Source organism: Perognathus longimembris, unplaced genomic scaffold (assembly GCF_023159225.1).
Source record: "Perognathus longimembris pacificus isolate PPM17 unplaced genomic scaffold, ASM2315922v1 HiC_scaffold_4976, whole genome shotgun sequence".
NCBI lineage: Eukaryota > Metazoa > Chordata > Mammalia > Rodentia > Heteromyidae > Perognathus > Perognathus longimembris.
Genome location: NW_025960352.1, coordinates 1 through 53,621, shown reverse-complemented (window position 1 = coordinate 53,621; position 53,621 = coordinate 1). Strand labels below are relative to the sequence as shown.

Below are 53,621 nucleotides of genomic sequence, written 5' to 3'. Positions count from 1 at the left end.
GGAGGCCTCAAAGTGGAACTTTGAAGGGGAACAGCAATAGCTGTGAGCGATAAAGACTTAAGGGACAGCACCCAGGCTCTGTGATAATAAACCAGCATTAACACAAATAACAAGAACAAATAAAGATGCACATTGTGCATATGCACATGCCTGCAAACACAGCACTTGGGAAGCTGAGGAATAAAGGTTATCGGTGTGAGACGAACCACAGCTAAATACTGAGACACCAAATGAAAACGGAAGAAAAGAATCAAGCAGAAAGAAGCACAACAGGATGATAATCTAACAAAATCAAAACCAACAGAGAAAAAAAATTCGTCATGAAATGACAGTCTTTGTAAGTCATTCAATATTCCCATGTTTTTTTTTTATCATTGTCAATATGGATCTAAATTAAATCAGTTATATAAGCATTTCCTAATGGTGCTCTCATGAGAAAAAAATCTTCAGGTTGCTAGTGGATTGGCTTAAGTGGTCAAGAGCTGGCGCACTGAATGATTAATGTATGTGTGTGTATAATTGTGTGTGTACATGTATATGTGTTTATATATATGTATATATATGCCCACATATTGGGACTTGATAATTTATATAAGACTACAGACACTCACACAGTGAGGCCAAAAGAGCATAGCCTAGGAGCGTTTGGCCAAGGCTCAATAATATTCCATGAAATAAACTCCAAGAAAAGGAAACAGGAGACATCTTTAGCTGCCATTGTTGCTGTGTTTGTTTCCTTTTCCTGTAATCTCGTTTGTTAGTTTCTATTTGGAGGGTAATGGAGAGCACAGAAAAGGGGGGACAAGGTTGAACAAATACAACAGAGACACTCACTAGACACTGTGTGGTGGGAATGGGAGGGAAAAACCCGAAGAAATTGAGGGAAGGGGAGACCTGGTTCCAAAAGAGTTACATTCCTTGTTCATTTCCTTCATGTAACTGTAGCCCACTGTGTGTCAATTCTACAACCAAAATAAAAAGAGAAACACAAACCCCTGACTTGAAATCCTAAGATCATCCAAAATATTGAAACTAATATGTTCTTGAGTTTATAGATAATATCTATTATAGTACTGTTAAAATGTTATATGCTTTGTATTCTATGTAGCTTTAATATCTGTTAAGTCTTGCTTCTGATCCCATCAGTGATTTTTGTCCTTTACGTGAAAAAAGTAACATTATTATAATTTCTATTTAAATTCCTCTAGAGGAAAGTTATAAGAAATGTATGGGGGTGAATTTTCTCTTTTCTAGGATCATACAGAAAAGATTTGCAAATCAGATGACACTTAAAGAAGCATAGGTCTGCAAAGCAGCCTGAGCACAAATATCATTTATTTCACAGCACTCCAGAAGGTTTCTACAGGGGTATTAGCAAGTAGAAGTAAGCTGGACCATCAAGATAGAGCATCTTTCTTACCATGGGATTAAAAAAAAAACAGCTGTGATCTTAGGAGTTGCAGTTCATTAGACACAGTGAAGAGGTGTTCTGAAAGAAGTCAAGGAATTGCAGTTTTTATTTAACTCAAATTTCCATTATATATATATATATATATATATATATATATATATATATATATATACATTTTTTTGCAGTCATGGGATGGGAATCTGGCCTTTACATGCTCGTTTGGTTTTCTCTTACTTCAGGCATTCACTGCTTTTTTGTTTGCATTATTTGTAAGTAGAACTCTGACGTTTTTCTGAGAGCTGTCCTTACAATGTGAATCTCTTTCTTACACTGGCGTGGGGAGGCATGTGTTTGTATTACAGTGATATCAAGCTTGTTGATTGAGATAGTGTTTCACTAAATTTCCTTCTCTGGGTTTGAGTCAAGAACCTTTCCATTTCTGGCTTCTGAGTAGAAAGGAATTCTGGAAATTGCTGCCACAAACAACACTTCAAGCATTTTTGAAGCTTTAATGTTGTGCGTTCCTTAATATTATAGAGGGGTGATTTATAGAGGAATGATCGAATTTTGAAAAAAGAACATGGCGTTTCTCAGAATAACTATAGGTTTGGATTTCAAAATCAATGATCATTTTTGAGCATTTGAAATGTCAGCCACGGACAGAGCAGAAACTCTCCATATCAATCCACTATGCAGCATCAATACATTGGATATTAGTGCCCAGTGGCTCTGTGATTTCTGTCAAAAATTCATAATAGTTATAATTATTTCTAAACCCTAATAAAAATTCTAGCTATTTGCTATCACAGTGAAAATAGATAAGTTGTTTCTGCATAGTTGAAACACAACTTCCTAGTAATTATGTATCAACTGATTGGCCATTCACAACTCTTGAATGTGCTTTTCTACATGACAGCCAGGAACTACCCATGTTAACTAACTTTTAATCTTCTGTGAAATATAAAAGTAGATTCTCAATCACTATGTGTGGATCATAGGTCCTATTTTGAAGCACACAACATCCTTCTTAGCACAGAACATTCTACTGGAGAGGGATGTAAAGAACAAATATTTCATAATTTCTCTGAAAGAGTATTGCTGCCATAAAGAACATTTGAGTATAGCCAATGTGGATCAAGTCTGTTAGCTATTTGTATATGATCTTTGTTGTAAGGTGAATTCTTTATATTTTCATCAATAATAAGATCATGCTTCACAACTTCTGCTTGTGTATGAGGGCCAAAGAGCTGTTACATAAATGAACAAGAATTTTACTTAGTAGACAAAATTCAGAAGCACGAGTTGACAAATGCATTAACGTATTTATTAAAATAAGTATTTTCAAGGCAAGATCTCCGGGCATGGGGGGTGTCCCTGAGTTACTTTGCACAAGGCTGGTGCTGTACCACTTAAGCTGGAGTTCACCCTCCATTTTTGGTGGTTACTTGGGCATACGAATCCCATGAACTTTTCCCTGCCCCAGCTGGCCCTGAACCACAACTCTCCGCTCTCAGCCTTCTCAGTAGGTAGCTACATTGACAGATGTTAGTCCCCAGAGCTTGGCCATAGCAAAGTTTTAACTGAGATATGAAGAACGCCTACTGAATCCCCACGTCAAGTGGAAGTTCATGTATAGGTGACATTGTGATGTCTACAAAAAGAAGAGAGAAGCTGAGTTGGAGCCACTGTTCACAACCCACACAGGAACCACCGACACTAGCTCAGGGATTCTTCAGTTTCAAAGAACAATCAGACAACAAAGAACTGTTTCATTTATTACCAGTTTTTTCAGTACTGAGGTTTGGATTTAAGTCTCTGCTTCACTAGGCAAGCACTCTATCAGTTGGGTCATGTCCCTCTCCTTCCTCCCTTCTTCCTTTATTATTATTACTTTTTTTTCTTTTTTAAAATTTTATTTATTAATTAAATTTTGTCATGCAAAAGGGGAACAGTTACATAATAGTGCAGTTTGCACATTTCTTTTTTTATTAATTAAAAAAGTTTTTGACACGGTGTTGTGCCAAAGGGGTACAGTAGTTTACATAATATGGCAGTATGTACATTTCTTGTGATATGCCATACCCTGTTTTTCTTTCCCTTCCCTAGATCAGGTAGGCATATATACAGTACCCAGGGTACCAGAAACATAAACAGTAGCCACGTGGCCTCCGCCAAAGGAAATTCCCCTAGAACTTTAAATGTAACTTCAACAACAGAGTTTGCTTATCCTTGTCTTATAGGAACATACATGCCGGCTAGCTCTATACCTCCTTCCGTGTGGGTCCGGGGTCTATTTGCCCCTGGTGTGGTCCCCTTTCCCTCTCATGCATGTCCTCTGGCCAGTAGGGGACTGGACTCAGGGCCTGAGCACTGTCCCTGGCTTCTTCTTGCTCAAGGCTAGCACTCTGCCACTTGAGCCACAGTGCCCCTTCTGGCCATTTTCTGTATATGTGGTGCTGGGGATTCAAACCCAGGGCCTCATGTATATGAGGCAGGCACTCTTGCCACTAGGCCATATCCTCAGCCTCGAATTCTTAATATTTTTAACGAAGCATTACTTAGTGGGATCATGAAGGAGTGTCCTATTTAGACAGATACAGAACTCATGATGTAATAAGTAAATAGTGTTATCTTATCACCGTTTGCTTAGCTTCAAATGACCCATCTAAGCAGGCTCTGATAGCTCCTGCCTGCAGTCCTGTCACTAGGGAGTCTGACACTGAGATCCTGTTTCAAAGCCTGAGTCGGGGTAAAGTTGGCTTGGAATTCATTCTCAACTAAGAGCCGTGGTGTGTGCTCCTCCTTCCAGCTGATTCTGTCTGTAGCTGAGGAGAGTGTGTTTCCAGTGCAGCCCAGGAAACAGAACGTCCATCAGAGTCTCTATCACTGATATGGGACAGGCTATGGTGACCCAACCCATGCAGAGAGGAAGGCGCCTCCCTCCCCCTCCCCTCTGCTGGGGCTGGGCCCTCTCCTCTCTGTCTCTGGGGTGTGCGGTTCTCCTGGGTTTCCACTCACCCCCCCCCCCCCACCAAAGACACGTGAGTGCCAGGGCAGTTGACAAGTGTCATCCTCCCCACCCACCCCGCTGCTTGCTCATGCCTGGGTGCACCATTGCTGGGGAAACCCTCCTGTGGCCCTGAGTTCAAGGCTCATGACTGGCAACGCAAAGGAACCCATTCTGAGCTGGGTTTTGTAGAGAACCCACAGTAGTAGTCCAAGTCACAGCTTGATATCTATTGGTTTTGTTTGCTATTAAACATTGTGAATCACTATGAAAATGAAGTGTGTCAAATTAATGGATTGTACTTTTCTTCTCTGATCACGTCATCATAAGTTGGGTGGAGAGCGATGGCTCACACCTGTCAGCACTTGGCACATGTCCCTGGGGACCCTTCAAGTTCCAAGGCAGTCCACGCCGTGCAACAGCTTCCGGGCCAGCCTGGTAGACAGGAGTCCTTGGCTCAAAGCTCAATTTATCTCATTCATATTCATGATAAGTGGATTTAATTTGGCAAGTGTGTACAGTATATATTTTTTTATGTCACTAATGTAAACTTGGTGTCCTTGAAACAAGATAAAACGTTTGGTCATAGGGATCATCTATTTTCTTGCCTAAGTATATAATTCAAATTATATTTTTCTACATGTTTTCAATGCTGTATTGATGAAATTAAACCAACAATGTTACTTTGATTTTAATTTGTATCACTTTTGGAGTGATCATGTATACAGCTCTCCCTCTCTCTCTCTCTCTTTCTCTCTCTCTCTTTCTCTCTCCCTCCCTCCCTCCCTCCCTCCTTTCCTCTCCTGGGTCAGGGCTTACATTCCAGGCCTGGAAGCTGTCCTTGAGCTCTTTTGCCAGGGCTCTAGCACCTTGACCCATGGCGCCACTTCTAGTTTTCTGGTAGTTAATTGGAGACTTTCCTTCCTGGACCAACTTTGAACTGTGATCCTCCAGGATCAAGCAACCCAAGCAGCCCAAAAAATTTTAGAAGAAAAAATTTAAACAACCAGAATTACAACCAGAATTAAAATTTTTATTGCTATCAAAAAATTACAGCATGCATTTTCATGTTGTATTTTAAATATTGCCATCACTCTAACCAAAGTATAAGTGTATCTTGTTAAGGAAATAGATCACAAACTTTATGCAAAAAAAAAAACCCAACTATAGAATTATTTTTCATCTCATAAACAAATGCCTTCAATCTGGTCTTTGAAGTATTTTTGGGTGGAAATCAAAGGTTGCTTACTCTAATTCCAGGTTTATAAAATATGAATGTGTTACAAAATTTGTAGACAGGAATTTGATAACTCAATAGAGCATATTTTGGGGAAGGATGGTCTGGATTTTACAGTATTTTAAACTGACTTTATTCCATATAATTTTCTAATAACGTAAGCTTTCCTGTTCACTGAGGAAGAAATTCTGGTAGCTCCATAGGCGTCTGAGATCTGCCTGATTAAAGTTGATGCCAACCCAGGCGGACACAGCAGACTCCTTATCACCCACCGTCTGGGCTGCTCCAGTGGTTCATCATCCTCACAGTGGGCGTGAATTCGGGAGGACCGCGGTTCCAGGCCAGCCTGAGCTGAAAAGTTCCTGAGACTCTGTGAGCAGCAGAAGCTCGATGTGGCCAGGCTGGGCTTCACCAGAGCAACCGAGTCGGAGTTAGGAAGGAAGGTACACAGTGAAGGAGGAGGCTGAGCAAACACGGTTGGCTGTGTATCTAGTGATGAAGTAGAAAAAAGTGAAGTTAATAAAAGTAAGGAAAATGAGAAAATAAAAGTAATGAAACAAGCAGACATTAAAAACCTATCATTAGAAAAGAGACTCTTTCCATTGATTTGGGAGAGCTTGGACAGGTTCCCCTGTGTGCACTAAGCAGCCTCTTGCTGGAGCCTGTAGGGCTGTCTTGGGGTGTCAGCCTTCCTGTGGCCTAGTGGAGCTGGGATGTGGGGTGTGTGTGGAGGGCAGGGGGGCTGAGGCCTGTCTGGAACCAGTAGCTTCTGCAGAGGGGCAGGGCTGCTTCTATCTGCCCTTACCTCAGGAAGGGAGAACTCCTGCATTGGGGGAGCCCATCCTGCCCTGGGGGAGCCCATCCTGCTCTGGGGGAGCCCATCCTGCCCTGGGGGAGACCCTCCTGCCCTGGGGGAGCACTCCTGCCCTGGGGGAGCCCGTCCTGTCCTGGGGGAGGCCATCCTGCCCTGGTGGAGCCCGTACTGACCTGGGGGAGTTCATCCTGCCCAGGGGGAGCCCATCCTGCCCAGGGGGAGCCCATCCTGCCCTGGGGGAGCCCATCCTGCCTTGGGCACAGCTTTTCCTCCTCAGATTTCTTTACTGGGTTGAAAATGGGCGCTGCTGACTCAGCCTCAGGTTTCCTGCTGGCTGCTCTGGCAGGGTTGGTGGGCGCCATCTCCATCTCCAGAGGTGGGGAAGGGCTGCCTTCCAAAGGCTGCTCTGGGAGGGAGACTGAGGGGGTCTAACCCAGTGAACTCACGATTTCCCTTGGGTTTTTGGTCCATCTGCGACTTGTGTCTGTCTGTTTGCTTGCAGCCAGGTTTCCACATGCACTGGAGGTGAATGGAAAGTGAGTACTCTCTCCCCTCTCTCCTTCCCTCCCTCCCTCCCTCTCCCCTTCCCTCCATCCCTCTCTCCCATTGCTCATATCTTGGTTTTGCCTCCTGCTCTGGCTGCATTACTGCTGTCACCGCCTCTGGAGCGCCCTGGGCTCAAATCCGTCTTCTTAAGCAGGCTTCCTCTCTGCCCTGCATCTCTGCACTGGTTTGGCTCCCTGGATGTGGTTCTCTAGTTGTGGACTTTTGCTTGGAGAGAGCTCAGTTAGTGCCTGGCTGTCCCTCTGCCCTCTTCCTCCATCCCCTAAAATTCCCCTGCACAGAAAAGGAGGCCGCTAGTAACCTCATGAGACAGCCTACAGAATGGACAACATTTGCCAGGTCAATGCTGGACAATGGCTTAATATCCAGAATAATACAGAGAACTCAAGAAACAAAACCTTGTCAGAATCAATACTCAATGAATACATGGGCCTATGAGGTAAAGAGACATCTCAAAGGAAGAAATAAAAATGGCCAATCGACACATGAAGAAATGCCCAATATCCCTGGCCATAAAAGAATCCAAATTCAACCAACATTGAGAATCCATCTCATTCCAGTTAGAGTGGCCATCACCGAAGATATTACCAACATGTCCTGGCACAGGTGTGAGAGATAACTAACCATAACCTACTGCTGGTATATACACTTGTTCAACTATTGTGGAACATTTGGAGATTCCTCAAAAACCTAAACATAGGATGTCTCCATGATCCAGGAATACTACCCCAAAGACTACAAATCAGGATACAGCAAGGCTACTTACACAACCATGTTCACTGATGCACTATTCAACAGAAATAAGCTATGGAAATAAACCCAGATGTGCTTCATGGATGAATGGATCAACAAAATGTCACATACACACACACACACACACACACACACACACACACACACATTTTACTCATCTGTCAGGCAGAATGATATTTGTAGAGAAAGGGATGTACTTAAAAAATATATTGTATGTTGAATCTTACTAAAGTCTTCACAAGAATGAGATTCCATGGTCTAATCCTTTTGAATAATTACCAGTTAGGCAACATGAGTATCAATACCTGAAACATGTTTTGACAGGAAGGGTGCAAGAGTTGGAAGCTAAAATGAGGACTGACCCAAAAAAGTGAAAAGAAATAATGAGCAAATACATTCATATTCAATGTATACACATGAAAGTGGAACACAGAAATCTTATTAGACAGTTCCTCCTGGGTAAGTGGGGACAGAATTTTGAAGAGGTGATTCAACTTAACATGTCTTCTATGATGATCAAGATAGTATCTGCATCTCCTAAACTTGAAGATAATTTTTAAAACCCCCAAATATTAGTTCAAAACTTGAAGTTTAGCCTGGTGTTGTAGTTCACACCTTGAATCCCTGCTACTCAGCAGACTGAAGCAGGAAAATGCACAGAGCAGAGTGCCATCCTAGCTCTAAGTAGATGAATTCTTCACTAAGTGAATACATAACTAATTTTTAATATATATCAAATGAAACAAAAAGGAAAATACATCTTTGTTATCACAGAATTGATATTTAATTCCACTAAAGCATTAATGTCAACTTTGTGGTTCAGGTTCGACTTAAACAATGGGCATTTTGACAGAACAAGTAATCATTTTTGCATAGAACATCTACCTGAAGATTTGTTTTGAAGCAGTTCAAAATAGTATAAAACTTTTCATTGCAACATATTATTAGAAATATTATTTTTACAACATTTTATATCTTTCATCTACTAAGAATAATTCCAATAACATTCAGAAATAACATTATCTTTTAAGATTTCTGTTATAAGATAAATTTTCTTTTATGAACCTAATTTATACATTCTCCTTAAAAATGCCATGTAATCATCAGTTGCCACATGTGAATCTCGACTTCAATAGTACATCATAGAGCAGAAGTTCTAGCAGACCCAGACTCAAATCTATATTAGGTGAACACAAAACAAAACATGAAAGCATTATAGTCTTTATCTCAAAGACTTTTAGTTAAGTAAGCATGTGTTAGTAAACTTATGGAGGATTATATAAATGTTAATAAGAATACAATTATGGGCATTGGGTATGGTCAGTTATGTGTATGGCAGAAGGAGAGAGAGAACTACAATACAAAATGATATTCAAATGTAATTAAACCATATTGGTGACTAATTATTATGTGGCTAACTGTGAAGTTTCTATATATTTGGATTTATTCATTAACTCAGCAACTATTTATTCAACCACTTACACAAGCACTGAAATTCAAGATCACGATATACTCCATTCTTCATCAATCTCTTCCTTGCTTCTGGAAAATGAGATCAATGGGTGATTTCCAGGCAGAACTATACTTACCATAACAAGTATAAAGGTACTTGAGCACAAGGATGGGATGTATTTCTCAGTTTTGTGTCAATGTGAATGCATTTTGTTGTAGTTATTACATTAATAACTGAACTTTGATAAGGAGGGATGTAATCCATACAAATTGCTAGACATTGTAAGTAGTTCACACTGACTAGAGTTACAGCAATGAAGGGTAAGTAGAAAGCACCAAGGCTGAATAAGTTGATGTGCATAAACTTAATTTGAATATTTGCCTTTCATACCAAGGAAGTTGGAAATTTCATGAGTGCAAAAGATAAACACGGGGCTCTGGATATGGCCTAGTGGCAAGAGTACTTGCCTCAAATACATGAAGCCCTGGGTTCAATTCCCCAGCACCACATATACAGAAAATGGCCAGAAGTGGCGCTGTGGCTCAAGTGGCAGAGTGCTAGCCTTGAGCAAAAAGAAGCCAGGGACAGTGCTCAGGCCCTGAGTCCAAGGCCCAGGACTGGCCATAAGAATAAAAAAATAGAAATAAATGAATATAAAACACACAAAAAAGGTAAACACTTATATTTGGAGACATTTAACTAAGAAGTGGAGGATGCCTTTCTTTGCTAATAGTCTGATAGTTTCAAGAGATGACAAGTGAAGAAAGTGGTGAGTCACAAAAGAAAATGCACATGAACCTTGATAGTTACTACAGTGACGAAAGACACATGGGAAGTTATTCTACATGAGGGGTGTTGGTTTTTATCCCTTCCATTTGAATTTTAATTATATGTTGTAGGTCTGTTGGCCAAATAAAAAGAAGGGGTGCTAATTGCTTTGTCTCAGAATATCAACAGACCTAAATTAATTTATAAAGTTTGGCAACATACCTCCTTGTAGTCCACGAGTTATAATTCTTCCTTCATACATATCTTGAAATAAGCCACATATGACATCTATTATTTGAATTCAAAAAGAGATATCATCCTGGAAATGACTTACACCTTATGAAATCTGAGCTTACATGAGGATGTAGAGACTAAGACAGTTTGAAGAAAGTTGTGAAAATGTCACCCATGTAAAATTAATCTACATTCACTTTATGTAAAAAGTATCCATATATAATGCTACTTAATCTGCTTAACATTAAAATGAATACTTCTAATTATGCTGCGAGTATTCACTAATGTATACACAATACAACCTATATTATATATTCAATGCATTTTCAATGCAATTCAATGGTTTTCACCAAAACTGCTTTGTTTCCCCCCACAGATTTAACATCAATTACTTGTAAAGGCTGTTTCACTTATGTTTCACTTCATATATGCCTATAATGTACCTTATTCATTTTTCCTGCATCCTTCACAATTGATTCCTAAACTAAATTTAATGCATTACCTTTTTAGGTTTTTATACATATATATAACATATTTTGATCAACCTTACCATTGTTTATATTCTCCATTCACTCTCTTTCCTCTTACCATCTCCACACATGGGACAAGATTTTATAGTTCAGTCAGTCACTACTTAAAAGTGTACTCTACTTATCAGAAGGCTCTCACCATGGAATTTCGTCCATGTATATATTGGACTTGAATGAAATGTGCCCTGTATCTACCTTTTTCCTAATTATTTAATCACTTCTTTCAAGTTAATGAATCTTTTGCTCAAAAGAAACTTTCCATTCTCTACTTAGCAGATCCTAATGACAATACCAAAATACTTGTTAGTTTGATCAACATCTTTGGAAATACAGCTGGATAGAGAATTCAATATTCAAAACTCACTAATCTTTCTATAGTCCAATAATGAATAGGTTGAAAAAGAAATTGAGAATAGCAATAACTTCCAAAACAATTAGACACCCATAAATAAGCTTAACAAAGGGATTAAAAGACATCAATAGTGAAGTCTATTAAATAATGACTTAAGAAATAGAAGAAGACATCAAGGGATGGAGAGATCTTCCAAGACCGTGGAATGGCATCATTCAATCATGAAAATGACAATATTGCCAAGCATTGCAACTTACTTATTTTTACAAATACTCATCAAAACCCCAATGCCATTCTATATAGAAATAAAAAGCCATTCCAAAAATTCATGGAAGAGAATTAAAGTCTCTGAACAACAAATGCAATTGTGGATGTATCATAATACTAGGCTCCAAAGATATAATAACCAAACAAGTGTGCTACTTGCAAATAAAAATCCTACAAACGAGACCCAAAGACCAATGACACTCTATAAAAAATTAATAAGGCACACAGCTTCAGCTGTATCGTTTTTGACAGTGGAGATAAAAACAAAGCCTTGAGAAAAAACAGCTTCTTCATAAATGGTGCTGACAGAAAAGGTTATCTCCTTCAGGGAGACTGAAACAAGACCCTTCTCTCTCACGCTTCTCAGAACTGATTCAAACAAGGAGACATAAAACCACACAACAGCAGCTATCTGGTATTTGACAAAGCCTTGTTGCTGTTAGCTAAGCACAGATTATTTTGATCTTTACTTGACATGCAAAATCTATTTTAGTTCTCAATAGTTGCGCAAGTCAATATCAAGAAATCTAGCAGACATGAGTCTCAAAGTGAACATAACTAACCTGCAGTGCACAGTCCTCCTGGCTCTAGTGGAAGATTGTGTGTATGAGCCTAGGTTACCACCTCTTCTCTTGGAAGAAAACTTTTTGAGTTCACAGGAAGTATGATTTCCAACACTAGGGCAAAAATGTTGGACAGACTCTGCTCTACTGGCTCTGGAAATGAGGATTCCTCTTGTCCTCTTCCAGTCTCTTAGTGGACCTGTGAAAATCCAAAAAGCAAATGCCAAATCATTCCTTTATATTAACAAAGTAGGACTATTTAACAAATACCTATAAAATAAAATTTAATTTCTTTAAAATTTTATTTTTACCATCAGTATTTGTAAGAAAATTTCTGTTTCAAACAATTTCATCCTATAGAAGTACACATATATTTACAGGAAGATACCACTCTAGAAAGTCACCCCCCCAAAAGTAAGGAGGACAGAAGTGGCTTTCAATGATTTCTGGGTTAATAGGTTTCCCTTGCTTATGATAGGTCATTACTAAGACAATTATTCAGAAAATGTTTAGAAATGCCTGTTTTTCAAGTATGACTGTGTCAGAAGATTGGTGTATTAATTTGGTTGTCACTACTAGCCATTTTACCATGCAAAACATATGTTAAATCACCATACTGAGGAGCAAAATCAAGAATCACATGATTATGTCTCTGGATGTGGAAAAAGTGTTTGATAAAATCCAGCACCCATTTATGATGAAAGCTTTGGAGAAGCTAGGATTCCAGGGAACATTTCTGACTATAATAAAGTCTGTCCATCACAGTGTAAAAAAAGACAAACAACTACAAAAGCAATACTTGCAAAACTGTTTGGTATAAGTGAACTGAACACCTGGTGGGGGGGAGGAAAAGGAGGAGGAGAAGGGGGGTATGAGGGACAAGGTAACAAACAGTACAAGAAATGTATCCAATGCCAAACGTATGAAACTGTAACTTCTCTGTACATCAACTTGATAATAAAAATTTGAAAAAAAAATGAAGTCTGTCTATGACAAACCCACAGCAAGCATTATACTTAATGGTGAAAGTGAAAGCCATTTCCTTTAAAATGAGGAGCACAAAAAGGTTGTCTGCTCTCTCCTCTCCTTTTCAACATAGTACTGGAATGCCTAGCCAGAGCAATAAGGCAAGAGGAAGACATAAAGGGGATCCAAATAGAAAAAGATGAAGTCAAACTCGCTCTCTTTGCAGATGACAAGACCCTGTATCTTAAGAACCCAATAGACTCTACTTCCAGATTACTTGAGGTGACCCAACACTTTGGCCATGTAGCAGGATACAAAATAAATTCTCAAAAATCAATGGCTTTTCTCCATGTCAACGACCTGAAGAGCAAGGCTGAAATCAGGAAAGCAACTCCTTTGGCAATAGCCTCAAAAACCATAAAATACTTAGCAAATACTTTAGCCAAAGAAGTCAGAGACCTCTATGATGAAAACTTTAAAAACCTGAAAAAGGAAATTAAAGCAAAACTAAGGAAATGGAAAAACCTCACATGCTTCTGGGTTGGGAGGATTAACCTTGTGAAAATGGCAATATTGTCAAAGGCTATCTACACATTCAATGCAGTACCCATCAATATCCCAACACTATTCTTTAATGAAATAGAGGAAGCAATCCAGAAATTTCTATGGAACAATAAACGACACCAAATACCAAAAGCTATCCTAAGTCAAAAGAACAGTGCTGAAGGAATTACAACACCAAACTTCAAGTTGTATTACAAAGCTATAGAAATAAAAACTGTCTGGTATTGGCACAAGAACAGGCCTGAGGACCAATGCAATAAAACTGAAGACCCAGAAATGAACAAGCAGACCACGGCTACATAATCTCTGATAAAGTAGCTAAAAACAGGATGGAAGAAAGATAGCCTCTTCAACAAATGGTAATAGAAAAGCCAGCTCAACACCTGTAATAAACTAAAACTAGATCCTTACATAACACCCTGCACCAAAATGAATTCTAAATGGATCAAAGACCTTGAAGTAAAATCAGATACCCTAATAACATTGCAAGGAGGAATAGGAGAAACACTTGGGCTCCTTGGCACAGGATGAAACTTCCTTACTAAAGGCCCAGAATTGCAACATATCAAAGAAAAGTAGGACAAATGGGACTGCATGAAACTGCAGAGCTTCTTCAGGGCAAAGGACATAGCTGCCAAGATAAATAGAACGTCCACACATTGGGAGAAGATCTTTACCAGGGATACAATAGTAAAAGGCCTCATATCCAAACTATATGTAGAAGTCAAAAAAATAAATTCCTCCAAAACAAATCCTCAAAGAACCAAAAGCCCCCTCAACAAATGGGCCAAAGACCTAAAGAGAGACTTCTCTGAGGAGGAAATGAGAATGGCCAAGAGACACATGAAGAAGTGCTCTACATCACTGGCTTTAAAAGAAATGCTACTCAAAACAATACGGAGATTCTACCTAACACCAGTAAGAATGTCCATTATCAGCAAAACTAATAATACCCAATGCTGCAGGGGATGTGGCCAAAAGGGAACCCTACTACAGTGTTGGTGGTGGGAATGTAAGCTGGTTCAACCACTCTGGAAAGCTGTATGGAGATTCCTCAGAAGGCTAAACCTAGAGCTCCCCTATGACCCAGCAACCCCACTGTTGGGCATCTACCCAGAAGACCACAAGCAAGACCACACCAAAGCCACCAGCAGAACAATGTTCGTCGCAGCACAATTTGTCATTGCTACAATATGGAACCAACCCAGATGCCCCTCAGTAGAAGAGTGGATCAGGAAAATGTGGTACATATACACAATGGGATTTTATGCCTCTATCAGAAAGAATGACATTGCCCATTCGTAAGGAAATGGAAGGACTTGGAAAAAATTAGACTAAATGAAGTGAGCCAGAACCAAAGAAACATGGACTCTGCGGTCTCCCTCACAGGGAATAATTAGCACATGTTCAGGTTAGTCATAAGAGAGATCACAGTAGCTCAGTAGTTATGACCATATGAACACATAAGATGATGCTAAGTGACAAATGAACTCCACATTATGGAAACAAGTGTTATATCGTTGTTGTAATTATTTTCAACATGCCATGTGAAACCGTAACCTTTTTTTTTCCTCTCGTATTCCCTTCCTTTAGTTGTACCCCCACTATTGCTCTATCTCATCTGAGTACCGTGCATACTGTATATACTGGTATTAGAACTAGGGAAGGGAAAAGAAATATCAAAATTGAGAGACAAAGGATAAAAAGACAAACGACTCCAAAAGGAATACTTACAAAACCATTCGGTGTAAACTAACTGTACAACTCATGAGGGGTGAGGGGAAGGGGGAGGGGAAGGCGGGGGAAAAATGAGGGAGGAGGTAGCAAGTTGAACAACAAATGTACTCACTGCCTTATGTATGAAACTGTAACTACTCTGTAATTCACGTTGACAATAAAGAAGGAAAAAATAATCATACTGAACATACAACACAAAATACAATTAAGAATACCTGAACTCTGGTATTTAGGAAAGTCATTTAGCAATGAAAAGAAATCATCTGGCTCCCATTTGCTGTCACCATGCATACATTCTTTGAGATATCCAGCTTTCAGCGTGAGGATTCACTCAGAACAGCAACATCTAGGGAGGAAGATGGTGACGTGGAGATTAAAAGACCACAAGCAGCTCTTAGCCCATTACATCCTCACAAGGCGTCCAGGGTGGGACCTGCCGGTTCTGCCTTCCTCACACTCCCCAAACCTGACCAGAGATTTATAGTTTCATGGCTTTGGAAATTATATACCTTCCCATTATCATGTAATTATTTTGTTATATCAGTTGAGGACAGCCTGGTTCTGCACACTCTCTGCTGGTAGCAAGATCATAGTCAAGATCAGCTGTTGAGCTACAAACTGACAACTAATTAGCTATATGTCTAAATATGAGAAAAACATGCACATGAAACTGAACTATGATGAAGGAATTCAACAGCAGTAGACTAGTCTTTTATAAGTATCAGTGAATCAAATTCCTTCAGAATATTAGGCTAACTTCTATTTACTTTTACTTCCCAGCCACCTCACTGTCTCACTGCACATGATGCTTTTGAGACAAGTAGCTACATTTCGTTAGTATGATTCCACTTTGACTTCTATAGCTTTATGGTCTGGACCTTTTCGTAAATCTCAAGCCTATGAGAAGGCTCTGCATGGCTATTTGTACGTGTCCTTGAAGATCAATTTTGTGAAGATTTTGTCTTATAGAGTCAACATCCCATGTCCATGAGCATGTCTAAAGTAATTATATTGTTTCCCATCATTTCTGCCTCAGTGGTTCACAATTTAAAATATATTAACATGCTGCTGCAGCTTAAATTTATTATCTTATCAACTGCATTTCATCTGAATGATGTGAACCTAGTTTTTGCTGTTGGAGATTGCACACTACATATTATGCATATGACATAAATATTCTCACACCAATCAATGCCCTCATATCTGACCCATTCTTATTTTAGTCCTCTAGTTATATGGTACCTCATAGAATGACAAATTCAATATTTTCCCATTAAATACATGACATCAGGCAAATATTAGAAACATTTAAAAATTTGTACAACACAATATTTAGGGTTTTCCTAGTAGTCTAGATGTTTGCCAACAAGTCTTAAACAAATCAATTTTCTAGTGAATGTAGGTATTCTGATATAAAAATTAATGCATAATACTGATGAAAATGAACTCTTTCCTAGGAAAACAGATATTTCATGTTTCTAAGTGTTACTAATCAGAGAACTTCTCGTATACCATAATAAATTTATCCTACAGATGTTTATTTATATATTTAGAACAATATTCCTCTCTAGCAAATCATTCAAAAAAAGTCAGGGCAGGAGTGGCTGTCAATGGTGTCTGTCTGGATTCGCAATTTTGCCAGCACCATTTGTGGATGAACCTATCTTTCTTCCATCCTTTTTCCTTTCTTTCTTTTTTTTTTTTTTTTTTTTTTGGCTCCCTTACCAAAAATTAGGTGGCCGCGGGTCGGTGGGTTCATTTCTGGGTCTTCAGTTCTAGTCCACTGGTCCTCAGGCCTGATCTTGTGCCCTGCCCAGGAAATGCACTAACTGCTCTGCAAGCTCCCCAGTGGGAAGGTTTAAACGGAAAGATGTCCCCAGTGTGCGCTTTTCCCGCGTCTTTATTTCATGTGTGTGATGGAGGGCCAACCACAGCCAGGTGCTTCCAGCCAGTCTTTCAGGGCTCCGTGACACGTGGATCAATCCCATCTCTGCTTCAACACCTCTTGTGAGTCAACACACCCACCCCCACTGTCCTGGGCAGGATGGCTCTTCTGGGGTTGAAGTCGATGAGATGACAGAGAAGGCTTTAGAGAGCGCACCTGGGGATTTTCCGCCAATTCATTTCACTCACCTGCATGGAGAACGGCACCTGCGTGTTTCCTCCAGAGGCTGAGCTGGCTTCCTCTCTTGCGGTCTTCACTGCGGTCCTCCCTCTAGCATTGCCTGGGTGGCGTGGCATCCACTGGTTCTCCCTGAGATCCCTGTCTTGTCCTGGTTGAGGGTCTAGACAGTCACGGCTGGGATGGTGCGTTGCCTCTTGCGGGCCTCCGGGTAGCTGCTTTGTGCTGCTGGGGTTTGGGATCCGTGGCTCTTCCCACCAGGAGGACGAGCGCGAGGAAGCAAAAAGGGGGAATCAGGAGTGTGACCGGGACACCAGAGTCCAGGTCATCAAACTGTGGGCAAAAATATTTCCCTTGCTACAGGAATTCTAGGAAATAACTTAGGGCCAACTTGAATTTATCCATTTGTTTTTAGCACAATTTTTGTGCATGCTTATAATATCTAAAACTTATTGTACTTATGTGTATACACATCAAATAATGATTTGTTGTCTTTAGTGCATAAAAGCTACTCTAACTGTCAAGGGTTGGTCATATTATCTCAATCACGTTAAACCCAAATAAGGGGAAAAAAAGCAGTAAACAACCAAGGCGACTTGGTTACTGGTAACGTTCAGATTCTGAACACATGGGGTTAATCAGGATGGCATGCACAAGTTAAGATTGGTTTTGTTCGCAGCGACTTCATTTTGTTTAAGAACAACGTTGTGTTCAAAATGTTGGTTATGTTATCAAGACTTATCCAGGAATGTCTTCTACATGGATACTGAATTTCAGACCTTTGAGATTCTTAAAAGAGGTTAAATAAAATCTCCTAAGTGCTCAAATAAAATCTAATTATGAGCTCTTGGCTTTAAATATAGTGCAAAGATTTTAAAAGTTCAATCTAAGATTTGCTGCAAAATATCTAAAAAGTAAAAATTTTAAATACTCATTGTAGCAAACCTTAAATCATCAGTCAAATTAGCCAGTATACGTGTCATTCTAAATTCTAAAGATACCACAGAAGCAGTCTAATTTAACCTTAAAATAAACACTAAAAACCAAGCATTTTGGGCTGGGGATATAGCCTAGTGGCAAGAGTGCCTGCCTCGGATACACGAGGCCCTAGGTTCGATTCCCCAGCACCACATATACAGAAAACGGCCAGAAGCGGCGCTGTGGCTCAAGTGGCAGAGTGCTAGCCTTGAGCGGGAAGAAGCCAGGGACAGTGCTCAGGCCCGGAGTCCAAGGCCCAGGACTGGCCAAAAAAACAACAACAACAACAAAAAAAAAATCCAAGCATTTCACCTTAAAAAGTTGGTTAAATATAAACATTTCTTAAAAAAAATGGGATGTTTGGTCTCTGGTTAGGTTAACAGTAATTTAAGCTTATTTAAAAGGTTTGTCAAAGATAAAGATTAACACACAGAGTCAGAGCAAGCTATCTATTCTCTGCAGCAATGAAAGTATTTGAAAGAAAAATATTACTTATCAAGGTAATTGCTTGTGTACTATTGATACTGTCAAGTTCTACCGAAACTTAAAAAGGCTAAATCTGGCGCGCTTTTTCTTTGCCATTTTCCCAGCTCCAAACTAACTTTTTTTTTTTTTGGCCAGTCCTGGGATTTGAACTCAGGGCCTGAGCTCTATACCAGGCTTCAAAAAGCTAAGTCTTAACTAAGCAGAATTTTATTTAAAGAGCTGTTTATAAGTTTAATAAATTGTTACTTATAACTAAGTATATAAAACCATACATGAAGTCTTTTTTTCTACGTTGCTAACTATGCTGTATCTCACTTATTAAAAAGTTTTCGTCTCCATTAAGGCCTATCGAAATAAATATAAATGGGGAAGTAAGACTATATCCTCTAGAGATCTAAAAGGTAATGATCTGCTGGTAAGAACTCACAGGTAAGGAAGGAAAGGACTTCAGGAACTCTAACCCCTCTATAGATCAGGGTTTGGGTAGCTCCTACCCCCAGAAGCAAAGTACTTTAGCCTCCATCTGACTGAACAAATTGCACATTTTACTTTCTTTCAGTTTTGAGATTAATTATGATTTCCACAGTTAGTGTCCCCACGTTATTTTTCAAATCTTTACCTATGGTCGCCCTGTCATTAAGCCATATCCCTGCACTGTTCCACGGAGACTCACAAAATAAGTCCATCACCAACCTGTCATTTATACTCCTTCCAGAACAGGACAGCAACCGAGAACAAAGAGAACACAGTGTCCAGGTAGTTTCTGCCTGGGATGCGAGCTACTCAGGAGGCTGAGAGCTGAGGCCTGAGGTTCAAAGGCAGCCAAGGGAGCAAAGTCCCTGTGTGGTTCTTGTCTCCTATTCATCATCAAGGATGCTGGAGAGTGAGAGCCGGAGTTGCTGTACCTCTAGCCTTGAGCACAAAGCTTGCATCCAACGCTCAGGCCCTGAATCAAAGCCTCAGGACCAGCAAAAAAGAAAAGACCTAATGGAGCTTCTTTTCAGGTAAAAATGAAATTAATAGCACAAAGCAGATGAGTGGGTACATTTTATAGAAATAATAAAGTTTGCACTATTGACTTAAAATAACTTACCAAATTATATTTTTGGGGAAATACTTACATCTGATCTTACAACTATAATTTGTCCTCCAAAATGGCCAGACCTAGGTAGCCACGATATGGGAAATGGAAAAAGAAAACAGAAACGTTAAGTGTCTCATAAACACATGATCAGATGGCAGTGGCAGGAACAGATCACTTTAGAATTCTCGCATAGGTATGTAACTTAGGCATTTTTTTTTCTTCAAAATTTGGCTCAAACTACCATCTGAGTAAACGTAAGGCACTTGGCGTAGCAGCCTGCTATCATAGCACTGACAAGGCCGAGCATGAAGGGATATTTCATCCTAAACATCTGGTCTCGCTAGTGAGATGCTGTCTAAAGAAGCAAATTGCTACGTAAGTTAATGGATGAGTAAGTGAATGTAGAACAATGATTTATGTATTTAGATATATGCATGTGATTAAAGAAAAAACACATATTCAGATAATATTCATAGAGTTACTTTAGTCAAGGAACTGATTGTTCTATAGCAAACTGTTGTTAAGAAATTCACATACCAATCTTAATCCATATGTTAGGCTATTCTATTAGGCAAGGACACAGTAAGACGATGATAGCAAAACAAATAATTCCTATAATGAACGGGGCTTTTCAAATAACATTTTAATTTAAAGCTTGTTTTAGTTGTAGTCAACTTTATTTTTCAAGTATTGCCTCCAAAACTTTTTTAATGCACCAAGAACAGAAAACTCTGTGTGTGTGTGTGTGTGTGTGTGTGTGTGTGTGTGTGTGTAACTTACTTTTCTTGTTCTGGTATGATATGGTAACACATGATAACTTTCTTTATAGAAAGTCACATTTATTCTATAATATCTCATTTAATAATACTTTTTAAAGATAGTTGAAACATTTTCAGTTTAAATACGTGTATCAAATCGAATTATTAGCAAATGAACATCACTTGAAATGGGACACATTTGTTGACTTGTGCTGCTTTGTAAAACAGATTTTGTCATATTTGTATGGCACAAATATGTCAACTGTACTTCTCAATAATTCATCAAATCAAAGACAGAATGTATCCGAAGCCTGAAATCCAAAATGCAAAAGATACTGTAACTAACCTAAAGTTCTCTCAGGAAGGCGTCCACCTTCTCAAATGCAGATCTTAGTCTTGGGCTCAAAACTGCATAGTCTTCTCTTGCTGAAAAATGCGTCTGAGGTCCCAGAAAACTCTGAGAATTTCTTTCAGTAGGGTTGTTTAAGATATTACTGGTAGTAAAAGTTTCAGACGATGATTGACACAGATGAAGTCTTAGATGAAGCTTACAATTTTCATCCTCCAGTCTCTTAATCTTTCTTTCATATCTGCAAAAGGCAAACATCCAGGAATCCATCTTTCCCTGAGTTGGACCCAAAGGACTTATGGCTTTAACAAAAAATGTGCAAAGACTAATTTTTAAAATTAGTCTTAAGACCAAGCTTAAGTTCCCTGAAACAGTATCTTGAAATACACATTGGTTAAAGAATGCCAACTGTATAACATGTAAAATTGTAACTTTATTCTAAATAATCACACACACACACACACACACACACACACACACACACACTCATTCTTGGCAAGTTAATTCCAACACTGTTGGGAGGAGACAAGTGATTGTCAGGGATGTCTGGCTTCACAGTTGTCACTGCTGCCCTCTGGTAGGGCTCTACTTAGAGGATTCTTCATGTAAGTATTACTATCTATGTAAAATCATCTCTGTATTATCGTATGTGGTTATAGCAGACAATTTATCATGCATAAGTTCAGTGAAACAACGTATGATTCTCCTTAAGTAGGTGTTTAAACTACGAATAATAAACTTAGATTATTGGCATTCAGTAAAGCAGGTCAGAGATTATAAATATGCAACTGAGATATTTGCAAGTGCTTGTTTGCACTGTGTTTATCGTCCTTAAGATATCAAACTTTGGCTAGAGGAATACAAAGCAGCAATTCCAATGGAGAAGATCGCAGAGCCGGTGATAAAAAGAACTAAAGTAGCCTTTTGGCAATTGGCACACAGTATCCAATTCTGTCGTCAAAGACGTCTCCCCCCTCACAGAAACAAAGCAAGGAATTCCTTTTACACTGTTGAGAATTGAAATTCCCAGTCTTTCCCTGTATAACTTTGAAGGGCACTTTGTCTCCGGGCACTCTCAGTTGTGAATTCAAATATCACAGTCAGGGAAGACAGATAGACAGTGCCTTCAGCAGAAGTGCTACATCTTTGCACGGATGGTGAAATGTCCCAAAAAACACAAGTGAGCTTGTAATTTTCTGTTGAAGGAATACTGACAAGTAATTGGATACAAACAACTGTGCTAATTAGAAAGACAATGACTTATTTGAAAACGAAGGGGGAAGGCCACTTAGAATAGGAAGACTAACAGAGCAGCAACCAATAAAGCCCCAAAGTAAACCAAGAGGAGAAACTGTTCTATTCTAATAAGTTAGGAGAAAATTAATGTATTCATAATATTTTCCAGAGTTAGTTTGTTCAGTTAGGTTCCTCCTCCTAGTAATCTCATGAGTCTGTCATATCAAAACTATTGTAAGGGCTGACCTCAGAACCCGCGTGACCTAATATAAGTTTTACTGCTAAAATTATAACAGCTTCTAAACCCTGGGGATGACTCCATGCTAGAGGGCTGCACCCCCACCCAGGAGACTATTTTATCGTTTGACACTTAAAAATACAGCCCTTGTTCCCCTCTGTACCTAAGTAGCAACCTTGGTAATGGACAGTCAAAAACCGGATATGGCCTAGTGGCAAGAGCGCCTGCCTCGGATACACGAGGCCCTGGGTTCGATTCCCCAGCACCACATATACAGAAAACGGCCAGAAGTGGCGCTGTGGCTCAAGTGGCAGAGTGCTAGCCTTGAGCGGGAAGAAGCCAGGGACAGTGCTCAGGCCCTGAGTCCAAGGCCCAGGACTGGCCAAAAAAAAAAAAACCATCCTAGTCATAGACTATAGAAATAACCATACTAACAGTAGAAATGCCATGGAAACTGTTGGGTTAGTTTACTTATGACTGAGTACTGGATTGTTTTAGCCCGCTGAAGCTTGCTTAGTGGTAAAGGGAAAACATGGTGGCAATTGTTAAAATAAAGTTGGTAATGGGTCAGCCTGACTGCAAAATTCTGCTTCTGTAAGCGGCTTGCTTAACCCAACTGTGACTTGCTCTACCCCCTGCACTAACACCCTGTATCAGTGCTACTTGACCTGATATGAAGGCCAGTTCCCATTATCAAAGCCAAAATAGGTTAACTGATAGGGTAGAGAGCCAATAGAAGTAGGACAAGACTAGCTCGCTAAATACCATCCAATCAAGTAACTGCCAAGTTAGAAATATCCTGCCCCTGTTGTAATCACAGTAATAACCCTGCCTATCTGAGGGTCGGGACTCTCAATCCAGATCAGCTTGGTGACGGTTGAGAGTCCAGGCTCCAGCTTGCAATAAGGACTCTTGTGTTTTGCATCGGTATGGGCTCCTTGGTGGTCCTTGGGGACCGGAAATGTTAGGCATAACAGCTTGGAGGACTCTTCCCAGAACCCCAAGATCCCAGGACCCTCGAACCAGAGTGTGACACTTGTTTGTCTTGTCTGTTGTAGCGTCCTTAATAACCAGTAACTAATATTCTGTAAGGTTGTCATAAGACTTAAGCAGACGTGTAGGTGGGTGGTCCACCGGGGGTCTTGTTAGACGTTCCAGGCCCCCTCCTTAGTGGGGAACAAAGTCCCCTCCTCACTTAGTATAGTCAGTAGGAACGAAAAGGGGTTGCTCCTAAGGGGCAGCTGCCTAAGGCCAACAATCCCTATTCACTTCTTCCTCCTCGTGGCCGAAGGAATTTGTTCACTGAAAATCTGCTTTGTGCCTTTTGTGCGTCTCTTTGGTGTTTGCTTCTGGCTGTTTGTATCTACTTTTCTGAAACTCACATAAAATGGGACAGACTTAGACGACTCCCTTTCTCTTCTGACAGACACTTTCAAGGACATGAAAAGCCAGGGACATGACTTGAGTATAGAAGTAAAAAAAGGGAAACCAATCACCTTTTGTTCTACATCCTGGTCTGGCAGGTTTGCTGGAAAATTCCCTTCCTAGTTAATGCCCTTTTTACCTCCTCAGGAACAGTTTCCAAGAGACACCTGGTCTCTGCTGGTATAGAGTTCCAAACAGCCTCCCCAGGTCCCCCCAAGTCTGGAGGACCGAGGGGAAGAGAGATCAGCTTCAAGTAGCCATTTTCTTCCAACTGAAGGTATTTAAAGGCCAATTGATCTGTACAATGCTCTAGTCAAAACTGGGCTCAGACTAGAGTCAAGTACTGGGTGGGCTGAGTCTTAGCCCAGGGAACCCCCAACCAGTTTTCCTCAGCAGAAAAGTATTTAGTGCACTAAAATGTCTTGCTAAAACTAGAAAGCTCTGGTAAATGAGACCGCAGATTCCTAAAATCATTTGTTAAAAGTTTTGTCTTAAATCTTGGATGGTTATTGCAAGAGTAAGATTGGCATAAATACCGCTTGCCACTGGAAAAAGTATGGCCGACATTTATTTTGCTCACTTTAAGATCTTTTGCATGTGTATGTGTGTGCATGTGAGTGTGAACATGTTCCAGATGAAAACTGTCAGTATAGTGTAAAAATAGGTGAGTTTAAGTTCAAAGGTCATCAAGTTCGGGCCTTACCAAATGTTTTAAAGGATTAGTGCATAGTTTAATACAAACAGTTAAAAGGTATCTAAGGATTCTTTAATTTGCAGTTTTAAGTCTGGTCTCTTAATGCATATGGCTATTTAACCTGTAATCAAGTTATTTTCTTTAGCAAAAGACATTGGAAATGTGAAATTTATTTTCCTCTCCTGTTAATATTCAGGGCTAAATGTCAGAAATTTGGATATTAATGTTTATCCCTGTTAAAAAATTGCTTGGGTTTCTCAGGTAGAGATGGAAAAAAAGGCAGAAACACTTAGGCCAGGCCTGTGAGCCTATCCTCAGGAGTGAGGGGTGATGTGGCAAAGGGGCAGCTTAGCCAGTCCATGGGGTGGGCCAGGCCCTGGGGGGAGTCCACACATGGTGGAAAAGAGTAAGCTGCCACAGAGGCAATTCTCCAAGCCCCAAGGAGTAGGATGGGCAAATGGAGGCTTTTCCTTGTCCCGTATCTTTTCCTTACAGGTGGACATAACATCCTGATGGTAAAATAGGTGCTGTGATGATGCTATTTAAGTCTAAAACTGCCCCTTGGGAGGTTTCAAACATTAAAAAAAAATTTTCAGAAGACAGTTCAAAGTTTATCTGGACAATGTAATTTGCCTTCTAGGCTATGTTGCAATTTGGATGTATCCTAAAAAAGGGGACAAAGATACTAAGTCTGGATTCTTGTTTGTAATTCTGGAATGTGTAATTCTTGCATGGAGGGAAAACTGTCATTTGAGTTCAGAGGTGTTCTAGGCAGTAACGCAGACCGCAAGGAAACAAATGACCCCTTTAAAGCAGCCACCCTGAGGGAACGGACTGTGACCAGTGCCTCTAGATTTCAGAGTTCTTCAAATACAACTGAAAGCTAAAGTGTCAATATTAAAGCAGAGGTTAGTAAAAGAGTTTAGAGATCAAAAATGGATTTCTAGATATGAGATTGGAAAATAAAGTTGTCCTAAATGTTTCTTTGCAATTGGACAAAAGAAATAATTTAGGCTGCCAAAATGATTGTTTAATTTGCTATTCCAATTTGCCTTGCAGGTTTTATGTTTCCATGTAGAACTACAGTCAAGGACAGATGATTCTTACAAGTTTATCAAATGTAACTTTGGCCCTTACTAAGTTCCAGGTAAGATGATGCTTAAAAACTGCTTCTGTGTGGACCATCCTGTTGCTTTAATTGGAGTAAAGGGGACTTTTGTGAGATTCATTGATCTGAAAACTGTGGTTCAAAGCCAGCCCAGGCAGAGAAAGGTCCCTGTGAGAATCTTCATCTGTATTGAGCCAGCAGAGTGCTGGGAACAGAGTTGTGTGGAGCTTAAAGTGGTAGGGTGCTAGCCTTGAACTGAAGAGCTGAGGGACAGCACTCAGGTCCTGAGTCCAAGTCCAGCGCCGGATCAAGAGAAATGTCAAAGGTGCATTGACCTCAGCATGGAAAAGTCACTGCTGGGACAAAAGAGATGGAGCATCCAGAGGCAGCAAGCCACTGCTTGGATGGCAGAGAGGGTGTCAGATCCTAGAGTCATGTGTGCTTAGCCCTTCAAAAGTTCATCAGAGCCAGGAGGTCCTGGAGGAACTTGCCAGTCCTCTGTGATAGTGGGTAGTAAAGCTAAGATTGTCTAGTGAAGGGATAGCTTAAAATCCCAACCCCCTGCATCTGCTCAAAGCCCTGACCGGCAGTGAGAATTCTGAGCTCGCACATCTGTTCAGGAAGGAAGCTTGTGGACCTGAGATCGTGTCCTTATCGAGACCTACGTGATGCCTACTAAGGTAATTTAGGCATTGTTAGGTTATCAGAGATCTGTTTCCCCAGCCAGTCAGGAAAACACTTTTGCAAACTGAAATGTTAAAAGGTGACACTGCTGTAGCCCCAAAAGTCTATAAAGTTGTTAGAAGTTAAAAGTTGAATGTGATTTCCAGTTTGGAGGAAAGCTTGTAAACTGGACATCTAATCCTGCAGCCTCTCAGTAAAGTAGACTAAAGTTATAGGTTCCTGGCTAGGTAAGGTCAACGCTCCTGAGCAGGCCTGAAGAAGTTACAGAAGAGGAACGGTCTTCGCCCATCAGCTCCCTTTAAAAATGAGGCAGGATAAGGTAGGGAGCCCCCTTCCCCCTCTGCTCTACTCCCACTTCTACCCTCCCTTCTCAAAGAAGCCTCAGGCACTAGAAATCCTCTTCCCCACTGAATTCCTGGCAGGGAGGGAGTGGCCAAAGGTTTATTACCAGGCTCTTCTGGGGGGCTCCAGGCCACCGGAAAGCGCGCAATCAGTTTGTCTAAGGTGGGCAAGTTAGACAGGCCGTGGGTGAGTCTCCGGCAGCCTTCAAAGGCTGCTTGTGCTTACCATCCTTCTGCTTCCATAGACCTAGAGGCTGAGGAAAATTGACAAAGCGATTCATGTAGCATTTGTGGGACAGGCAGCTCCAGGCATTAGAAGGAATATTAGCAGCAGGAGCGTGCCATGCCAGACCACAAATGGGGCTGGCGGAGTAGCCGCCAAGAGAAAGACGGCAAGAGGAACGGAGGGAGGTACCTGCTAGCTTTTCGAGTCACTGTTTCAGGATGGATGGAAGCTTTCCTAACCAAGTGGGAAACAGCACAGAGAGTAGAGAAGAAGCTTCTAGAGGAGATAATTCCCAGGTTTGGACTCCCGGTAGCCACAGGCTCAGACAATGGCCCCTCTTTCCTCACTTAGGTAAGGCAGCTATTAGGTAAGTCATTGGGGATTATTCGGAAATTACATTGTGCCTCTCACCCCCAAAGTTCAAGTCAGGTAGAGAGGAAAAGAGAGCTTAACCAAATTAGCCCTTGAGACTGGTGAAAACTGGACGGCCCTCCTCCACCATCCTGTATGGGCATCACACCCTATGAAGGAATGTTCCCACACCTCCTCCCTTAGGCCCCAGGCTTGGTTGTGAAGCAGTAGCTAAATTGTCCAACCAGAATTTGCTGAAAGGCAACCAGGACTATATTAGGGGGTTCACTAGCCAGGCCTTAGGGTAAGCTTCTTGAACCAGGCTAAGCAGAAAGTAGCAGCAGTCCAGCAGGAGGTGTGACATTCTGTGGGAGCCACTGGGAGCCACTGCTGCCTGTGGCTGCCCCACCCCCTCCCATCCCATTGGGGTTCAGATCAAGTACAGCCTGACAGCCATTGGAGCCATCCATCAACTCCTCACCGCTCAAGAGGGTTTGGACATCGGTGAATGCATGCATCTACTGAGACGCTGACCAACTCCCTGGCAGAAGTGGTCCTCCCAAACAGGACAGGTTTCTTTGGGAGAGTAAGGCTGTTTTGGGGTTAACCATACGGGAATGAGCAGAGATACACCAGGAAAGCATGGGATGGTATGAGTCTTTGTGTAACGGGTCCCTTTGGCTGACATTGTTAAAAACCTCGGTAGCAGGACCTTTGAGGTTGATAATAGTCATCTTAATGGTTGATCCTTGTGTTCTTTTTTTAAATTAAATGTTATTAATGTGTCAATAAATTAATTTTTATTGACAAGGCCAGTGAGTCCATTTCTTGTGATATCTTACACCCTCGTTTTTCTTTCTCTTCCCTAGATCAGGTAGGCATATATACACACCATACCCAGTGTACTAAAATCATACAAAGTAACCACATAGGGTACGCCAAAGGAAATTCACCTAAAACTTCAAAGGTAACATCAACAATAGACTCGACCTGTGTCCTTCTCTTGGGGTTGTTTTTGCTTATCCTGTTCTTATATGATGTGTACAAAGCTGTGGAGCTATGGTGATCCTCTGATAGGTCTATTGTAGACCTTTTCATGTTTAGTAGTTGTTTGGTTTTAGATATGTAATGTAAGGTCGCTGACCCAAACGTGGAAATACCATTTGACAAGAAGTCTGTGGTCTCTACTGGTCTTTGTACTCTTAACAGGCTCACTGCATTTGTAAGAGATCGTGTCAGTGCGGTATAGCTAAGAGTGCTGAGGTCTCAGTATCAGCCCTTGGACAAGAAAGCCAGAAAAATGTAGGCTAATGAGGCCATGACTGACCCCCCAGTAAGCAGTAGAAGAGGAGGGAATGTAAGGGCTGACCCGAGAACCCGCGTGACTAAATATAAGCTTTACTGCTAAAATTATAACAGCTTCTAAACCCAGGGGATCACTCCATGCTAGTGGGCTGCACCCCCACCCATGAGACTATTTTATCGTTTGACACTTAAAAATACAGGGAGCCCTTGTTCCCCTCTCTACCTAGGTAGCAACCATGGTAATGGACAGTCAAAAACGATCATAGTCATAGACTATCGAAATAACCATAATAAGAGTAGAAATGCCACGGAAACTGTTGGGTTGGTTTACTTATGATTGAGTACTGGATTGTTTTAGCCCGCTAAAGCTTGCTTAGTGGTAATGGGAAAACAAGGTGGCAATTGTTTAAATAAAGTTGGTACAAGGTCAGCCTGACTGCAAAATTCTGCTTCTGTAAACGGCTTGCTTAACCCATTTGTGACTTGCTCTACCCCCTGCACTAACCCACTGTATCAGTGCTATGTGACCACCTACTGTCAGTTCCTGATATCAAGGCCAGTTCCCATTATCAAAGCCAAAATAGGTTAACTGATAGGGTAGAGAGCTAGTAGAAATAGGACAAGATGTGCTTGCTAAATACCATCCAATCAAGTATCTGCCAAGTTGGAAATATCCTGCCCCTGTTGTAATCACAGTACAAACCCTGCCTATCTGAGGGTCGGGACTCTCAATCCAGATCCGCTGTGTAGGTGATGGTTGAGAGTCCAGGCTCCAGCTTGCAATAAAGACTGTTGTGCGTTTGCATCGGTATCGGCTCCTTGGTGGTCTTTGGGGACCGGAAATCTAGGCATAACACTATGTTTTACAGTCTACTTAATAAGTTTTGTTTATTTTCTGTGACTCTAAACTTACTCCAGGAGTTTACTTGATAGCTGGGAGATTTTAGATTGTTGTGCTTGCACTGTCGATGTCCAAACAGAGTCTTGATATGCTCGAGCTCTGGTTTGCTCCTAAAGAAAATTGAAAAGAGTCATTGTTCAATCAATATTTCTTGAACAAGTTTCTATATTCCCTCCACATAGCTTGGCCTCCGTGGTGTAGAACACTATGAAATATGGGAAAGCCGGTGCTTGAATTTACAGTACTTCTCATCATTATCCACTGCATTTAATCTAAATACTAAATACCTAAGTGCAGTTTTCTCTTGGGGATGACATTAAGTAAGTACTACTGCATGTGTACAATAGTATGGATAAAAGTTAATAAAATAGAACAAGACCAATCAAAATTTGAGAATGAAAACCTGACCTTAATGAAAGTCTATGAGCATGTTCCAATTTGTTTTATTTTTTACGGTTGTCCATTGTGGAGCTTGATCTCAGTGTCTGAGCATTGTCCCTGAATTTTTCTACTCAGGGTACTACTCGACCACTTTGAGCCGCAGCTTCACTTATGGTTTTCTGGAGGTTAACTGGAGAGGAGTCTCAATAGACTTTCCTGTCTTGGCTGGATTTGAACTGCAGTCCTCAGATCTCAGTCTCACGAGTAGCTACTATTAGTTACAGGTGTGAGCCACAGGTGCCTGGCTTGCATGTTATAATCTGTATGAATTATTGTTTTCTAAGAATTTAATTTTATGGCAACTAGATTTCAAACATGAAGTAATTTTTTTTTATTTTTAGCCAGTCCAGGGCGTTGAACTCAGGGCCTGAGCACTGTCCCTGGCTTCCTTTTTGCTCAAGGCTAGCACTCTCCCACTTGAGCCACAGCGCCTCTTCTGGCCATTTTCTGTATATGTGGTGCTGGGGAATCGAACCAAGGGCTTCATGTATACCAGGGAAGAGCTCTTGCCACTAGGCCATATCCCTAGCCCATGAAGTAATTTTTAATAAAAAGGATATTATTGAATATAAATGTACTTACAATGTGGGAATAATGTAGAATATATAGAATATGATGTAATATGTAAGATAGAAACATTATATAATTTACTTCTAATAAGGTACATGAAACAATGTGTAAGTCCAAAATATACCTTCCAATAAACGTTTAAACATATTAGAAATAAATATATTCACCTGTATAAAGTTGGACACTTTTTCTTCTTGTTCACTTATTTCGCTTTCCGTTTTTTGTGTGAGGAATATTCTGTACTGTTCTGTCATAGCTATGATACACTTGCAACTCTCAGTAAGATGTTTTTGGTCTTCCTTCAACTTTGTATTCTCCTCAGCCAGTGAATCCTTTTTGCTTTGCAGGGACTGTAACTGCTCTTTGAGGAATTTATTTTCTTCTTCCAGCTGTTCACATTTGCCAATGTGCAGATTCTCTGAGGCAGCAGAAACCTGCATGATCATCAGCACAGGTTGGTAAAGAAAGACAAGCTTACACAGATCAATCATGAGTATAGTAAGATACTTAGAATATGCTCCCCTGAATTACGCAGAAAGTCAACCCATTTCAAATGACTACAAGGTTAAAGTACATTCCCTCCATCGATCAGCTTTCTCATAAAACACTTGTGCTTGGTCTTGCACTTCGGTCTCCTAGTTTTCTTGTTTTTTTCTTTATAGAATGACTCTAATTCCAACCTTAGAATTCCAATTCTACTTAAAGAGTGCAATATATGCTGTCTAAAATTATAAGCTGTTTTCTAATCTTCAAGTGTTTTTAATGTAAATCTGAATTTCATGCCAGAAAATGATGACTTTTGGTAAGTAACTATGTATGACGTGTCCCAGTAAGAAGTTCAGTTTTGAACAAAATGGACTGGATTCAATTACATGATTTTGTAATTGTCTGATTCTTGCCACAAAGCAGGGAGAATTCTAAGCCAAACAAGTAAATAATTGTACCGTTTCAAGAGCACTAAGTTGTGAAGAAGTGATTTCCTTTGCAATAGGGTTTGATTGGTGAGATGATTCTCAAGCTTGTCTCTCTCTCTCTCTCTCTCTACATATATATACACATATACACATATTTATACATGTGTATATATATATATATATATATATATATATATATATATATATATATGGGGGCATTCCTCCTATAATTTTACTTTATCTGAATAGGACCTAGCCTTTGAGAATGCTCTCTAGTGAACAGAATGTGATGAATTTACTGTTTTATTTCAAACATTAAATTAGAAAAAGTTTAGAAACAGCAAGAAAACTTCCTCTCATTGGGAAGTTTGCCTTCAGAATCTCACCAGTACACTACACTGTGAAGAAGCCCACATGTGGATTCCTTCAATGGCTGCTGTCACCCAGACATGTAGAGCAAGGCTTTTGGTGACACAGTCATCCCATACAATGCAGAGTGTAGAGAAATGGTCTGATTTCACTACTGATTCAATTCCAAATGTAAACACGTTAATGTTGCACTGAAACTCCACATTAAGAGGTGGAGTGTTCTAGGTAAACAAATGGGACGGGAATGCACAATAAACATGAATAGAAACCCATAATCTGCCAGATATCTTAAAGCCAGTATGTAGAGGAAAAGGAATAGATAACTAGTATAAAAATAACTATGCTAACCATTACAAGTGTAATGAATCAAAACCACAATTCACAGCCTCATTTAATGTGACTTTTCCCCTTCATTAAAAAAAATATTCTTTATGTATTTGTACAAGGGGGCTTCAATTCAGGCTATCAATTTATAAGTACAAAAATTGTGACCAATGTCACCCCTCCTATTGTACTTCATCTGTCTCAAACCTAACTATCCCTTTAAGCGAATCCTTTTCTTTTCTGAAGCTGTAGGGATCTTGTTAACTAAGAGACTTTGGAGAGAAGCAACTAGGATCCCAAAATGCCACATTGGAGCCATCCATTGTGCAAATGGAGCTTCCACACTTGCACCCATTTGGCTAGTCCTTTGCGGAACTCCAGGCTCTGCTGGGATATGACTTTTCTGTGGTGCTGTTTGTGTTCTTGGTCATCCCAAACCAGGAAAACAAGGCCAACTACCTGGTGATCATGCCATCGGTAGAATGTTAACACTGTTTAGAACTGACTTGGACATTTCCCTTATGTTTGATTGTATGCTTCATGTGTGGTGCTCTATCTATTCTATCAAGAAAGCAAAAGCCCACTTTGGGATATATCTCAACCAAGTGGCCCATTTATAGTTAAACCTCTCAAAGAAAAAATGTAAGATTTCATCACAAAACAACACAGCCTGTGTATATTTTAGGAAATGAGAAAAGGTAAATTTCAAATAAAACTTTAGGTTATTATGTAGTTGTTTTATTTTAAAACATTTCATCAAAAAGAAGTGAAATAAAGTGCTGTATTAATAGACTTTTGTAACATAAACAGTACATGTAAGGGGTCACAAAGGTTTTGTACTGTTCTACCTTAGAGATTTCTTTGTATTTCTTTGTCTGAAGTTTTATGCTGTATAGTTTATGAGTCAGCTTTGCAATTTCTTCTGTCTGTGACTCATATTTGCTTCTCATGAGCTGTAACTCCTCTGTGAGGACACGCATTTCCTTTTCCAGCTGTTCGTATTTGGAGGATTGGATGTGCACATTTTCATCCTGCGTGATACATAAGTGTAGGTAGGTAAAGAAGGAATTCCCGTGGCAACTGTATAACACAAAACAAGTTATAAATAGCCAGATTCTTAGAATGGAGTCCCTTGAAGAACTCAGAAAAACAACCAATTTCAAAGTAATGTTGATTCACCCCACTGGCTGTAGTAGAAACCTGATTTTCCCTTCAGACATGTGAAGGAATAAGCCAGTTGTCAGGGTCAAGTCACCCCAGCTGATACACAGGGTAGAGAAATGGGCTAATCTCATTGTTGTTGATTAAATTTCAAATTGTGAACACTTTAGTAATGTTACTGTAGAATTCCACATAGGGAGAAGTATTGTTCCATGTAAACAAGTAGTACAGAAATCCACAATAAATATGAAGTAGAAATTCTCAACCTGTCAGTTATGTTTGTGCTGGTAGGGAGCACAAAATGAATTGATAAGTAAATGTGCTACCGATCACATTTTAGCTTCTAAACTATAAGCACGTTTCCGTTACCGCAATTTTTCTTTCTCATGGTTCTGTCTTCCTTGTCTTAATGTCCTTGTCTTAACTCGGGGCCTGAGCACTGACCCTGGCTTCTTTTGGCTAAAGGCTAGCAATCTACCTCTTGAGCCACAGAGCTGCTTCTGTGTTTGTCTATATCTGTGGTGCTGAGGAATCGAACCCAGGGATTCATGTATACGAGGCAAGCACTCTACCACTAGGCATATTCTCAACCCCGTACATAGTAATTTTCTATGGTGCTGTTGTTGTGGTTCAGTGTCCAAAGCTAAGGAAAATAGGCTATTCATCCATGCCTGTTGCCCTTGGCTGTTGGAAGAAGTTTCGTATTTGTTGGGATTGGTTCTGTTATGCTTAATTGGATTTTTTATGTTTGGTGCCATATCTTTCCTACTGAAAAATAACGCAAAACTTTGAGAAACAGTTTGACAAAACAGTCCCTCAAAGTTAAACCTTACAAAAAACAAAGATTTTTTCACAACCCAGCTTGGCTTGTATATAACAAATAGAATGACGATAGATAAATTGTAGTAAACTTTAAATTATCTCACAATTTTTATATCTTAAATTATTCTGTAAGTGCCACAGATTAGTATATCCACTTTCTCTATGAAATGGCAGTGTTTCTAGAAATGTAACAGCATGTTTGGTGTCTCATTCACGTGGGAAGGGGCTAAGCGTCAAAGTGACAGAGCATCTTGCGCTTACACCGAGGCGTGTTGTGATTGCAAATGAAAAACTCTGAGTGATGAGTAGTGGCAAGAATTCTAAGTGGGGTGAAAATAAAATGATTGCGGGTAGAAGTTAGCATGTCCTTGTTCTGGAGCACAGTCTATAGATTGCTTCCATGAACACATAGCGTGGAGGACAACCTGGAACACCAACATAAGGGATACATGTGGTCAAAGTGGCTCCATGTGAGTTTCAGTAGAAGAGAGAGAGAGAAAGGAAGCGAGAGACACAGAGAGAAAGGCATTCCGTAGCCGACTTCTTGCCCTTAGGAGCCACCACCCCTGTGAGGAAATGCACACACAAAGGAAGTCTACCCAGAGGCCAGCAGCACTCCAGATAAACAGACATGGGGGAGGAAACCCTCCAGTGGACTCGTACCATGCAGTTCTCAAGCAGTCTCACGAGAACCACAAGGAACGGCATGAGTACAAGTTTCCTTAGCAAGTGTCTCCCAAACCACAGACTTAGGAAGAAAGCAAGTCCCTTGAGATAGAATATTTGGGGTAAGTTTTACAAAGTTATGACAGAAAAGTGGATTCAACAGTTCAATGTATTCTCAGTTAATTCAATTGTATTTAGTAAGAACAATTTTTATACTTATTTTTACTTTTTATCATTCAAGTGATATGCAGAGGGAGTACAGTTACATACATAAGGTAGTGAGTGCATTTCTTGCCAAACTTGTAGCCTCAACCCTCATTTTTCTCCCACCTTCCCTCCTCCACAATTCCTAGTTCACAACATACTGTCTTGTAAGGACAATTTTTGGAAACACTTTTCCCATTATGTTCTTGTTCTATAAGTGATTTGGAGATTAGAAAAACACCCATTCCTTGGAGCTGCCCTGCTCTGAGTGCAATTGTACCTTTCCTACTACCTGTTTCACCTCCAAGCTCAACTCTTCTCTACATTATCCAAATCCTTTCCCTTTGAAGTTACATTGGCTGTATGGAATTTTCTAGTTTCAGGAGTGCTCTAGGCTCTTCATTGACCACACGTAGTACATCAGCACACTTAGTTCATCCTGCTATTAATAAAGTTAGGAATGTGACACATTATGGAAGATTAATTTACCTCACTCACGTTTACCTTTGAAACATTCAGTTCCATATCATGTGGCGTCATATCTGCTTCAAGTTGTGTTTTCACGTGGAGTTTGTTAGTATGCTCTTCTTCTGGAACATTTTCATGAGATGCAGTAGCTTCTTCTTTGTTGCTTTCCTCTTGTTCTAGGCATTTCCTGTCAATAAGTGGGATCATCTTAACATTTTGATAATAAAGGGAAAGGTCACTTCGTGAGCCCTCTTGTCAGATATCGATGTGACATTGCATAAGATGAAACACATATGAGGTATAGAAAAATTTGGTTACATTGTGCATATACTGCAAGGAGAATTGAGAGATCTTAGGAAGGACAATGAGACAACATAAAATGTTCATTACTGGACTGTAATACAAGCAACAGACACGAAGAATTCCACTGGTCTGCTCACATCCCATCTGAATGGGAAAGGATATTATCTCCTTTGGGCTTAAAGAATTCCTAAAGTTCTTAAGAAATTCAAGAAAGTTGTGATCTAAAAATCTAAGAGATTAATGGATGGTTTTCTGCTCACTTGGCTTTGTTCAAGCAGAAAAAGCAGGTCACTACTATCAAAGATGTGGTACTGCTTGCAACCCATGCATAGGGAGAGGTTATACATTGAGTAGACACTGCACAGATCTCTAAGAATAAAGATGCTGAATGAGCTGGAGAGACTATAAATCAATACCAGAACATGTTCCTCATACGTGCAGAACTCTTGCGTCAGTCCCAGTACCACTAGAAAGCAAGGACTGAGATGAAGAATTCCACACCATTGCTATGTCCTGCTGTGCTAGCCTTTTGCATGATATCTGCCAGCTGAAGTCACTAACTCGGCCATCCAAAACTGAGCTGGAGAAGGAAACAGCAGAAGATGTAAATAGCATGGGAAAATTATGTGTTTTAACCCTCAAGGAGACCATAAGGGGCATTATCATGTGGTCTTAATTAGTGCAGCCACAGCAAAAATTGATTTTGATAGTTCAGTCCATCCAATAGTATCTCTAGAAGAGATGTCAATACCTTACTTAGGCAGAATCCTGACAATATTTTGAGATGCACAGTTTACAGTAAGATTAAGGGCTACTAAAGTAGTAATTTCATAGCCTGGTTTCTCTTCAGACTGTATAAATCGTTTGCCTTTTACTATGATAACAATTTATCTTCACACTCAAAATTTTAAGTGAATATAATTTCTCCAATAGATAATGAGCTATACATTATCAATATAATATTTCCTATCTGTGTATATTTGAAGATTTCCACAGATTAAACAATGTAAGTATTCCAAAGCTCAGCCATTTATGTTTGTGCATTCTCACTAATGTCAAAACAGAGAAACTTCGCCCACAACAAATGATGTGGTAGTAATTCTAATGAAAACCTTTTTGAAGGTAATTTCAATACTGAGGTAATTCTTTGAGGTAGAAAACTATTTGAAATGGAAATGTTCTTCATTTCCTCAGAGTCTGATAAAATATATTGTAATACATAGTAAGCTAAAAGTAAAATGAATACAATCTCTTGGCTGCTCCAATCACTATCATTAGTTTTGAAAGTAATGTAATGAGAATTAGGTTATAGTAGTTTCTGTAAGAAGGTAATCGGTGAGCTACTTCTAGGACATAAAATTCATTCTACATGTGCAACTTTCCAATAACTGATAAACGTATACTAACCACTTTTTGGAAATGAGGAAATATAAATAGTATTTCCAAGGTGATTGATACAGTAAGTATGAAATCTATGAACTAAAATAACTTATTTGTGTGGATATAAAGCCTGTCTTTCCTTTCTGTAACACCCAACAATAACCTGTATTCACTGAAGGAAAACTCTCCCTTATTTCTCACTCTCATGTCCGTTAAAATAAAAACTCATTAGATCACATTAGAAATCAACAACATTAAGGAACATTAGAAATAGAAGAGAAAAACAATTGAATGGAGTACATAGAAACAGTTACTAACCAGCTTGTGATGCTATATTACTAATATTAGTAAAGAAAGAAGTAATCTCTAAAACAAAATATGCTTCTGGAGTTTCTGTTTATGCTTCACTTTGCATTTGTAAAGAAAACACAAGACAGTACCAATGATAAAATTTTGTGTAATTGTTAAGAATTTCATTGTGAGCCCTATAAGTAAACTACAAATATGAATTATACAAATGACTTGAGCTTCCTTTAAGAATACAAAGCATCAGTGCATACTGAGGGCATTATGAATCCTCCCAAACAGTGTAAACTCTATGCTGTAATTTTCATAAATGCTTTTATTTGAAGTATTCAAACTTGATTTGGCACACTTAGTATCTCACATCTGTAATCCTAGCTACTCAGGAGACGGAGATCAGGATCACAATTTGTAGACAGCTTGGGCAGAGATGTCTGAGACTCTCCCTAACTAAGCACCAAAATCCAGAGGGGCAGTTGTGGCTCAAATGGGAGAATGCTAGCCTTGAACAAAAAACTCGCGGGCAGCTACCAGGCCCTTGTAGGACACACACACACACACACACACACACACACACACACACACACACACACTCAAGAATCCTTGACCACAGGGTCTGGGTCTTGCTATGGCGCCTTCTACTGCTTGAGTCCTGACCTCAGGCCCTTTTGCTTTCTTTCCTGTTTGAATAGTGTCTCCCTCTTGCTGAAACTGCAATCCTCCTAAACCTTCCCTCTCAATTAATTAGCTAGGGTTTTAGTTTAAAGCCATTATGCCCAGCTTAAATAAAAGCTTTTAACCCTGCAGGTCACTTGGTAGGTTGTATGATTTAGTATTTTCCCTACTTAGCATTTCTGAATTGAGTGATTGTTTCCCATCTAGAATACACGCAAGGTCATGAAAAACTGATCAAATAGCCATACTTTTCCATCTCATCATCTTTGCCTTCATTTTCTTCATTCTTTAATGTTGCTTCTGTCTTCTGGTGTTCACATTCCTTTTCAGGAGTGGTAATTGCCAAGGCTTCATCCTATGAAACAATAATAAATATTTATATTTACCTTACGTTACATTTCCTAAGAGAACAGGAAAATTCAATGCAAAATCCTGTGTGGGTAAGCACTCAATACAGAGAGGAAAGATCTAGTAACATCATCTTTGTGACTCTCTGGCCCCCTCCTCTAGGAAAGCCTCCCTAGCCTCCCATGGGTGAGGTCCACATGAACCCTGGTACACTGTGAAAATTCCCTAGAAATTTACTGCCCCCTCAAACTTCAGTTGCTTCAGAGCATTTGTCGTGTAGTTCCTATTAAGTTTCAGGGCTTACAGCAGAGGATCACAAGACCCCAATAGCTATACCCTTATGATCACATAAGATGATGCTAAGTGAAATGAACTCCATTTTATGGAAATGATTGTTATATCCCAGTTGTAACTACTTTCAACATCCTATGTGTATCTGTAGTTTCTACTATTGATGATGTTTTTGTATCACCCTCTTGTGATTGTAGCTACACTATCTCTGTAATCTTATCTGAGTGTACTGGAAACCATGTATACTGGTACTAGAATTAGGAAATTGAAAGGCAATGCCAAAATTGAGAGACTAAGTGTAAAATAAGAGAAACAACAACAAAAGCAATACTTGCAAAACTGTTTGGTGTAAGTGAACTGAACACCTCAGGGGGCAAAGGGGGAAGGGGAGGGGGTATGAGGGACAAGGTAACAAACAGTACAAGAAATGTATCCAATGCCTAACGTATGAAACTGTAACCTCTCTGTACATCAGTTTTATAATAAAAATTCGAAAAAAAAAAGTTTCAGGGCTTACAAATAGCCTGACTGCTACTGGGCATGATACTTTCATTATAAAAGAAACCTGTAAGTTCTGGCCTACATAGGAAATTTAAAATACCTCATGACCACTCTGCTTTATGGAATTTTCCTGTGCTCATTACTATATAGTCCATCTGTATTCAGTTACTCCAGTTAAGTGAAGGAATATTTTCCTAAGTCTTCTAAGAACAAACTATTGAAAGGGTTGCCTCTCTAACTGTTGGCTCCTCATGCCTCCACCCTTTTGCATCTGTAAAGTGTGGGGCAGTTACCAAATCCTCCCTGGGAAATAATCTGTACACAGTTGCCAAAATGATCAGTACACTGGAGCCATTTCTCAAGTGGTGGAAATGTGAAACAATCAAACAGGACAAAGTTAAAGGAACTTGCCTCATAAGCTCAGTAGCAGAAAAAAAAAATTCACATTGGATTATCCAACTCTATCTGACTTTTGGTGCTTAGCACTTCCAGGCTGATGATGTCTGATCTGTGTCAACATATCAGAACAATGGATGGGCTACCAGAGTTGAAGTCATTTAACAATGGAATTGGCTAACATGTAGATTCAGAAAACTCTGCTTCTCCCTGACTCTTGGTGGATGACCTGAGTATCCACAGGAAACTTGAAATTCTCAGAGGGTCAGCTTCTATTTAGCAAAAGACAATGCCAACATGTTTCTCAAGACTGTTTAAATGGGAGTGAAAGACTGTAGGTTGGAAGGAAAAGGGTGTCTTTCTGGAAGCCCAGAGACAAGGCCAGTAATATTTCTTTTATGTTCTAAGAGATGAAAAACCAAAGCATAGCAAAGGAAAATTAGGCTTATATGGATGGAAATAAAAGGATCAAGAGAGCAACATATGATCTGCTCTGAAGTTTTGAGTTCCTGAGTGACATATATGGACATGTATCAATCCTGTGTCCCTTATGTCTAGGAGCAGTATCTGAGTCTTGAGAAAATCCTCAAATATCCATGCCTGGTACATCTAAAGTATTTGAAAAGTTGGGACCTTAGAGGCGATGTGGATGTGAAAATTTTTCATTTTTCTGTTAGTCAGTGTGCGGAATAATTCTTCTAGAGAACAACAGCAGCAAACAAGAGACATTGCATTCTCATTTCTTATCTACTGAGTGAATTTCTTTCATGCCTTGGAGGTACAGGGACAATCGCTTACTGACAACTCTTTACATTCCCTAGGGAGAGCTAGAGTAGGGACTATTGTTCAATTTAAGATGCAATTCCATTCAAAATTATAAACTATCTGCCACCTCTTAGAAATCACATTTCAGTAATGAGAGCTCCACTTATCTTAAGGGGCTTTAAGTGTCAAAGAATCTATCACAGGAATCAGTTTAGCTTTTCTCTACTTTTGCACAAAATTCCAGTTAAGTCACATATTCTGGTCAACTAAGAATCCTCCTAAATACATTTCTTGAGATGATTGTATGGCAGTCTTTCGCAAACTGAGAATTGTGATACACCAAATGAAAGGCCACTGTATCCATTCATGACCACTACATGGAAGAGTAATCAGGAAATTTTGTAAGATGATTATTTTCTGAGGAGGTGGGGAGGATGTGAACTAAAAAGAGCCAACTTTATCTTTTTATTGATGGAGAACCTGGTCCTGAACCCCAAAGCCAACAGCAGAATCCAGAGGGGAAGAAGGACAGTTAGGAGAGGAAGGCAGGAAGAGACAGAGAGGGGCCTGATACAGCATCAGGAATGGAACCCAGAAGTCAGCAGGTAATTAAACAACCTGCCCTGGTGCCCGCAAACGCAGCCTTGTGAAAAACAAAGCCCAAAAGGGCACAAAGGAGGACTGCATGGCCAGCAACAAGGGAGGGGCAGGGACCTGAGGGGAGAGGCTGGAGAGCCTCAAGTGGTTTTGGAAAGAATATTGGGCTTTTCTGTGCCCTCCCCATCTCCCCGGAAGGTGGAGAGAGGAATTCCTCCCAGGACAGAGTCAGAAGAGGATCAATCTCCTCTGGGGTCCTTGCGGCCCAGGAGAAGAGGGAGTTTCGCATGGGCTGCCATCCGGGCACTTGGCCATCGCAGTTTGGTTTAATGAGTTAGCAGAGGGGAGTACGCCAGAGAAATTGCTTGGGGCTACCAACATTCTGTTTGTCTTTATCGGATTTCTGGGAGTTATTGAAGTATGAAGGCTTCAACGAAGGTGACTAGTTCAACTAATGATCACATTCAGCACGGCCCCTTCAACTTGATCAGTTATACATTTCCATCCTCCTTCAAGTTCACTTCTTGTATACAGTAGCCTCAAGGGCCACTACCAGGTTTGGATAAGTTCTCTGCAGAGCCAATCTCCTACACGTTATGTTTCCCCCTAGGATTCTGAAGGTACATTGAGATTTCCTAGTTTCAGGAGTACACCAGGCTCTTCCTTGTCCACACTTAGTGCATCACCACACGTAGTTAGTCCTGCTATTAATAAAGTTAGAAACGTGACAGCATTATGGAAGATTAATTACCTCACTCATGTTTACCTTTGAACCATTCAATTCCCTATCAGGTGGCTTCATATCTGCTTCAAGTTGTGTTTTCATGTGGAGTTTGTGGTTCCCTTGGTCTTCTTCTGGAACATTTGCATGAGATGCACTAGCTTCTTCTTTGTTGCTTTCCTCTTGTCCTCGGCATTTCCTGTGAATAAGTACGATCATCTTAACATTTTGATTAATAAAGGGAAAGGTCACTTTGTGAGCTCTCTTGTCAGATATCGATGTGACATTGCATAAGATCAAGCACATATGATGTGTAGAAAACTTTGTACACTTTCCGTGTATAATGCAAGGAGAATTGAGAGATTTTAGGAAGGACAATGAGACAACATAAGATGTTCATTATTGGATTGTAATACAAGCAACAGAAACAAAGAATTCCACTGGTCTGCTCACATCCCATCTGATTGGGAAAGGATATTATCTCCTATGGGCTTAAAGAACTCCTAAAGTTCTTAAGAAATTCAAGAAAGTTGTGATCTAAAAATCTAAGAGATTAATGGATGGTTTTCTGCTCACTTGGCTTTGTTCAAGCAGAAAAAGCAGGTCACTACTATCAAAGATGTGGCACTGCTTGCACCCATGCATAGGGCGAGGTTATACATTGAGTAAAGTAGACACTGCACAGATCTCTAAGAATAAAGATGCTAAAGGAGCTGGAGAGACTATAAATCAGTACCAGAATATGTTCCTCATATGTGCAGAACTCTTGCGTCAGTCCCAGTACCACTAGAAAGCAAGGACTGAGATGAAGAATCCCACACCATTGCTATGTCCTGCTGTGCTAGCCTTTTGCATGATATCTGCCAGCTGAAGTCACTAACTCGGCCATCCAAAACTGAGCTGGAGAAGGAAACAGCAGCAGATGTAAATAGCATGGGAAAATTATCTGTTTTAACCCTCAAGGAGACCATAAGGGGCATTGTTTTGCGGTCTTAATTAGTGCAGCCACAGCAAAAATTGATTTGGATAGTTCAGTCCATCCAATAGCATCTCTAGAAGAGATGTCAATACCTTGCTTAGGCAGAATCCTGACAATATTTTGAGATGCATAGTTTACAGTAAGATTAAGGGCTACTCTAAAATAGTAATTTCATAGCCTGGTTTCTCTTCAGATTGTATAAATCGTTTGCCTTTTACTATGATAACAATTTATCTTCACACTCAAAATTTTAAGTGAATATAATTTCTCCAATAGATAATGAGCTATACATTATCAATATATTTCCTATCTGTGTATATTTGAAGATTTACACAGATTAACCAATGTAAGTATTCGAAAACTCAACTATTCATGTTTGTGCATTCTCACTAATGTCAAAACAGAAAAATTTCTCCCACAACAAATTTTGTGGTAGTAATTCTAGTGAAAACATTTTTGAAGGTATTAACAATACTGAGTCATTCTCTGAGGTAGAGAACTATTTCAAATGGAAATGTTCTTCATTTCCTCAGAGTCTGATAAAATATATTGTAATACATAGTAAGCTAAAAGTAAAATGAATACAATCTCTTGGCTGCTCAAATCACTATCAGTTTTGAAAGTAATGTAATGAGAATTAGGTTATTGTATTTTCTGTAAGTAGGTAATCTGGTGAGCTACTTCTAGGACATAAAATTCATTCTACATGTGCAACTTTCCAATAAATGATAAACATATGCTAACCACTTTAGGAAATGAGGAAATATAGATAGTATTTCCAAGGTGATTGATACAGCAAGTATGAAATGTATGAACTAAAATAACTTATTTGTGTGAATATAAAGCCTGTCTTTCCTTTATGTAACACCCAACAATAACTTGTATTCACTGAAGGAAAACTCTCTTTTCTTTCTCACTCTCATGTCCGTTAAAATAAAAACTCATTAGATCACATTAGAAATCAACAACATTAAGGAACACTAGAAATACAAGAGGAAAACAACCGAACAGAGTACATAGAAACAATTGCTAACCAGCTTGTGATGATATATTATTAATATTTGTAAAGAAAGGAGTGATCTCTAACACACAAAAAGGCTTCTGGAGTTTCTGTTTATGCTTCATTTTGCATTTGTAAAGGGAACATAAGACAGTATTATGATGAAAATTTTGTGTAATTAAGAATTTCATTGTGAGCCCTATAAGTAAACTACAAATATGAATTATACAAATGACTTGAGCTTCCTTTAAGAATACAAAGCATCAGTGCATACTGAGGGCATTATGAATCCTCCCAAACAGTGTAAACTCTATGCTGTAATTTTCATAAATGCTTTTATTTGAAGTATTCAAACTTGATTTGGCACTCTGAGTGACTCACATCAGTAATCCTAGCTACTCAGGAGATGGAGATCAGGATCAGGATTTGTAGCCAGCTTGGGAAGAAATGTCTGAGACTCTCCCTAACTAAGCACCAAAATCCAGAGGGGGAGTTGTGGTTCAAATGGGAGAATGCTAGCCTTGAACAAAAAACTCGCGGGCAGCTACCAGGCCCTTGTAGAACACACACACACACACTCACTCAAAAGTCCTTGACCACAGGGTCTGGGTCTTGCTATGGTGCCTTCTACTGCTTGAGTCCTGACCCCAGGCCCTTTTGCTTTCTTTCCTGTTTGAATAGTGTCTCCCTCTTGCTGAAACTGCAATCCTCCTAAACCTTCCCTCTCAATTAATTATCTAGAGTTTTAGATTAAAGCCATTATGCCCAGCTTAAATAAAAGCTTTTAACCCTGAAGCTCACTTGGTAGGTTTTATGATTTAATATTTTTCCTACTTAGTATTTCTGAATTGAGTGATTGTTTCTCATCTAGAATACAACCAAAGTCATGAAAAACTGATCAACTAGGCATACTTTTCCATCTCATCAACTTCGCCTTCATTTTCTTCACGCTTTAATGATGTGTTGCTCATGCGCTGTTCATCTTCCTTGGCAGCATTGCTAATTTCTAACAGGATATCCTATGAAACAATAAAAAATATTTATATTTACCTTAGGTTCTATTTCCCAAGAGAACTGGCAAATTCAATAAAAGAGCCAGTGTGGGTAAGCACTCAATACAGAGAGTAAAGATCTAGTAACATCACCTTTGTGACTCTCTGGCCCCCTCATCTAGGAAAGTCTCCCTAGCTCCCATGGGTGAGTGAACTGAACACCTCAGGGGGCAAAGGGGGAAGGGGAGGGGGTATGAGGGACAAGGTAACAAACAGTACAAGAAATGTATCCAATGCCTAAAGTATGAAACTGTAACCTCTCTGTACATCAGTTTTATAATAAAAATTCGAAAAAAAAAGTTTCAGGGCTTACAGATAGCCTGACTGCTACTGGGCATGATACTTTCATTATAAAAGAAACCTGTAAGTTCTGGCCTACATAGGAAATTTAAAATACCTCATGACCACTCTGCTTTATGGAATTTTCCTGTGCTCATTACTATATAGTCCATCTGTATTCAGTAACTCCAGTTAAGTGGAGGAATATTTTCCTAGGTCTTCTAAGAACAAACTATTGAAAGGGTTGCCTCTCTAACTGTTGGTTCCTCACGCCTCCACCCTTTTGCATCTGTAAAGTGTGGGGCAGTTACCAAAGCCTCCCTGGGAAATAGTCTGGACAGAGTTGCCAAAATGATCTGTAAATCTTTCTACATGTATATGGAATATATATATATATATGTTTATACAAAATAATATATCGATATCCATTGGTTTATATAAAGTGCAGTTTGCTTAAGTGTTTGTGCATATGTGTTTGTGCATGTGTGTGTGTATTTCTACCATGGTGGAAATGTCTATATAGATAGATAGAGATGTGTACGTGCAAAGTAATGATAATTGTATTTCAAGCACTTCAAAGTAAATTGGGGTGATATATACCTTTCTGATGTTGTCCACGTGGGCCCCAAATGCCACCAGTTTAGCAGCTATCCTTATGTTCCCCATAGAAACGGCCTGCTGGAGGGCAGTTTTGCCACAGGCATCTTTCCTGTTTGGATCAGCACCATGTTCCAGCAGAATACACACACAGTCCTCTTGTTGGCACTGGGTAGCCTGTTGGGATAGCGTCAGAAAGTGAGTGGTCAGGTCACACGTGGTTTGCTAGTTAGTTCTGGTTCAATGAGGAAGATTCCCCGTCATTCATGTATTGGTATGGTAAGCGGGTCAACCAAGTCCCTCTCAGGTGGCAATGGTTGGGTCCTAGTTACCTTCATCAGAGCTGTGTTGCAATCACTATCAACAGCATCGATGTCACAACCCCTTCTCAGAAGGAGAGCCACCACTTTTGGGTGGCCATAGGCACAGGCAAAATGCAGAGCCGTCCTGTGAGGGTGCAAAGGCCTCTCAGGACATGGCAGAGCGCGCTCCGAAGCCGCAGCCTCACCCACTTCTCCCAACATGGATTCTTTGCTGAAAGGGTTGTAACGCACGCTGGCTTTCCATCTGTCCTACTAGTGATGAAACCATGTGTTCCTGTAACTATAGAGTGTCGCGAGTGCCAAGGGCCTGGGGGTGCAGCCGGGCGACACCCCCGCCAGTGCTGGGCGTCTGGCTTAGCGGGGCCTCGTTGGGGCTGCTGGGCTGATCAGGCTGAAGCGCAGAGCCCTGGGAGGGGCAGCCCCTGACCCGAGAGGGGGCCCGGGAGAACCCCACCGACGCCCTGCAGGGCCGAGCCTGTCACCCCCCGAGGCCTCGAGTGCAGCCAGGGCACAAGGCCTTGGCCATGACATTCCCTCTTGCGAGTGTGTGCCTCGCCAGGGCGCGGGGCTGCGAGTGGGGTTGGGATGTGTGCCGGGACCCCGCCCAGCTATCGGTAGGAGCCCTTGGTGGGGGGGTATCGGCTCCGCCCCGCCAGGCCCCGCCCCCGCCCCTCTGTGCCCCGCCCCCGCTCCGCCCCCACCCGGCCCTGCTTGGGGCTCCCAGGTGGAGGAGATCGGCTCCACCCAGGGGCCTTGCTGTGGTGTGGGCGTCCTCAGGCCGTGGGCGGCGGCTGTCCATGCGGGGCAGATGCCACACCCGCTGGACGTGGGGCGCTGGCTTTCCACGAGTTGAAGGACGAGGAGGGAGGGTGAGGACAGGGACGGGCTGCTGTCTACACGTGCAGTGGCTTCTCATGAAGAGGGCAGCCTGGGACCCCTGCTCCCGCCCAGCCAGGCCCCCTGCGCCCCCTGCCCCGCCCCCTCGCCCCGGGTCCTCACCGGCCATGCCTGTCCGCGGCGTTCACGTCCGCCTTCCCCCGGACCAGCAGCTTCCGCACTCGGGCCGCATCGCCCGCGCTGGCCGCCCGGTGCCACTTGGTGATGGCTTTGTAGCGGGCGAGGCTGCACGGGGAGCCCGCGCCCTCCGGCTGCCCGGCGCCCCCCCAGCAGCACCGGAGCGCCCTCCTCATGGCCGAGCCGGGCCCCCCCCCCCCTCGCACGCCCTTCCCGCCCCTGCCCCTCGTCGAGTGTCGTCGGGGATCCGGGCACTTGGTCCACCGCCGCTGCTCACCGCGCCTGCGCAAGGTCTCCCTCCACCGCCACTGCTCACCACGCCTGCGCACCTTCTCCCTCCACCGCCACTGCTCACCGCGCCTGCGCACCTTCCCCCCACCGCCACTGCTCACCGCGCCTGCGCACCGTCTCCCTCCACCGCCAGCACCTTCACCTCTCACTGCGCCTGCGCACCGCGTCCCTCCACCGCCACCACTGCCTCCACTCACAGCGCCTGCGCACCGTCTCCCTCCACCGCCAATACCGCAGCCGCTCACCGTGCCTGCGCACTGTCTCCCTCCACGGCCACAACCGCCACCGCTCACCGTGCGCGTGGCCCAGTGCCGTTGGAGGCCGGGGCGGGGCGCGTGCGGGGCGCATGCGGGGCACGCTCCCGAAGGACCCGGCGGGAGGCGGGGCCCCCAGGGGGGCGCGGGCCGCCCCCACCCCACCAGCCCCCGGGAGCTGCGCCCCCCTGCTGCCCAGCACTGGACCTGGGCCACGGAGTCCAGGCTGCAAACCCGAGCTCCCTGCAGCCTGGGCAGCGCCCCGCGGGGTCCGCACGCTGCTTCCCAGACAGAGGACGCGGGGACATTGGCTGTGACCAAGTCACCAGCACCACAAATTAAAAAGAGAAAAAAATCAGTGAACCACCATTCTGTGTAAACCTTACACTTAGGGCTTCTGGAAGAGTCGCTAGCAAATTATAGGTGAAATGCATTCTAGAATTGCTCCAGATTTCCGACCGCTTGTTTACAATGCCAAGAATCATTTTGTGCTTTGTCTTTTTTTTAAATTTATTTTTTATTTTTTTTTATTTCAAAGTGATGTACACAGAGGTTACAGTTTCATCCATTGGGCATTGGATACATTCCTTGTGCTGTTTGTCACTCCTCCCTCAGTCCCCCCACCCCTCCCCCCTCCCCTCTCCCCCCCATTAGTTGGTCAGTTGGTTTACACCAGTTTTGCAAGCATTGCTTTTGGAGTCATTTGTCTTTTTACCCTGTGACTCTCGATTTTGATAATCCCTTTCAGTTTCCTCGTTCTGATACAAGTATATGCAGTTTCCAATGGATTCAGATAAGATACAGTGATAGTGTAGGTACAACCACAGGAAGGGGATACAAGAAGATCATCAAGAAATTTATTACAATGGGAAGAGGATCCGGATAACAGCTGACCTCTCCACACAAACCTACCACGCGCGAAGAGAATGGAAGAACACCATCCAAATCCTACAGGCCAACAATTGCCAACCCAGAATTCAATACCCAGCAAAACTGGAATTCACCTTCGAGGGAGAAACCAGATCTTTCCATAGCAAAGAGGATCTAAAGGAGTATGTGAATGAAAAACCAGCCTTATAGCGAACTCTAAGAGGGGAACCCCACCCCACAGAAAAACCACAGGCTCCCAGACAGAAACAGAATCAAACTACAATAGCCAGAGCCCAACAGAAAGAGCAGCTCAATAAAGAAAAGAAAAGAAGGAGAGGAAAAACAGCCTAACAGGAAAATGGAAGGGAAAAAAGACTTATCCATGATCTCTTTGAATATAAACGGTATAAACTCTCTGACAAAGATGAGCAGACTGACAGAGTGGATCTGTAAACAAAAAGTTGCCATCTGTTGTCTTCAAGAGACCCACCTTACAGCAAGGGACAAAAACAGGCTCCGAATGAAAGGATGGAGCAAGATCTTGCAAGCAAACGCACCTACCAAAACGGCAAGAGTAGCCATCCTGATCTCAGACAAGCTGGACTTTTCATTAAAATCAACTCAAAAAGACAAAGAAGGCCACTATATTTTAATACAAGGAAAAATCCAGAATCAAGACATTACGGTGATAAATGTATACTCACCGAACAAAATTGGACCTACATATGCCAAGCAAATTCTCACAGAACTACATAACAAGATAGACCCAAACACAATCATAGTGGGTGACTTTAATACTCCACTCTCTCCAAGAGACAGATCCAGCACCCAGAGGATTAGCAAGGGAGCTGAGGACCTAAGTAATACCATGTCTCAAATGGATCTGATAGATCTGTATAGAGTCTTCCACCCTACAGAGACCCCATACATACTCTTCTCAGCAGCCATTCAACAAATAAATAAGACTAAAAACCCTGCCAGAGCAGCCAGCAGGAAACTTGAGGCTGAGTCAGCAGCGCCCATTTTCAACCCAGTAAAGAGATCTGAGGAGGGAAAGCTCTGCCCAGGGCAGGATGGGCTCCCCCAGGGCAGCATGGACTCCCCCAGGGCAGGACGGGCTCCCCCAGTGCCGGATGGGCTCCCCCAGGGCAGGATGGCCTCCCCCAGGGCAAGGATGGCCTCCCCCAGGGCAGGACGGGCTCCCCCAGGGCAGGAGTGCTCCCCTACTCAGGTAAGGGCAGCTAGAAGCAGCCCTACCCTTCTGCAGAACTCAAGGGTTCCAGACAGGCCTCAACCCGCCCCACCCCCACCCCACACCCCAGCTCCACTAGGCCACAGGAAGGCTGACACCCCAAGACAGCCCTACATGCTCCATCAAGAGACTGCTTCGTGCACACAGGGGAACCTGTCCAAGCTCTCCCAAATCAATGGAAAGAGTCTCTTTTCCAATGACAGGTTGTTAATGTCTGCTTGTTTCATTACTTTTATTTTCTCTCTTTCCTTACTTTTATTAACTTCACTTTTTTCTACTTCATCCCTAGATACACAGCCAACCGTGTTTGCTCAGCCTCCTCCTTCACTGTGTACCTTCCTTCCTAACTCCGACTCGGTTGCTCTGGTGAAGCCCAGCCTGGCCACATCGAGCTTCTGCTGCTCACAGAGTCTCAGGAACTTTTCAGCTCAGGCTGGCCTGGAACCGTGGTCCTCCCGAATTCACGCCCACTGTGAGGATGATGAACCACGGGAGCAGCCCAGACGGTGGGTGATAAGGAGTCTGCTGTGTTGCCTGGGTTGGCATCAACTTTAATCAGGCAGATCTCAGACGCCTATGGAGCTACCAGAATTTCCTCCTCAGTGAACAGGAAAGCTTACGTTATTAGAAAATTATATGGAATAAAGTCAGTGTAAAATACTGTAAAATCGAGACCATCCTTCCATAAAATATGCTGTATTGAGTTATCAAATTCCTGTCTACAAATTTTGTAACACATTCATATTTTATAAACCTGGAATTAGAAGTAAGCAACCTTTGATTTCCACCTGAAAATACTTCAAAGACCAGATTGAAGGCAATTGTTTATGAGATGAATAATAATTCTATAGTTGGGTTTTTTTTGGATAAAGTTTGTGATCTATTTCCTTAACAAGATACACTTATACTTTGGTTAGAGTGATGGCAATATTTAAAATACAACATGAAAATGCATGCTGTAATTTTTTGAAAGCTATAAAAATTTTAATTCTGGTTGTACATGTTTGAATTTTTTCTTCTAAAATTTTTTTGGCTGCTTGGGTTGCTTGATCCTGGAGGATCACAGTTCAAAGTTGACCCAAGAAGGAAAGTCTCCAATTAACCACCAGAAAACTAGAAGTGGAGCTATGGGTCAAGGTGGTAGAGCCTTTGCAAAATTGCTCAAGGACAGCTTCCAGGCCAGGAATGTAAGCCCTGACCCAGGAGAGGAAGTGAGGGAGGGAGGGAGGGAGAGAGAGAGAGAGAGAGAGAGAGAGAGAGGTAGAGAGAGAGAGAGAGCTGTATACATGATCACTCCAAAAGTGATACAAATTAAAATCAGACTAACACTATTGGTTTAATTTCATCAACTCAACATGGAAAACATGTAGTAAAATATAATTTGAATTATACACTTAGGCAAGAAAATAGATCATCCCTATGACCAAAAGTTTTATCTTGTTTCAAGGACACCAAGTTTACTTCAGTGACATAAATAAATGTATACTGTACACACTTGCCAAATTAAATCCACTTATCATGAATATGAATGAGATAAATTGAGCTTTGAGCCAAGGGCTCCTGTCTACCAGGCTGGCCTGATAGCTGTTGCACAGCGTGGACTGCCTTAGAACTTGAGGGTTCCCCAGGGCTGTGTGCCCAGTGCTGGAATCACAGGTGTGAGCCATCGCTCTCCTCCCAACTTATGATGATGTGATCAGAGAAGAAAAATACAATCCATCAATTTGACACATTTCATTTTCATAGTGATTCACAATGTTTAATAGCAAACAAAACTAATAGATATCAAGCTGTGACTTGGACTACTACTGTGGGTTCTCTACAAAACCCAGCTCAGAAGGGGTTCCTTTCCTTGCCATACGTGGGCCTTGAACTCAGGACCACATGAGGGTTCCCCAGCAATGGTGCACTGTTGGGATCCGGCCTTTAGACTTGGTGGGGGGTTTGACAACCTTCCCCCCAAGCCCTAGAGGAATGCGGAAGCAGGCTACTCTCTCTTGGTCCAGAACCAGAAGAACTGGCTTTGCACCCAGCCCCCAACTCTCCTGCCTGCCCAGGCGCCTACCTGTCCGGCCCTGGCTCAGGCTTTTGAGTGACATTAGCTCAAGGGGATCAGGTGACAGCTCTCAGCCTATCGTCGTCCTGGCCAACCGCCTTCTCTCGGAATCATCTCCCGTTACCTCCGCTTTAATAAAGCAGTTGGCTCTTGAAGCTTTCTCTGAGACATGCATACATCTAACTTTGTTTAGCGGTAAGGGTGCAGGCCTGCTTTCTCGTTTCTGCCACGAGCGTGTTAGGATGGTGCTGGCTCCCCTAACACACTCTAGCCTTATCTGTGGGCCAGGTGACTAGGGGAGAGGGTGAGAAAGGGAGTTGAAAAAAGAGTAGCTGAGTCTCGATCCCCACGGCAGGAAAGGCGACTGAGCCCGACAGTGCACCCAGGCGTGAGCGAGCAGTGGGGTGGGAGGGGAGGATGACACTTGTCAACTGCCCTGGCACTCACGTGCCTTTGGTTGGGGGGGAGGAGTGACTGGAAACCCAGGAGAACCGCACACTCCAGAGAGAGAGGAGATGGCCCAGCCCAGGCAGAGGGGAGGGGAGGGAGGCGCCTTCCTCACTGCATGGGTTGGGTCACCATAGCCTGTCCCATATCAGTGATAGAGACTCTGATGGACGTTCTGTTTCCTGAGCTGCACTGGAAACACACTCTTCTCAGCTACAGACAGAATCAGCTAGAAGGAGGAGCACACACCAGTGCTCTCAGTTGAGAATGAATTCCACGCCAACTTTACCCCCACTCAGGATTTGAAACTATCTCAGTGTCAGACTCCCTAGTTATAGGACTGCAGGCAGGAGCTATCAGAGCCTGCTAAGATGGGTCATTTGTAGCTAAGCAAACGGTGGTATTACTTATTATATCATGAGTTCTGTATCTGTCTAAACAGGACACTCCTTCATGATCCCACTAAGTAATGCTTCGTTAAAAATATTAAGAATTCAAAATCCATTTAATCTCTATGCCCACAGAGATCATTTTACAATTTCAACCATTTCAGTGACAATAGGTGGATGGTTTGGGTACCATGCATTTATCTAATATTTCTATACTTTATTTTTGCTTTTCCTCTAACTTCACGAATAAAGTATATACAATGAGAAAATTTGGCTTAATGTCCAGAAAAATGACTCATCAATATTAAGCTGTGAGAGAAATCTAACAGTAGGAAAATCAAAGATTGTATGTTTTGTCTTGCTGTAATTTGAATTCTAAGGTTGTGAAAAATGTATGAAAACAAAGTAGATAGGATAGGTTGAAATATAATTGACTTAGGCCTCACAGTTAGATATATTTTTCAAGAATAAATTACTCTCCGGAGTATAGATACATTTGGCATAAAGGATATTGTTTCCTAAGAGGGATAGAAAAGGTGACAAGAAAACTCTTTCCAACTAGCTGTAGTGTCTACAAGGATGGGGACTCTATGACCCTTACAGACAGACCTGCTCTACTATCATGGGACAGCTAAAATTAAGTGTAGAAATTTAAATACTTGCTGATATTATTTTACTGATGCAATAGACTATCCGATAGATTTTTTTTTTTTTTAATTTTGCCAGTCCTGGGCCTTGGACTCAGGACCTGAGCACTGTCCCTGGCGTCTTTTTGCTCAAGGCTAGTGCTCTGCCACTTGAGCCACAGCGCCACTTCTGGCCGTTTTTTATATATGTGGTGCTGGGGAATCAACCCTAGTGCTTCATGTGTATGTGGCAAGCACTCTTGCCACTAGGCCACATTCCCAGCCCCACATTAGCCTATCAGTATAATTAGACTTAAATGGTGCAATATTTTTTAGATTCTGAAAAAGTTAAATACATAATGATATTTTTTGATTTGTGTTTCTCTTCTGAGGCTATCAAGTAGATTAGGAACCAACACAATAGTTAATAATGTTTAAAAATATCAAAAGGTGTTAAAATTTCTAAA

At 41.4% G+C, this 53,621-nt stretch overlaps 1 protein-coding gene and 1 long non-coding RNA gene across 2 annotated transcripts; both read right to left on the bottom strand.

The window, feature by feature from the left end:
• Window positions 1-8,249: 8,249 nt before the first annotated feature.
• On the bottom strand, window positions 8,250-18,371 carry LOC125344974. Its single transcript, XR_007209686.1, has 6 exons — window positions 17,354-18,371; window positions 15,436-15,566; window positions 11,954-12,152; window positions 10,230-10,295; window positions 9,269-9,328; window positions 8,250-8,963 (listed from the first exon to the last, which is right to left on the bottom strand). It is a non-coding gene; the product is annotated as an uncharacterized LOC125344974 (long non-coding RNA).
• A 1,427-nt stretch (window positions 18,372-19,798) lies between these two features.
• Window positions 19,799-47,145, bottom strand: LOC125344975 (ankyrin repeat domain-containing protein 26-like). The gene is made up of 12 exons (XM_048337242.1): window positions 46,955-47,145; window positions 45,965-46,079; window positions 45,636-45,809; window positions 44,617-44,723; window positions 41,756-41,924; window positions 38,355-38,461; window positions 35,467-35,632; window positions 32,973-33,155; window positions 30,685-30,951; window positions 29,519-29,616; window positions 20,995-21,238; window positions 19,799-19,970 (listed from the first exon to the last, which is right to left on the bottom strand). The coding sequence occupies exons 1-11, from the start codon at window positions 47,143-47,145 to the stop codon at window positions 20,995-20,997; spliced, it is 1,821 nt and encodes a 606-aa protein (XP_048193199.1). The 3' UTR covers window positions 19,799-19,970.
• Window positions 47,146-53,621: the final 6,476 nt, after the last annotated feature.

Excerpts from the sequence above, each read along its gene's own strand:
- LOC125344975 (XM_048337242.1), bottom strand. The coding sequence starts at position 47,145 with ATGAGGAGGGCGCTCCGGTGCTGCTGGGGGGGCGCCGGGCAGCCGGAG. Across the intron at positions 35,633-38,354 it reads AAAGATGATGAGATGGAAAA|GAAATGCCTAGAACAAGAGG; the intron begins GTATGGCTATTT and ends ACTTATTGACAG. Across the intron at positions 29,617-30,684 it reads AAGTGTCCAACTTTATACAG|GAGCAAACCAGAGCTCGAGC; the intron begins GTGAATATATTT and ends AATTTTCTTTAG.